The sequence below is a fragment of the Microcebus murinus genome, chromosome 7 (assembly GCF_040939455.1).
Source record: "Microcebus murinus isolate Inina chromosome 7, M.murinus_Inina_mat1.0, whole genome shotgun sequence".
Classification (NCBI taxonomy): Eukaryota; Metazoa; Chordata; class Mammalia; order Primates; family Cheirogaleidae; genus Microcebus; species Microcebus murinus.
In genome coordinates, this window is record NC_134110.1 from 11,214,399 (window position 1) to 11,286,487 (window position 72,089).

Below are 72,089 nucleotides of genomic sequence, written 5' to 3' on the forward strand. Positions count from 1 at the left end.
GGCAAGGTACTTTCTGACTTCATGGACAAAGCATCTGTAGAACCAGTCTAGAAACAGGGTTGTCATTGTCCAAGCTTTCTTATTATACAACCAAAAGACTGGCAGTTGGTGCTAATACTTTCCCTTTAATGCTTGGAGGGTTAGCAATGTTATAGATAAGGGCAGTCTTGATCAAAAACCCAACTGCATTTTCATGAAAGAGAGTTAGCCTATCTCTTCCTTCCTTAAATCCTTCGTGGCATTTTTTCTTTCCAGAGTAGTATACTTTCATCTACATTAAAAACTTGCTCAGGAAGATATCATTTTTCCTCAATGAATTTCTTAATGGCATCCGAGAATCTGTTCAATGCCTCTTAGTCAAAAGAAGTTGTTTCTCTTGTTATCTTGATTTTTTTAAAGCCAAATGTATTTCTAAAGTCATCAAACCATCCTTTGCTGGCATTAATCACCAGTGTTAGATCCTTCACATTCTTTTTGCTTTAAGTTGTTTTATAATGACTTCACTTTTTCTTGAATCATATTAGAGTCTATGGGTATATGCCTTTCTTATAGCAATCCTACAAAAGCTGCATTTTCAATACAAAATAAAAATGTATTTTGCAAAAGTGCATGTTTTTTGCACTTGTTGGCATAGCTGCAGTGATGGCTTCATGAATTTCCTTTTTCTTTTCATATGCTGATCCTTAGGCTGAATTCATTTATCTTAAAGTGGCAGCCACCACAGCTACAGACTTCCATCTATGGTACATATCAAGCAATTCAACTTTTCTTGTAATGTCATAACTTTTTTCTGCTTCTTAGGAGCACTTGCAAGATCATTACAGCAGAACTTCACATGGGTACCATGGTGTTATTCAGGTTTATAGTTTTGACCTAAACATGATGAAAAATACATAAGAACTATGAGAGATCACTTTTTACTATAATATGCAATTTACTGGAGAGATAGACTACTAATGTGGAGATGATTAGTGTCACATGGTGTTTTAAGTGGATATTCGCAGCACTTGAGCTCACAGCAATAGCCATAGGAAGTGGCTACGAAACTAGTATAGTAGTAAGTAGTACACTAGGTACTATAGTTAATTTTATGCAGTTATGATTTAACTGCATCTTTGCATTTGCATTTCTCTGGACTGCAAATGGCACCATGTATGGTCTATAAATATGTGTGCATGTTTTGATAAATTTTAACTTTTTATAACATATTGTGTATTTAATGATAGTAAATAATAAAATAGGCTAGTATCTACATATATTTTATGTATTTATGACATACATTTTTCTTAAATTTAAAAAAATATTTGTAGACTCCATGGTTCATCTGTGAGTTTTTCAAATTGTCACAAATCTCCAAAATATTTTCCAGTATATCTAATGAAAAAAATCCACATATAAGTGAACCTGCGCAGTTCAAACTCGTGTTGTTCAAGGGTGAACTGTGTAGCATCATGGCCTCCAAGGTGTCCCTGATGGCAGTGTTTGTGAAGTGATTATATGGATTTGTTTGTGAAGCACTTTGGTAACCATGAGGTAACCCTGAATTCCTGTTTGTTGCCTGTAACTGTCAAAATTATTCTAGATTAGATTGAAAGGAAGAGGGCAAGATGGCCAACTAGAGAAACAAGTTGCCAGATTGTCCAAATAGAAGAAAACGTTTCAGGTGAAAAAGCACAGCCTAGGTGACATACTGAGGGAAAGGGGCCAGAACCTGCCCTTACTGGAGATCACACCAGATGAAGTTGCAGAGCAGGACAAGAAGGAGCAAGATTTTGGCAGAGACAGACCCCAGAGGGATTTGGAGCCTGGCAAAAAGGATAGGTGGGAGTATTTATTTTTCCTCCCATCACGCCTGTGGCAGTCTGCCAGCTCCCGATCTGTCAGAGAGCCCTTCTACCCTGATGAATGCAGGGATGCTGCCATTGGCGAACTGAGAGCTTCTTGAGAGCAGAGCGCTGGGCTGTAGGCCTGCACGGGGTCGCTCCCCACCACCGCAGACCTGAGCTGAGACTATGGGTGCCACATTGCCTATGCACATGCCAGGTGCCTCTGTCCTGCCGGGGAAGTCACAGCCCCTCAGTCTCCCTGTCATTGGATGCCACATGAACCTTCCCCAGCACCTGCTTGGACTGTGACAACCACAAAGGAACAGGGAGACACAGGAGAGCAGCAGTGTTCTCAAAGTTCTGACCCATAAGGACAGCCCCAAGGGGACTGGAAAGTGCCACAAATGCTTCTTAGGACAGAAGGCAGCAGAATGTGCACTTTTCTGCACCAGAGAGCCCCAGTCTCATGATCAGAAGTTGTCTGCACCCCTCCTAGTGGAGACTCAAGAGCAGAGAGGAGTCTTGGGGTATGAAAGTGTTCCCACTATGCAGAAGCAGTAGTGGATCGTAGGAAGGGATGTGGAGAAGGGAACCTCCCCTGCTCCAACTACCCAATGCTGCAGACATAGCTGCCTCTGCTCCCAAGGATGAGCTTTTGGTGAGGGTGGGCTGCAGGTTAGCCAGTTCTAGGCTTACAGGGAGAATATACCTCCATTAGTACTCTGCTCACTGCACCCAGGTTCTGCATAGAGGCTGTGGCTCATTTCTCTCCACTCATGGACAGGCAGTGTTTTTGCATCTGTTCCCATCCAAGAATCTCAGCCCCTGGGTCTCTACATTATTGGATCCACAGCCAACTCACCCCAGCAACCGCTTGAACTATAGCAGCCTTGGGGAACTAGTGGCTCCTGGGGGAACTATGGGTCTCCTAGAGCTTGGGTATTCAGTTCAGGCCACTTCCAGCTGAGAGGAGACTGCAGCATACCTGTAGGCCCCTTAGGACAAAGGGAACCAAGTACCAACTCTCCACCATTCAGATCCCTCTTCTCCTCTTCCCTTGCCTCACCCACTGCTGATGAGGCAGCCAAGGAGGAAAGGCTATTTCTGCTCAGGAACAAGTGAGGATTTCGAAGGGGACGATTAAGCCTGGGAACCTGGGGGTAGCTACCCCACTTCTGACAGAACACTGATCACACCCAGGCTTCCAAGGAACTTGAAGCTCACTCCTTTCCCTCTAAAAAGCAACAATAAATGCCTTTGTATGCCCTGCAGACAAAATCTACCCCATCCACCTGAGGGAGGGTATGGCTAATAGTCTTCTCCCTGAGCTACCTATCTCTCCTGGGAGGAGCTTAACTTCCCTGGAGGCAAGCCCATGGCACAACCGCACCTGCCCTGCAGGAGCATTTCAGCCAATAGCCCACAGCCAGTCTGGTAGCCTAGCACACAGTGGGTTGAGCTGCCTCCACCACCTCTGCTGTAGCTGGGGCAAGGTGGGAGCTGGAAAACTGGATGCATTTGTGCCCCTAAATTACAGAGACCACTGTCATTGCTAAGAGAGGCGGGTAATCAGTGGTTTGTGCATTCCACAGCTGCCTGCCTCTGCTAATCAAGGGGTCTGCCCCTCCTTTCAGAGGCTCCAGCTTGGTCTTTGTCCGGTCCCTCCAGAACTCAAGCATATCATCTAGGGGACTGGGACCTGAGGATCACCTAACCTAATACGCCACCACTGGCACATGAACACTCTCTCAAGGTCTGAGGTCCAACTCACCCAAATTTCCAGCAACACCACAGTGGGCTCCTACCTGCATGAGGCAATGAGCAGTGTATCTTTCCCTCTCTATACTTAGCAGCAGAGTTCCTGGCAGAGGAGAATGGGTGAACCACAAAGCTATCTGTTTTCAGCTGAGAGAAGAGGTTCCAGCTGAGAAAGAACCGACCTAAAAACTTTATAGTACAAAAAATACAGGCTGTTTTGACATCCCCAAAGGATCACACTGGCAATGGACTCCAACCAAAAGGAAATTTTGGAAATGTAAGATATGGAATTCAAAATATGTATCACAAGTAAGATCAATGGGATTGATGAGAAAATTGAAAACCAACACAAAGAAACAACAACAAAATTCAGGACATGAATAAAAAAATTCAGTAAAGAGATTAAAAAACAAACAAAAAACCCCCAGAACTTCTAGAAATGAAAAAGTCATTTAGGGAATTTTCAAATGCAATGGAAAGTTTTAACAACAGACTAGACCAAGCAGAAGAAAGAAATTTAGAGCTTGAAGACAAGGCTTTTAAATTAGCCCAGTATGTCAAACTTAAAGAAAAAAGAATAAAGAGAAATGAATAGTCTCTGAGAAATATGGGATTATGTAAAATGCCCAATCATAAGAATCATATGTATCCCTGAGGGAGAAGAAGAAAAAGTAAAATGCATGGAAAACCTATTTGAGGGAATAATGGAAGAAAATTTCCCCAGTCTTGTTAGAGATTTAGACATTCAAATACAAGTAGATTATCAAACTCCTGGGAGATTCATTGCAAATAGGATATCACCAAGTCACATATTTATCAGTCTGGCAAAAGTCAAAATAAAAAAGAAAATCCTACAAGCTGTGAGACAAAACATCAAGTAACTTACAAAGGAAAATCCATCAGACTAACAGCAGGCTTCTCAGCAGAAACCTTACAGTCAGAAGGGATTGGGATTGGGGTCCCATCTTTAGTGTTCTTAAATAGAATAACCACCAGTCAAGGATTTTGTATCCTGCAATACTAAGTTTAACAAATGAAAGAGAAATAAAATCTTTTCCAGACATGCAAACACTAAGGGAATGTATCACCACTAGACCTCCCTTAAAAGAAATGCTCAAAAGTGTTCTAAACACATAAAAGAATGGTTGATACTCACCAGTGTAAAAACATTAGAAAGTAAACACTCATAGCTCTTATAAAGCAATAACACAAAGGAAAAGACAAAGCATATAGGTACCAATCAACATGACTGAAACAATATCTCTCATCAATATTAATATTGAATATAAATAGTCTCAATGTCCGACTTAAAAGGTGTTGATTAACAGAATGGATAAAATCACAACCCAAATACCTGCTGTCTCCAAGAAACCCATTTTACTTAAAAGACTCTCACAGACTCAAAGAGTAGGAAAAAATATGCCATGCGAGGGAAAGCAAAAGCAAGAAGGAACCGCTATTCTTATATCAGATAAAACATATTTAAATCAATTATAGTAAAAAGAAAAAGACAAAGATGGTCATTATATAATAATAAAGGGATCAATTCAACAAGAAGACATAACAGTCCTAAATATATATGCACCTAATTCCAGAGATCCCAGATTCATAAAACAAATGCTACTGGACCTAAGAAATGAAATAAACAGGAGCATAATAATAATGTGAGACTTCACTTCAGTATTCCACTGACAGAACTATATAGATTATCAAGGCAGAAAATCAACAAAGAAACACTGGAATTAAACAGGACTCTAGAACAATGGGCCTAACAGACATTTACAGAATATTCTAACCCCAAATTATAGACTATGCATTTATCTCATCAGCACATGGAACATTTTACAAGGTAAACTATATATTAGGCCACAAAACAAGTCTTGGAAAATTTCGAAATATCAAAATTATACCAATGTATCTCTCAAACCACAGTGTTATACAACTGGAAATCAATTCCAGGAGGAACCCTCAAAACTATACAAATACATGGAAATTAAATGACCTGCTGTTTAATGATATTTGGGTCAATAAGGAAATCAAGATGGAAATAAAAAGTTTTTAAATTGAATGACAGTGGCCACACAAACTACCAAAATCTCTGAGATACATAAAAAGCAGTGCTAGAAGGGAAGTTCATAGTGCTAAATGCCTACATCAAAATGGCAGAAAGATCAAAAGTTAACAACCTAACATTACACCTCAGGGAATGAGAAAAGCAAGAGCAAAGCAAACCAAAAGCTAGCAGAAGACAAGAAAACAAAGATCAAAGCAGAACAAAATGAAATTAAAATGAAAAAAACCAATACATAGGTTCAATGAAACAAAAGGATAAACAAAATTGATAGACCACTAGCTAGATTAACCAAAAAGAGAGAAGAGTCATATAAACTTAATCAGAAATGAAAAAGGAGATATTATAGAAATACAGATACCGTAGAAATACAAAAGAACATCCGGGACTACTATGAATAGCTTTATGCATACTAACTAGAAAATCTAGAGGAAATGGATAAATTTTTAGAAATACAAAACCTCCCAAACTTGAATCAGGAAGAATTAGAAATCCTGAACAATGCAATAACAAATGGCAAGATTGTGTCAGTGATAAAAAATCTATCAGCCCCCCAAAAACAGGACAAGACATATTTACAGCTGAAGTCTACCAGACCTGCAAAGAAAAACTGATACCTTTACTACTGAAACAGTTTCATAACATTGAGAAGGAGGGGATCCTCCCTAACTCATTCTACAGATTCAGTATTACTCTGACACCAAAGCCAGGAAAGGACAGAACAAAAAAGATAACTGCAGACCTATATCCCTCATGAACATAGTTATAAAACATTTTAACAAAATACTGGCAAAGTGAATCCAACAGTACATCAAAAAATAATTCACCATGATCAAATGGGTTTAATCCCAGATGTGAGGATGGTTCAACATAGGCAAATCAATAAATGTGATTTACCACATAAACAGAATTAAAAACAAAAATCAAATGATCATTTCAATAGATGCAGAAAAAGCATTTGATAAAATTCAGTACCCCTGCACAATAAAAAACTTTTAACAAACTAGGCATAGAAGGACCATACCTCAAAATAATAAAAGCCATATATGATAAACCTGCAGCCACTGTAATACTGAATGAAATAAAGTTGAAAGCATTGCCCGTAAGAACTGAAACAAGGCAAGGATTCCCATTCTCATCATTCCTATTCAACTTAGTACTGGAAGTCCTAGCCAGAACAATTATGCAAGAGAAAGAAATAAAGAGCATCTAAATCAGAAAAGAGGAGGTCAAGCTATCACTCTTTGCCGATGATATCATCTGATATCTAGAAAACCCTAAAGACTCCTTCAGAAGACTCCTAGACTTTATAAATTTAGGTTACAAAATTAATATGCACAAATCAGTTGCATTTTCATACGTTAACAGTGAAACTGAGAAGTCAAGAACTCAACACCATTTACAATGGCTGCAAAAAGAAAGGAAGGAAGGAGGGAGGGAGGGAGGGAGGGAGGAAGGAAGGAAGGAAGGAAGGAAGGAAGGAAGGAAGGAAGGAAGGAAGGAAGGAAGGAAGGAAGGAAGGAAGATAATTAACTAAAGAGGTGAAAGATCTCCACGAGGAGAACTACAAAACACTGATAAAAGACATCACCAAAGACAAATGATACACATACACACGCACATGCACACACACATGCACACACATATCCCTAGTGCTGAGCACAGACAGGGCCAGACATAGACAACGAGCTTGGTTAACATTTGCCAAATGTATCAAATTGATGAGTTATGGTCCCTTGTAAGCAGCCTGACTTGTTCATGCCTGCACTCAGCCTCATTGCCTAAAGATCAAGGATGGATTTGACATTGGTGATTTTGAAGTCATAAGTTTTTCCTACTAGTTGATTCCAAATGCCCAATTTGCCACTGTTCATCAAATTGCTAAATCCTGTAGGTATGTTTTACCTTAAATGACCACAAATGGGCCAGGCGCGGTGGCTCATGCCTGTAATCCTATCACACAGGCCAAGGAGGGAGTATTGCTTGAGCTCAGGAGTTCAACACTATTCTGAGCAAGAGTGAGACCCCATCTCTACTAAAAATGGAAAAATTAGCCAGGCGTCCTGGCTTGTGCCTGTAGTCCCAGCTATTTGGGAAGCTGAGGCAAGAGGATTGCTTGAGCCCGGGACTTTGAGGTTGCTGTGAGCTAGGCTGTTGCCAAGGCACTCTACTCAGGGCAACGGAGTGGGACTCTGTCTCAAAAGAAAAAAAATGACTACAAATGCATAGAACTTTTGAAGTACTATGAAAAATAAAAATCTCAGATGGAGAATATGTCTTTTAAAGCCCAACCCTCCATTTCCTCGCAAGAAACACTTCAGGCAGGTGACTTAGCTCTCCTAGGCTCTCTGTGAAAAAAGAACAATGAAACCCACTGCTCTAGGCCATTGGGAGTATTTAATAGCATAGAATACAAATGAAAGAAATGCTGTCCAGCATAAGTAATCTAGGGTGTTCTGGTGGGATTACACCCTTTTCTCAACATCAATTAAAGTATTTAATTTGCATTTTTAGAATGATTGAACTTGACTTTTGATACCGGTTTTTTTTTTTAAGAGAAATGAGCAGGGTTTACATCATCATCTGAGAAAAGATGGTTTTATATTAAGAATATTCAAGGGAATGGATGTGATTATGAGAGCAGGAAAGTGCGGGAATGGAGAGCCAGTTCTGCCTCACTGCTGCTTCACCCGGAGGGAAGGCCCTCCTGGGGCCCATGTGATGATTCCCCTTTCCCTGGCAAGGTGAGCTACTGGCCTGCTGGCTCGCACGATTCGGTCATTGGTACCACCGAGTGGCTAAAAATTGGCTGTGGTTTCAGTCTCCCCAGTCAGCTTTTTAAGAACCTTCTCATCCTCACTTAGATGGACTTGGTTCCCAGGACAAAAGTTGCCTTGGAACTTTTAATTACTGAAGGTTATTTTCCTCTCTGGGAAGAAAGCATAGAACTCCAGGTTTAGTCTTCTGCTTGGCAGCTAGTGCACAAGCTTGCCCGTTAATTAATCTTTCATGTCGTTAATTGGCTGTCTGTGTGATGACAAGGAAAGGAGGTAAACACTGTTTGCAAATCAATTGAATTCTCTTCTGAACCAGCATTTAGTTTTCAGGGTGGATTAAAACAATTACAAGCCTTTCACTGACTGGGCTTCCGGTGCTTGGCTGATAAGATTATTGAACCAAAAAAAGTATTCAGGCAACAATCTCTGCTTGCAGATATTCTAATTGAAGGTTTTCTTCACCACCAGTGTCCCCTTTGAAATTGGCTCATTCGTTTATCTGGTGTGGATCAGGGTTGAGATCAGAAAGCCAATATCATAGGGTCACAATTTTCCTCCCCACACTTATTTATTCCTGTTCATATTGATTTGGCCTCCATGGCCTATTTAAATCAAAATCTCTAAGAGATTACATCTGTTCTTGAATATGACCCAGGTATCTTCTTCTTCCAAACTCCCCTCCCAAGCAGACTTGATGAAGAGCCATTTGGTTGGGGTGACCTGCTGTGCCCATGCCAGGAGCAGGGATTTAGCGTGGGGACAGAGAAGTGGTCTGCAGGGTGGAGGCCCTAGACCAGCAGAGTCAGCATCCCCTGGTGGCTTGTTAGAAATGCAAATCCTTAGGCCTTGCTCCAAATCACTGGATCAGAAATTCAGAAAGTGGGGCTTGGGATTTGTGTTTTAAGAAGCTTTCTGGGAGAGTCCAATGGCAACCATTGTTACAGAGCAAGGCTGTGTTCACTTAATATGAGGACTTTTCTTCACTGAGGACATGAGCTCGAGGAGGAAAAGGGTAAGAGGTGACTTGCTTTAATGGCATGACTCCTCTTGACTCCCTGATAAAATGTTATGAGAAGTAAATTGCTTTTTCTTGCCCTCAAATGCCCCAATAACATTCAGCCTTGAGCAGCTTCTGACCCCTGGTAGTAGAAATGGTCACTTCAATTACTTCAATTTCTGATGCCATTGCTCTTCACTGAGGTGAGCAATTAGGGCCAGGGAGCTAGTCTCTGAAAATAAGAGGAAGCAGAGGATGAGTTTCTCTATTTGAAGGAGGAAATTCTCCCAGATTGAAAATGGCACTTTGCTGAGGAATGGGCAGGGACTGAGTGTCAATCTTGGAAACCTGTAGTATTTTCAGGCCCATGAGAGAGGCCACAGAGATGCTGTGAGTGCTGTTCTGCTGCTGACTCACTGTGCAGAACCCAGAGGAACAGAGCTCCTGCCCGCTGGCTGGGAGGTGTGTACCCTGTGTCTTCCTCTCTCTGCGGTGGCCACAGAAACTTGGGGAAGTCATTCCAGAAGGGGGCAGACAGAAAGTCTAGGAATCAACTCTTCCTTCAGTTGAGGAAACTGAGTCTCAGAGTTTACCTCCATATTCTTACCATTTTACCTCAAATCTTTTTCTAGGCTTGCCAAGTCCTGTTAACATTTGAATCCTTGTGAACATCCCAGGACCCAAAGACAAGGCTGCATTCGCAGTTAGAGAGCAGCAATCCTTAGCCAGCGAGCACACACGTTACAGGCTCCCACACATAGGAGCAGGGGCCACACAGTTCTCTTTCTTACAGGCTGATGATTCTGGACAAATCACAGCCAAGGACTGTTGGGGGTTCCAGGACAAAATTGTTGAATGGGATACGTTAGAGCAAATGAGAATAGGTCATCTTTAAAGAGCCTTTTTATATGCTGCTAAACTTAGACTCTTGAAATTCCCCCTTTTATCCCACCTGTTCTCTCTCTCCTTTCTTCTCTTGATTCTCTCCCTCCTACTCCGTATCCTCCTCTTCTTCTTCCTCTTCTTCCTCTTCCTCCTCCTTCTTTTAATTTCAAAAGACTTATTTGGATATAAATTGTTAAGGATGAGATCTCCATATGACATCCTTCCAGGAAAATAAATTGGTCTTGTTTTATATTTACGTAACTTACAAATATTTCTTCATAGAACATGAAAGCCCACTTACACGTATGAACACTGTAGTAAATTCTTTTGTTAAAGACAAGGGAAAAACACATTTATCTTATGATAGCCCATATATATCACAGGCAGCCTTTGCTTTGCATAGTGCCATCCTAACTGAAACGTGTAAATGTCAGAACTGTGTCCTCAATTCAAATGGTCCTATGGTAACTAATGGCAGCTCTGAAACTGGAGTGATATTTAAGACATAGGTCTTTGTACCCCCACATTGTCTAGTTGTTAGGGGAGGGTACCCTCAAGACAGAGCATAATTTTAGATGAGCAAGCTCTGATTTGGCCGAGAGCAATTCCTGGAGAATTCATGCCTGAACTGTTATCAGGAAATACACCTCAGCTGCTGGGGAGGGAGTAACTCAGTTTTAGTGAAGGGAATTTCGGTGCTGAACCCCAATACTGACTATAATCTGCTCCTTGCACTGCTTGGATCATTTACTCTATGTACGTTCACTCATCTGGGAACAGCTTCTCTAGGATTCCAGTTAGTCTCTTTCTGTGGGGAAACTTACAGGGTCAAGATTTAGTGGGACAAATTGCAGCCCCATTGCTGCAGTTGTTCTTGGGGCCTCAAGTGATGCCCATTTCCTTCCTGCATGATCTTTTATGACCATTTGACCTGCTGCCAGCATCTGTTCTGACATGGCTTACCTGGCGGGTGACTCAGACTCTTATCCCTAAGGGGTCCATAGTCACTATACCCTCAGGTCATAAATGCTTCTGCAGGGGAGCACTAAAAAGCTCCACTAGATCACATAAGTCCCCAGAATACCCTCTCCTACCACCCATTGTGTAACTATATCCTCCTATAGATGAGGGTCAAGTGCTCCTCTCAGCATGGTGAACTTTCCTTGCCATCTGGTTTCTTGGCACAAGGGACCGGAAGTGATAAGGTAGCAGCCAGAGCTTAGCAGGGCTCTATCCCCAGGTAGGAGCATCCTCCCTCTGGGAATCAAGACTTTAAGACCCAGGAGACTACATTTATATATACACAGAAGGGAAAAACTCCACAGTAGCTCACTGGGAGTGATGACAAGCAAAGTCGCTCCTACTTCTACTCTTTAGGGCTTGGACTTACCTATTCTGCCTCTTGGGATTCAGAAACATACAATGGGCTTAGATGGGTGTACTAGGTCTTAGAGGGTGGTGCCCATGCTTATGGGTATTATTTCCAAGCCAGTGCCTCCTCTGTCCCTTCATAGGTTATTCTGTGGCTCTACCATGCCAACATTTTCTAGGTGGTGCAGTATCAGATGGATAGATACTATGATTATGTGTCAACTGCCTTGCCTCCTTTGCTGTAAAGTGGGGCTCTAGGTCTGGTAAAATGTTGATGAGGATTCTGTGTTGGTAGATCAAATACTTGGTAAGCCCTTATGCATTGATGCTACTGAGACCCTGTAGTCAAAAAGGGCAGACCCATACTTAGAATATGTGTCAATTTCAGTTAACATGAACTACTGTCCTTTCCAGGGTGAAAGAGGCCCAATGTAATCAGCTTGCCACTAAGTGGCTTGCTAGTCTCTTTGAGTAATGGTGCTATCTCAAGAGCTCAGCACTGGTCTCTAGCCAGTAGATTAAACATTCTGTAGTAACGGTAGCTAGAACAGTGTTGATGAGTGGCAGCCCACACCGTTGAGCACATACATAGTCTCCATTCCTGCTACTTTGGCTGCTGTCTTCATTTAGCCATTGTGACAGCACTGGGGTAGTTGATGACTGAGGCTAGCTGATATCAGCTGGACAGGTCATTTTGTCTATTTCATTGTTCAGCATCTTCCAGGATGCTGAACACTAACACTGACTTTGCTGAGCACTAACCTGCAAAACAAAGATCTCACTGTGTCCAATCCCATAGGTTCATTCACATGTCTCTTTCACAAATATCCTTGTCCCTGCAGGCTCCTAACCAACTTAGTCATTTGCCAGTACCATCTTTAAGCAGGGTTCCTCTAGCCTTTAAGAAGTAGGTTCAACTCTCAAGGTCTCACTCCTTCCGAATCAGAATCCTGGACTTAGCTGGACAGACTTTCCAGGGTTGGATTTCAACCTTCTCTGGAGCATCACTACAATTATAATTAATTTTGGCCCAATCCTCAGCTTTTCCTGCCCTCTGGCTATGGGAGATGAGCATCTCTTTATATGCTGTCAAGAGAGCCCTCTGGCTTCCATAATTTATCATAAATGAGTAATTAAATTATGGTCATCATTTTTTATTCTTTCTCTGATGCATTAATAGCCTCAGCGACAACCTTTAAAATCATTGTCCTAATAATGGCTATTTCTCCTGAAATCCTCAAATACCCAAAATATTACACCCACCAATAATTCCCTTACATCTGTGCTCTGTTCCAGTTTACCACCAGTGAAAGTTTGAACAGTTATACTGATACAGCCTGCAGGCAGCTCTCAGTTCCACCTCAACTACCAGCACTGGTCTCTGTAGCCAGCAGATTAAACATGATGTGCTCCTTACTGTCAGCCAGCTGGCAAGCAATGCTAACTCTAAAATACTGTTTTAGATTCTCTTCCTAGGTCTGATCTTGGCACCAATGCTATGTATTGCCTTCTCTGGGAAAGGGACTCATTCCTAAGACTCTGAAATGAACATTTGTGTGTGGTTGGTGTACTGGAGGGTTCTCTTGGGAACATTACCTGTACTGGAGTGAAGGAAGTAGAATTGGGCAAGGAGAGAGGCTGAACTGCAATGCAGGTGCAATAGGTCGTTTCCCAGAAGGATAATTGGGGTGGTGTTACCAAAAGAAAGGGGATGACTGCCAGGTAGCCAAAAGCAACAAATGTCTCACACACATATCTTCCCTAGGGTGTATTTTCATCTGCTTGAGAAACATATTTTATGTAGATTAGAAATTATGGATACATATTTGTAGTAAGATTTTACATATACCTTGTAAACTCTAAGGATGGCTACATTTAACAACTATTGTTGGTGTTGTGTATTTCTCTCTGTTTCCCCTCTTATTTACATATCAAGATTTCAATGGAAGTAAACCACTTTGAATTGAAGTTTTTCTGTTTACTTGTTTTTGCTTGTGGGAGAAGATTCTCTTAAGTTAATTATGCTTCCTTTTCCAAGAGAATAATATGCTCTCAGTCTAGGATAATTAGGCAGTCTAATTAACCTTAAAAAAACAAAACATAGCTTTATAGTGGCTATATCCCCTTCATTAGGTTAGTTTGGCTTGTCTTAACTGGCATAGTTAATATTGCTTATTTGCATATCATTTCCCATGGTATTTAGCACCGTAACTTGTAATGAAAACACATTTTAGAGTACACTGGAGATTGACTTAATAGAATTGGCTATATCACAAGCAGAGGTTCTTCCAGTGGGCCATGGCTCTATCTTCATATTTACTGCAAGGCACTTAAAGGTACAATTTAAAGTGGGAAAAGCTTTTTGAGTAATCATTTTTTAATAATTAGCTTAGGAATAATTTGGAAACTATCACTTGCAGCACTTTGATAATGTAAAGTAAGCTATTTCTGGAAATGTTAATGGGAAACAAGCTCCTTGGAGATTGCAGAGTTAAAAGATCTGTAAGAATGGCTATTAATTATGGCCCTAAGCTCTCTTTCTGTTATTAGGCAACACAGTTATAAAGCAAGATAATGCTGCATTCAGCTTTCATAGCACCTCTCCCATTAGACACAGGGATAATCTCAGCCAGCATGAAATCCAGGCATTGGTAAAAGCAAGAATCTTCCAAATGAAAGGACTCTGCCTATAACCCTGTTGTGCCTGCATGTAATTTCCTTTGACTTAATGAAGGGATATGCAACAAATACTCAGAATTAAAATAGCAAAAATACCACATTCAACATTTGGGTATTGAAACAACTAAAATAACTGTGCATTTCAAGACTTGCTTTTTATTCTGCTACTATATCAAAGAAACACACAGATTTCCTAGTATCAGTACAGAAATGCATACACTGGGATCGATGTTAACACTTTAATGTGACCTGTCCACTTGCGGTAGGACTAAGTGTTCTCAGTCTCAACCCTTCCCTCTCCTCAAGTCCCTCCTGTCCCAACCGTATAATCAAATTCTTCTTGAATGGAGTTTTGAGAAGTGCATTTGACACGCCTCGTATAGGTGCCCAATACATCCTGTCACTTCTTTCTAGGTCATTTCCTACATACTCAAATTTTGGATAGGACAGCAGTTCCCCAGAATTGCTTGCATTCATTCATTCATTCATTCATTTCCTTTTGTTTTGCCTGGAAGCAGTATTCTGTCTATGGCGGGTGTTCTGATCTTGATCTCTCTGCATCTTGGCTCTGCCTAATCACCAAAGTCACAGCTGGTGTCTAACAGTGCTATTTGTATACAGTGCTTCCTATCCTAAGTGGAACTTGCTTGTGTCAAAGAAATGCACCATATAATCCACTGGAGGTTTAACATTGTGCAGGAAACATACATTATGGCTTAATAAAAAGCCTGTATCAAACAAATTTAGGATTTTCCTTTTAGCTGTGAAGGCAGAAAAGAGAAAGGGACTGACAGCAGCTTTCATACTGCTCCACTTATCTACTTCTCCAACTATTTTAAAACAAAAGAATTGTGAATCCTTTTTCTGTACACATTTCTATCTGATATTTTCCTTCCTCATGGGTAAGCTTTTTTAAACAAGAGGACTCCTTTGGAATTAACTAATATTTGTTCTTCCCTTTATCTACTTAGTTGCACCAAAGCCACATTATAAACTAATTAGAAATTTGTTATTATATAACTTGTTTGCCAACAAGGGTATTACCAAATCTCATCACGGACATGTCGGTAGCTGTACATGTGTGAAATTAAGTCCATAGATCTGATTCCTGCCCACCTGCCTATTTTTATCTTTAGACCACATTCCCCTTCCTACAATGCATGAACGGCCACTGTCAAGGGCTTATTGTAACATATATGACACTGTCAGTGTCCCTTTGATGGTTCTTCAAATGCTCCGTTAGCAGGGATCAGAAAGTCAGATTTAATGGTCTACAAGATCTATCCCAAGCAGGTGGAATATGATTGAAAAAGAAATCCTAATTTTAGCTGTGTTGCTGCTGGACCCAGATTTTGCTGGGAGAAAGAGGCTTTGAAGTATCATACCACGAGACGGAAGTGGCAATGTGCGATCTGCGTTAGAACGACCAGTGGTTGGGGGAGAGAAACGAGAGGTGAGAAAGTGGAAATGTCAGTCCATCAATCACTATCGAGAAAGGGATAATTCGAGAGGCCTTCCAAACAGTCATTTTTGTTGTTGTTGTTATTATAAAGGCAAATAAGTACCATTCTTGTATTGTTTGAGTAAAGAAGCAAGCACTGGGGGAGAAGAAGACCTAAAAATATTACTCATTGAGATGGTGGATATACATTGACACAGTATTTCATTCAGTGCAGGTGTATTTAACTCTTGATACTTTCAGATGAGGAAGATTTATCTTTTAGTCTCTACTTTCATAGAGTTTAGAGTCCACTGATGAAGAAAAACAATAAAGAACTAAACAAATAAGTATATAAGATAATTTAGAGCACCTAGTAGATGCTAAATAAGTAATTGTTAACTAAAGGAATAGAGATGATAAAACACAAATAATAAGAACTTGATGTGATTTAAAAGAAACTGAGTTAAAAGTAGGGAACAGATGTCACTAGTAGTGATTACTATATCTCCAGAGCAGGGAGCCGCTCCTATGGGATCTGTTATTTATTTCATGTGCATTTGTGAAACACCAACCATAAAATTAAAAAAAAATTGTGAAAAGGTTTATATTGCTGAAAATCTCTCGATTAGCTAGCTGTTATTTCTTGTCAAAGATGAAGAATTTTCTTCTAACAAGTGCCTCCATTGTTTCATCGGGAAGGACAAATTGCAAGAAATTTCATTAAACACCGGGACACACAGAAAGTTCTGCATATCCAAGAAGAATATCACTTGGTCCCTGTTTTCTAGATGTCAAGTCAGCTATGCAGATGCATAACTGCAAAAGAACAAATAAGAGCTATACACAGGACACTCAAAAAAGAATTGAACACTCTCAAAAATTATCCTAGCACTCCGGGAGGCCGAGGCAGGCGGATTGCTGGAGGTCAGGAGTTCAAAACCAGCCTGAGCAAGAGCGAGACCCTGTCCCTACCATAAATAGAAAGAAATTAATTGGCCAACTAATACATATAGAAAAAATTAGCCGGGCATGGTGGCGCATGCTTGTAGTCCCAGCTACTCAGAAGGGTGAGGCAGGAGGATTGCTTGAGTCCAGGAGATTGAGGTTGCTATAAGCTATGCTGACGCCATGGCACTCACGCTAGCCTGGGCAACAAAGCGAGACTCTGTCTCAAAAAAAAAAAAATTGCAAATTGGGAACTGAGTTATATGTGAACATATTGTTACAACCAATGTGTCAGGAAGAAATCACATCTATTGGTAGAAAAGTATAAATGCTCATGCACCGTGCTTTTTAATCAAATGGTATACATTAATCCAAAAGCCTTATTTGTCTTCAGTAGAATATCTGGGAACTTCTATAGCTTATCACTTTCTACAGCATCATTATGTGTTAATTCATTTCTTTTAGGCAATGAAGAAGGGTTGATCTATACTTGAGATGTATCCATCCAGGTATATCTGGCTCCTGATGTTCATGTGGCTGATATCTGGGTCTCAAGGTGTAGGAAGGCTTGTCATAAATATTTGGGACAAGAGGATGAATGGAGCCCTATAATGCATATATCTAATTATACAACAGTAATATATGGCACCAACAAATTTGACAAATATGCTTTCACTATAGCAAAATTTATGTTCAGCTATGTTTCAATTGATACAAAGTTGACAATATCAAACACAATGAAACTTAATTACTGGATATATCTAAGTGTTGTTTTGATGGGCTAGTGATATTTGTGTAAGAAATTTTATTTTGCAAAATGTTGCTCTGCCAACATACACAACTGTTGTGAATACTACATGAATTTGTAAAAACCTCTGGAATAAAGAATTGAGATCCAAGAGAAGCAAGAAATTGAATACTCAGCATTATTGGGAAATGACGACTCCTCTGCAAGAGCCTATTGCATTTACACCTGAGAAGACAGATGAGTCACATTAATTATTTTGTCTGTCCTCTCACCCAAGTTCTCCTGCCTGTCAGATCTTCTCCATACTCTGAAACAGTCCATCTCCAGCTTCAGGAACGATGTAACTCAAAAACTTTCATGACATTTGCACACAAGTCATTTTTGTCAAGGCTATAAGACAGGAGATATGGAAAAGCATTTTCCTAGGGACTAAACAGCTTAATTCATATGTGAATGGACCTCTAGGGCTATGAGTCTATCTTTGAAAATGCTGAGTGCCATATCCCAAGTGGCAGAGGTGACCATGTATTTTTTAATAAATGTGTTTTGGGATATGTTTGTAACATGCACATCCCTCTAAAGAACAGGCCACAGAGCACAGGGTCCCATTACTTGATCTAAGGGGCATAGGGGGTCTGATTGGGTACTATGTCAGAGGCAGTCCAGTGCTATAATATATTTAAAACATTGAGAAATGTCAGGGTAACTGCAATTTGGTATATGCTAAATATTCATATATTGCCTAGTTATTGAGTAATGTATTTTGAGAGGTGTCCAATTCTTTTTGAATCATTCCGTATAAGGAATGGGCTGGTCTGGAGGAGCCAGTGATGAGCACTCTATGGGAAGGTAGGGAGCTTCCTCAGAGGACATGTCCCTTGGGCTGTTGCTTGAAGGGGGAGTAGAAGTTAGCCATGTGGGACAAGTTTAGGAGGATATTCCTGGTCAAGAAAAAAAAAAAATGCAAAGCTCAGAGAGGTATACTGATATGGTACGTCCAAGCAAGTTCATCTTTTGGTATCGTTGGATATAGAAGGAAGGGCCAGGAAAGAAAGATGAAGGCTGGCCGGGCGCGGTGGCTCACGCCTGTAATCCTAGCTCTCTGGGAGGCCGAGGCGGGCGGACTGCTCGAGGTCAGGAGTTCGAAACCAGCCTGAGCAAGAGCGAGACCCCGTCTCTACTATAAATAGAAAGAAATTAATTGGCCAACTAATATATACAAAAAATTAGCCGGGCATGGTGGCGAATGCCTGTAGTCCCAGCTACTTGGGAGGCTGAGGCAGGAGGATCCCTTGAGCCCAGGAGTTTGAGGTTGCTGTGAGCTAGGCTGACACCACGGCACTCACTCTAGCCTGGGCAACAAAGCGAGACTCTGTCTCAAAAAAAAAAAAAAAAAAAAAAGAAAGATGAAGGCTAATGTCATCATCCGAGTGAGAGGATGTATCTTGAACTAAGTCAGAGGCAAGGAAAATTTGGCAGTGGAGACAGGTTTAGAGGTGTTAGATATAAGACATCCTGGGGTCTGGATGGAAAGGTTTGATAGTGGATGTGAAGGCAGCATGGGTTTTGCAAGACCGCAGTTAACAGATGTTTTGGTGCATGCAAGTGTGACCTGCCTTAAGTCCTTGTCAGTGAGGTCCAGTGTGATTCAGCACCTTAATCAGGAGAATGTACAGTCCATTCACAGCACAGACCCAAGGCATGAATGGAATTTTTCTAAGGCAGCAGAACCTCCCCCTAGGTAGCCTTCATGTTTTCATTCTGGAATGAAAAATTAATAACCTCCTAGAAACATTCATTATGAGATTTGAGTAAAGAAGAGATAATTAAATCTCCAAATGATGGCCTTGCTGATTCCTCTGCTTCAGAATGATTAAGATCAGCTGCTCAAGGGCAGAGGAAGGGCCCTCACCTCTCCAGAGGGGAAGCACCACCCTACCCCCACCTGCCTGCTGCTCAGTTCAGGATGACTATTGGGAAACCTGCAGAGAGCCCCCAGACCTGGAAAGCTGCCTGGGGCTGGGGGAGGAGGGGTGCTTTTGCCTACAGTGTTGCCCCAGTGCCCCGCACCCTGGGCTCCCAGCAGCACAGGAGGCCTGAGCATCCCTCCAGAGCTTGAATAACTCATTTGCGATTTTCATTTCTCATGCACCATTTCTTGTTTGAATGTTTTCCTATGCCTTTTTGAAATCCAAAGTAGAACAAAGGCAAGTTGGGAACTGCAAACCATGATGTCTATGATTCTAAATACAAAAGAAAGAAAGGAAGGGAGGGAGGGAAAGAAGGAAGGAAGGAAAATAGAAAGGAAGGAAGGAAAAGAAAGAAAGAAAAGGAAATAGCAGGCTGGCAAAAGTGAGACTACTGAAAAGACTTACCCACCAAGTCCTGATTTCTTCTAGATTCTGTGCCAAATATTTTTGGAAAGAATTGAATAACCTGACTTTCTTCTATTCCATAAAACTCAACGAGATAGTTCACTCGGGAGAGTAGGGCGGCCCGTTATGTGTTGTGTTTTGAAAGAGGAGAGAAAGGCATTCTTTAATGGGAGGCTATGTTCACTGCTCTCCTTGGCAATCTATAGGAACAGAAGAGGGGAAGCATATCTCCTTCCTGATTTCCTAGAAACTCCTGCTCTTATCTCCCCACAGATGGGTCTGCTGGAGCCCTCGTAGCAGACCTGACCCCCCTCACTTTTCTAGTCAATCCCCTTGGGGCTGGGTGCATATTATATTATAATAACACTCTTCCTTCCTGCAGAGAAATGTGGGCTTAGGAGAAAAACTTGGCCATACCTGTATTTGTTTGCTAGGGCAGCCTTGACAGAGTCCCACAGCCTGGGTGGCTTCAACAACAGATTTATTTTCTCACAATCTTAGAGGCTGGATGTCCATGATGAAAGGGCAGTACGATGATTTCTACGGAGGCCTCTCTCCTCAGCTTGTAGATGGCCTCCTCCTCCCGATGTCTTCACATGGTCTTCTGGTTGTACCCGTCTGTGTGTCCTAATCTCCTCTTCTTATGAGGATGCCAGTCATATTGGATTAGAAATACCCTAATCCCCTCATTTTATCTTAATTCCCCTTTTAGGGACCTTATCTGTAAATGCAATCACATTATGAGGTAGTAGAGGTTAGGACATCAACAAATGAAAAATTTTTTTGTGAACATCAACAAATGAAAAATTTATAGGCTGAATGGGACAGCATTCACCTTATAACAATACCTTTTGGTCTTCTTAGTTTTTCCCTCTGTCCCAAGTCTGTTTTGGTATGAGGTGGGCTTGACCCTTTGGGGTAATTCCTCAGCCCTCACTTTGTCCTTGAGACACAACTGTCACTGTGCTTCTCTCCATACCAGGTCAGCTCTCTCCCTGGAACTGAGCTGTCATCTCAGGGTCTGGTCTGGGAGGAAAGTTTCTCCTTTTGAGACCCTAGCCTTTTGGGGGAGTCTTTGGTGCCTAATTAATGCTCACTAATATTTTTTCTGGTCTTGTCCCTACAGTTTCAGACTCTTTCCCTTCTCATGGCCAAGTCATCCAAATAGCAGCCACCCACATTGGTGGCTTGGCATCCTCTCATCCTGTTAAGCCATCCACTCTTGGCCAAGCCAGGGCTGGGTCCCTAGGTCTATAGCAGTCATCTTCCGGGGTTAGCGTCTGCAGAGGAACAGATGTCCCCTACCTGCCAGCCTCTTGCCCTGCCTCAGGGAGTAGACACCGTGGCTTGTTATTTGGCTTCTAGAATCTCGGTTCTAAGGTGTAAGCTGAGAATTCAGAGAGTTGTTAGGAGGATTTGGATCACAAGTTCTTTGCTTTTAAATGAGTTCTTGTCCTCTGCCCTTTTGCTTTATTCTACCCTTCCTGCTATTCTTTACTAAGCAAGTACAACGGCTCTCACATGTATGTCCTCGTTAGAGACTAAGAATGCATGGATAGCACTCTGTGTGGCTCCAACATCCTAGAGCTGTGTGGCAACTTGAACAAGAGTCAAAAAAATGTAAGAAGACCTGCGTCCAAGACCCAGCCACAGCTTTGCCACTTACTGGTTATGAGGCTCAGGATAGTTCACCCTGCCTTGGTGGTCCTTGTCACCTCCTCTATAAAATAGAATTAATAACGCTTGCCTTCTCCAAGTTGTTTTGAGTCCCTACAAATCTTTGCAAACCATAAAAGACTAATACAACTCTATGTTTTTAAAAAGTGTATTTGTGATTAAAACCACCATCTTCAATATGGTATATAGAGAGGGGAAAGCCTGAAAGGGAAACACTGAATTATTAGCCCAAGAAATTCTTAGCTTTGCAAGAAACAAGCTTTAGGAATTACAAGGGCAGACAGATTTAATCAGGAGTCCCTACAAAAGCAATCAAGATCAAATGAACTGTAATTATGGTAATCAGTTCGTGAACTTTAATGTCGTGTTCCTAATTTCAAATATTATGAAGTCCTGTATAGTGAATCAATCTGTCATTGCAAAGATAATAAAATTTTCATGTCTGATGGGATGTATTCTCTTTGACTGTAATTTTGTCATTCTTTTTCATCAGAAGCCTTATTAGGGCTACCATTTTTTAAAATTTTAATTAAAGTGAATGAATTTTATGAATTCTAATATATATGTATTCCTTGAAATAATAGATTTAATATAACTAGTTATACTAATACAGCTCTCCTTCCAATTTCTCCATGAAGAAGGCTTACTTCCTCCATGAGTCCTCTCTAAGACCCTCAAATTAAATGAGGTTCCTTGTTTATAAAGACCCATGAGGAGCTGGAGCTTTTCTCTACAGCTCTGCAGTCTATGTTTGATTTTGTGACTGTTGGTTAGTGTTTGTGTCTATAGCCTAGACTGGAAGTCTCAGGAGGGCAGAGTGTGACTGTGTAATCCACAAGGCTTGCCCTATGGCACTGAAAATGAAATCCACGTGGCCCAGGAGACACCATGTAAATTGACCTATCCTTTCCACACCATCCCTGTTTCTGTGGCTCAAAATCCCTAGCATGTTTCCCCTTCTGGCCCCCTCTCCCTGATGTTTTCTCTGCTTGAAACTCCTCCTCTAGATTTTGCCTGGCTGTCTTCCATGCAAAATGTCATCCAAATGTCACTGCCTTAGCAAAGCTTTCTCTGATCTAACATATCGGAATTAGAATTTCCCTTTCCAGACACTCTTAATATCATTTCCCTCTTGTATTTTTCTTTAGTGCATTTGTCACTGTATGAATTATCTTTCTTGCATACATATCTATGTTCTTATGTGTGTATGTATTTGTATATTCATTGCCTGTACTCCCCCTAAGACATAAGATCTCTGAGTATAACGCTCTACCTTATTTGGCTTGTTTACTTTTCTACCATCAGGGACTAAAATGATGCCCAATATTAGTAGGTATTAATAAATACCTGTTATATGAATAAATGATTGGTAGATGTTCAAAGGCGTACACTTTGGATAAATAAAACAATTAATAAATGAATTTTATGATAACATTCTGCTAAAAAAATTTTTTCCTATACAACCCGTATTTGGTCATTGCATAAAAATAGTATTCTTCTAGAAAGCTGTTTTCCTCTGTATGTTAACTTGAAAAGCAAACGAGACTTCTCAGGAAACTGTAATCTCCATCCAGAAGTAGATGAGAGGTACTTGTGCCCCTGGGCCTGGGTGTCCTTCAGCTCCTTCCGGTTCCTGACCATGTATGAGGTTGATATGGCTCTTAATTTCCTAACTGGAATTTGTCTTCAGAAGTTCTGCCCTTGAGAAGAGTCTACTTTAAGCCATTGTTTGTAGGATGCTCCTCATGTGGTTTATTTGTGAAGAGAAATAAAGATTAAAATCAATGCCTTCGGGGCCATGCAATTGTTCCAGACAGATCCATTGCAAATGTAGGTTTCATGGAGACCCTGGATCATACCCTGACCATTCCTCTCCTCATGTAGTATCTGAGGCCACTTGGTCCTCAGCTAAAGACAGGGCCCTGCCTAGACCCAGGGACCAACCCTGTCTATAAGGGGTGGATTCTAGCATATCACTCTGGACCCCAGAACTAAGTCAGAATTTCCACTTGGATTTTCTTGACTTTGAGGCCTGGCCTGGTCTTGGGATCTTCAAGAATCCCATTTCTGTGCTGGATTTACTGTTGATAATTTACTGCTGCACTCCATAAAAACTTCCTGAAGATAGTGCTTTCTAGGAGCATCTTTCAACATCTTCCTGTAGTGTCTACATCTCTTTCTTATTCCTTATTCCTGTTGCCTCTACTAATCTCCATCACAGCACTACCACTGAAAATTCATTTTTATTTCTAGTGATTTAAAATTTCCTTTTGTTCTGGCATTATTTCAATAACAGTATGAAATATACATGTGTTACTCTTCTGAAAAATCTAGCCAAAATATTTCAGTATGACTTAAATTTCTGTGTTCATTTTATATACATGTAGGCAGTATCATGACTTGGATTCAGTGTTCTGGGTTTTTTAAATAACAGCTTTATTGAGGTTTAATTTTGTATAGTAAGGAATTTGGCCTCACCTATAGATAGGTCTGAATTTTGTCTTGAGTCCTGGAGATAATCTCTAAACCCTGGGAATTTTCTGAGTGATAAAAGTATTTTTGTTATTCATGGTGGGATTTTGGGACTTCATCTGATAGTTTATGTGAGGAGATGACTTCCGGTGATGCCTAGTCATGCCAGAAAGACCAACCAAGTGATTAGAGAATTAAGGATTTGAACTTTGTCATATTAGCTCCACCTCTTGGGAGGGAAGGGGAGTTGAAGATTATGTTCAATCATATAAGCAATGGTTCAGTCAATCATGTCTACATAATGAAGCCCCGATAAAAATTCTAGACACCAAAGCTTGGGTGAGTTTTCCTCGTTGGCAATAATACTCCATGTATATTGTGACACCTTGAATCTGGGAAGGTAACATATCCCTGAGGATGATGGAAGCTTCACCTTTAGAAATCTCCCAGATGTCACCTGCTTCTCTTCCTTTGGCTGGATGTAGTTTGCATTCCTTTATTATGATAAAACTATAGTTACAAGTACAGTGCTTTCCTCAGTTCTGTGAGTCATTTTAGTGAATTATCAGACCTGCAGATAATCATGGGAACCCCCCTCGATTTATGGCCAGCTGCTCTGTGAGGGCAGCCCTAGGGACCCCCACCCCCAGGTTTATGGCTGGTGTCTGAAATGACAGCAGTCTTGGGGAGGGACTATTCTTGTTGACTGTGTACTTCGTCTAAATTCCTTTGCAAATCACATAACATAAAACTCACCTTTTAAAAGTATTATTCCGTGATTTTTAGTACATACACAAAGCTGTGTGTGAATCACGACTAAATTAATGCTTCAAAAGATTTTAATCATCCCCAAAAGGATCCTTGTAGCCACTCTCCATTCCCGTTTCCCTCTCACTGATAGTCCCTGGCAACCACTAATGTATTTTCTGTCTCTATGGAATTGCCTATTCTGAACATTTTATGTAAATGGGATCAAACACCATATGGTTCTTTGTGACTGGCTTCTTTCACTGAGTATAATGTTTCACAGGTTCATCCATGTTGTAGCATGGATCAGAACTTCATTCCTTTTGGTGGCTAAATAATATTCTATTTTGTGGTCATGTAATATTTTGTTTATCCATTCATCAACTGTTGAACATTTAAGTTGTTTCCATTTTTTGGCTATTATGAATAGTGCTACTATGAACATTCATGTACAAGTTTTTGAGTGGATACATATTTTCAGTTCTCTTGGCTGTATGTATACATGGTAGTGGGTCATATATAGAAATTCTATGTTTAACTTTTGGAGGAGTCAGCAAAATGTTTATTAAAGTGGCTGCCTTATTTTACATTCTCAACAGCAATGTATAAAGGTTCCAGTTTCTCCACAATTTGACCAACACTTGTTATTATCTGTAAAAAATGGTAAATATTGGATGAACAAATATTTATTGACTCCTCTCCATCTTTATAGCACACAATGAGAGGCTGTGGGGGATACAAAGAAATATAAACGCATGGCTTCCCCCTTAAGGGTTTTAAAACTGTTTGCAGTTATGTTTTGCTTATGGCAAACACTGAATGAAATGGTGGTGCCCACTGCTCTCCTTTCTCTGACTCAGCCGTCCTCATGCCATGCTGCTTCTCCAGGATCACATCTGCTGTGCCTCTCCTGAGGCAGCTAGGAACTTTATCCAACTTAGGTTTTCTGGTTCCAGGTGTGCACTGATTGAGATTAAGACACTAGTGTCTTGATTTGCTACCAGTCTTGGTATCATTTGCATTTTTAAATAGGAAAGCTTAGGAAGGGCAATTCTTAACCCAAAAGGTAAGTCAGTAAGACTAGACTGCAAAGATCCCTTCAGCTCTGATCTTCCATGAATATTAAAAGGGTGGACCGTCAGGTATGGTTGCATTTCAGACAAGGCTGTGATTCTTTTTCGGGGAGGTGATCTATCATGTTTGGAGTCATGCAGTGTAATCAGCCATCTGTTTTGCCTATACGCGTGACTGCTGTTGAGTGTACTTGTCCTTGGCGTACCTGTCACTCCACAACCTTCCTGAGCCAGCACAGTGGGAATTATGCCTGTCTGCTCTTGGCATCATGTTGAAAACTACTCACTAGTAGAAAATTTCTCCCTATAAACATGGGTTCTTTCTTTCATTTCTTTTTATGCTTGTAGATGTATGTATGACAGATGTTTCTAAGCAAACATTTGACTAATTTGCTCTATTTAGATAAAATCTTAATACCTTTTAGTAAAAATGAATTAGTATTTGAAGAAAAATCTTGTAAGGTAAGCCATCTTTATTAAATTATTTTAAATAAGAGGCAAATCATTGACTTGATTAGATCTTTCATATAGTCTAGAATTATTGGAACTAATTTTCAATTTTCCTTTTCCAGTCTGAGTACAAAAACTTTAAGCCAAATGTGATGTAATTTGCCATAGAAAATAAAGTCACTGCATTAAATCATATCAGACAACATTTTATTTCATGGGAGTCACAGAGAGGTATTCTTGAGAGCTTATGGCTATTAGTCTCCTCTGAGAGTTACACTGGCAAAACATTGCATATCATAAGTAAGGAGATATACAGTAGTGTGAATATTCATTCATGTGGGAACATCTAAGACTGTAATCAAGGTTTTCTGGAGGTCATCTCAGACTTGCAGGGTGGAATGGATATAAATGCAATTCACCCATCTGAAATCTCATTACTTCTTCTTACTTTGTTTGTAGAAAGCCCGTAGAAATAGATGGTTTTGGTCATGAAAGCATAAAATAAGAAGAGTACCAGGTCGTGGGCAGTATTATATATCTACACTTTGTAGTTAGCTGATCTCAACCAAGCAGACTTAAGCATCATGTTCTCCTTGGGCAAATTATATCTACATAATGTGGGAATTCCTCAGGTCTTTTTAATTAATATGTTGATACTCTGGAATTCTGTTTAAATATGACTTTGTTTTTGAGAGATGAAGCTACTCTCAGTGTTCCAACAAAGTCTACCTGATACTTAGATTTTGGAGTGTAGGGAGTTCGCCTTGCGTGTTCTGTGGGAGCTGCTGTCTGGCTTTCATTAGGTGACATTCGATCTCATTTTATTCTCCTGAGATCTGCATTGATGCACAGGACACTGCTAGGAAAAATTGAGCGGCGAGGCAAGTTGGTCTTCTGTATCCGTAACTTATTAGTTCTGCACTAGTTCCTCAACCTCAGGTTCCTTTCCTCACCTGACAATGCATCAGTTTTCAAAATCTTCTTTCAGGAAAGGATGCTTAAATGGCTCTCGTCAAGGTGTACGTGAGTGAGAACATCTTACAATGCCATTTTGCTGTGTTCACATTGTTATACACTGGCCTGGAAAGAATGTTATTGGAAGTTTAGACATCTTCAAGCTATGCACATTGTAGTAGATACTTTGGGTGTGCACCTCTATTCACTCTGACTAATCTCCTGATGCATGGGAGAGTGACAATTCTCTGCCTCTTCTGCAGTTGGACAAGTTCTGACAATGGTCTAGGAGTAGAAGTGATGTATGTCCCTTTTAAGCCAAAACATTTGATACTGGGGCAAGATCCCCCAGCACTCTCTGCCCCTTTGGGGATGATAGAGAAAATTTCATTTATCCGATCAAAATGACAATCCCTCCAGCAGCCTAGGTCCCTGAAGATTGCATGGAATAGAGAAACTCACTGGGTTTCTGTTTGTACCATTTTGTACCATTTTTTGCAGGGTGGGTATAGACCATGACTAAGAAACTAACCATTCTTATATTACTTACAGCTGAGAATTTAGTTTATGTTCCCACAGTATACTTTGGAACAGTGTGGTCTAATAGAAATATAATGTGAGCTGTGTTGGTAATTATAAATTGGCTAGTAGCCACATTACAATAGTAAAAAGATCCAGGTGAAATTAATTTTAATAATATGTTTATTTAACTTAACATATCCAAAATATTATCATTTAAACATGTAATTAATATAAAGAATCACTAATGAGATACCTTGCATTCTTTTTTATTGTACTTTGTCTTTGAAACCATATGTGTATTTCACCTCACAGCTCGTCTCATTTTGAACCAGCCACGTTGCAAGTGCCCAAATGCTGTAGGTGACTATTTTAGAGGTATGGTATTGAACAATGCAGACCTATACCATCCTTACTAAGTATACAGATTATATAAGTGTAAATTTATAAATAAATTATGATTCAGGGTCCCAGGATTATTTTTATAAAATTAAATGATGCTTCCTTTCATTCATTACCTTTAACTTCTGGTTATTTCTCTCTGCTTTGTGTTTCTTCCCACCTATTTAGAAGCTGTAAGGCTGCTTTAGCCGTGTTAATCACAAACTATGGCTCTTCTGCAGGCTGCTCAAATTGTGCAGCATACTGTGATGTGAATATATATGGAATTTTTTGTTGGGCTCACAAGGCAACTGCAGGGTTAGGTAGTTTTACACGCTGGCACACTAGGGTGTTTACTCTGCAGGGAAGGCAGCCAGGTAATAACATCCAATTCATACAGGCACCTCCCAGGATATTGACTCTTCATCCTTCTGTGCTCTGGAGGTTAAAAGAAGAGAGAAAATAGAAAAAGACCCAAATACCTGAAACATTACTTTCAATTTAGTTTAATATATATGTGTGTTAGCTCAGATTCCCTCGGAAGCAGACCCTGAGACGTAATTTAAGTACAAATAGTTCTTAGGTGCTGGGTAGAAAGTTGGGAAGTGATACAGGGCGGGGGAGGCAGCAGATGGAGTGGGGCCTATTAAGCTGGCTGCCACTGTGGGCTTCTGGATTTGATCCTGAAAGGAGAGCAGGGGAAAGGGTGTTGGACACAAAGCTCAGAATCAACCCAGCCAAGGGGCGAGGGGACTGAGGAATTTACACACCAACTCTTGAGAGCTATCAGTTGTTTGTGGGCTGCTCCCACTGGATGTGCGTTCCCTGAAGATCCTGGCCAGCAGCACACCCAGCCGCAGAGTTGTCAGCACTCACGTTTGGAGCCCATCCAGCCCCAGGAAGGGCAGGTCTTGATGGGTGTGGGTGAGGACCTGGCAGGTGCTCTCTGAAAGAACCTTCATTTCACTATTGGATGAAATCAGAGTATTATAAAGTCACAGTTGACTAAGCTATCCAAGGAAGACAGTTTCAAAGGAGAGATTTAATCCAGTGGCATTGGGAGGGAAAGAGTGTTTGAATGTCATTGCTATACTGCAATGAGGAAACTGTGGCCTTAGAGATAATCGTGGCCTGTAGTCACAGCATGTGAGACAAAGAAAGGCAGGAGCATCACTACAAACAGGCAACAGCTTTGCAGCCACCAAGACATAAGGAGGTTCAGACCATTTTCTTCTTGGTGTCAAGGTGGAGTGGCTTCTTAATGGATGGCCCTGTGCTCTGTAGAGGCTACTTGGAGGTGACTGGACTCCAGAGACTGACTTCACACTGTAGATAGAACATCTTGGCTGGATAGTCGCCAGCCTGCTAATTTGCAAAGGCCATTTCCTCCTTGATGAAGTTCACAGCTTCATCTTAATCAGAGTCATTATTCACCCCAGAAAGGACTCCACGATTAGATTAATGTGACTCCTTATGGATGGAAGGTTAGGACACTCCCTAATCCTAGCATAACACACCCAGAAACCATCCTTCTGGTAAGGGCCATTTCTCACTGTGGAAAAACTCATTTATTTTATGTTTAAGACTTAATATTGAATATCAGAAGCATGGCAATTAATCTGCTTGTTCCCAAATTCTAAAGATATATCCTATTTGGGAATTGTAACGCCCTGTGTAAATTATATAAATATCTTTGTATTGTTAATCCAATGGAAAAGTAAGCCAATTTTTCTCTTATATGTGTGAGATCCAGAGAAATAAACAGAATTCTATTATCAATTATGTATTTAGAATCCACTGTTTGTAAGTTTCAGACCACAAAAAGAGGGTTGAGGTAAAGCAAAAACGGGTGAGGAACAGGTTACAGTCATTCATTAAAAAAATATTTGCTGTGAATATCCTAGGTGTCAGATACAGGGGTAGTACTGAGGATATGCTGTGAACAAGACAGACACGAGCCCTGATCTGGTGGGTAAAAGAGATCAGTGAAAAGGAAATTACAATACAATGTGATAACTGTGGTGATAGTTAGATATAATATGTCTTAGAAGCTCTTTATCTCTCTTTGCTAATAGCCATCCCATGGCCAGATTGGATGGGAATGTTAGTGTTATAATCCTGAAAAAAAAGTGGGAAATATCCTTCAGTATCCATAGAATGATCGCTTATCTTGATACTAAGAGGTACATTTTAAAAGCCCAAGGTTGCGGATCTGTTCTTGCATTGGCATTGAATTCTGTTTGCTTAGGTGGCTAAAACACTCTAAGAGGCTAGGTCTCTAAAAGCAGAGGACATTCCAGTAATTGCAACACTGTGCCATATTTCAATGAAAAAGAATTAATTCAGAATAACATTAACATATTTTTTTAAAAGATAAGCACGCTAGATGGATGAGGGGAGTTGTTCTCGCTTGTGTTTGTGGTGATTGGGTCTACGTTGTTTCTTCACCTGAGGGTCAGCCTGGGCAGGTCTGATGCGTTGGCGGGGCAGGTTCATCAGAATCTGTTTGCACAAGGGCCTCCCAGGTAAGAACTTTTTTTCAAGGAAAGAGAGAGTCATGCTCAATACGCCTTGTAGCCAGAGGGCAGGAACAGAGTGATGTGAGCACTGAGTGATGGAAAACACTTGAGTTAGACCCCAGCACAGCAACCGTAAAAGGACTCTTGTCTTGGTCATAAGCAGAAAAAGCTTTAAAATAAAATATGGCAATGTTATTCCACCAAAAATACATAAGTCAGGGTAAGTCAATACTGGCATATCAGACAGTAAAGAAGAAGGAGAAAAATTTCCCCCTAAACCACTATCCAGCTTGGGCACCACGAGGCCTGAGGCACTGGGGTGGTGTTGTGTGGGAGGCAACATTCAATGAAGTGCTTTCTAAAAATTTTTATTGATATATAATGCTTGTAAATATCCCTGGTGTACGTGGAGTGTTTTGATACATATATAAATGTGTAATGATCAAATCATGCTAATTGAAATATCCATCATTTCAAATACTTATCTTTCCTTTGTGTTGGGAGGATTCCAATGCTTCTTTTCTAGCTATGGATTATACAATAAACTACAATATTGTATATTGTCAATAAACAATAAATTATTGTAAACTATAATTTCCCTACAGTCCTATCAAATACTAGAGCTTACACCTTCTAACTGCATGCTTGTACCCATGAACCAACCTCTCTTCACCCCCACCCCTCAGCTCTTCCCTGTCTCCAGTTGCTATCATTCTACTCTCAACCTCTACTTTTTTAGCTCCCACACAGGAATGAGAACATGCAATATTTGTCTTTCAGTGCCTGGTTTATTTTACTTAACATGATGACCTCCAGTTTTATCCATGCCATTCAATGGAATTCTGCAATATGTGCAGGAAGATGGCAGAAATTTCTTGGCACTGGTGATTAAAGCTTGTAATAGTGGCTATGTGTGGCCAGTGTAGTAGACACGATTGGTGCAGATAGATGGATGATAGTAGCCGTGGTACCCATCAGAGATAGTGAGTTCCCTGGGGATCTGACAATGATGTTCCATGGATACTGATGGTCATGTCTCTGAGGATATGGGAGGCATGCCCTGGGGACTCCTAAAATCCCTTGGTGACAGAGAGGAGGTTTTATAGGGAGTAGAGTTCCTTGTTTGAGCAGGAAAAAGCAAGAGCCAATAAAATGTAAATGAGAACCCAATCCTTAATTGCACTCTCAGGCAGACAGACTCCTAGGAAACTCAAGACAACGTTCCTTTTCCTCCCTCATCTTCTCTTTTAAAATCATTATTACATTTTAGCATCAGTGTTTTCAACATACAAGGAGCTTTTCACTTGTTGCTATTGTTCCAGAGATACAGGACAAAGTTTTTACTTTTATTCATTTGTAATGTCAAGGTGGCAGCTTTGGCAACATTAAAAGGAGTGACTCACACTTTGAAAGAAACTTTGTCACCTGTATCTCGGCTTTTCTTGCTGCCTGTATTCATGTTCCAAGGAATGTCACAGCTTTGGCTTAGTAGAAAATGATGATAGTTGTCAAGCCCCTTTAGAGAGTCTTGGGTAAAATTAGATAAATCTATTTCTGTTTCCCCTGAAATTATGGTGCCATCATATCTTCGGGGAGAAAATTTCCTGACATTGCAGGAGAGATACTATGGGACCTTCACATTGTTATAGTTTCCTCCCTGTGAGTCTTTAATCCTGTAACACTCCATTTTTCTCTTCTTCCTTTCCACAAGCATTCATCATTCATTTTGTTATTTTCTGCCAATTTCTTTCTCAAAAATTGTTTGATTCCCCACCTACACCATTAAGGATTCCAAATAGACATTGCACTTTCATCTTGGAATTAGGAAATTTCTCTTTTACCCCTTAATTATAGTATATAACTCCTTCTTTTGAGTAATATAACCTAGGGAAATTCATAGAAGAATAATGTGGATGGCTATGCACTTTGGCCATCTCCAATAGAAAGTGAAAATAACCAACATGTCTATTGGCTTCATGAGGGACAAATGTGGGCCTCAGGAGTGGTGAGTGTAGGAAAGGGTTAAAATGGAAGCATATCTGAATCCCCCTGGCTGGAAACTGCTCAGAATCCTTATAGTTGAAAGAGCTACAAAATATGGATTTTTGTGACAGCATGGGAAATTGAGAAATATTCTAGAGAAAAAAAATTAGTTCATTTAGCTTGATGATTATTAGCAATTTATTTTAGTAGTTCTGATTATAATAGTGAGTGAATGAAAATTTTTGAAATAAACAGCCCTTTCAAAGCCCTGGGAGTGAGCATGAGAATTTTTTTTTTTCTTTCTGTTAAGTGACTGATATTAGACATTCAAATCACTCTTCCCCACATTCATTATGTGGGTTTTGAATAGATGCATATAATCCTAACCTGCTGTGTTCTTCACTTGCTTATCTATTCCAACACCAGTGGAATATTAATGACTATGGAGCCATAACACTTTCCATAACCTCTCTATTTGTGCTGTGACAAAATTAAGTATAGTCTGCATTTAATTCCCCAGCATTGGACTTCAGCAAGAAAGAATTCAATTTTGTAAAATAACAAACTTTTGGGTAATTGCATGCATAATCAATGCATATTTTGTCCATTCAGTGGTGATCTTGAGGGCAGGTCATTATTCCTTTCCGTTGTTTAAAGGAATATTATACTTTTTAAGGTCACTGTTCTGATAGCCTTAATTAACAGCAAGAAAAAAATAAAGTGAACCAAGTGAACTTTAGAGTTTTTTTTCCTTTGGTTTTAAGATCACCTTTTTGCATTTAGCATTAAGGTCACAGATTTTTGAGGCTAAGACAGGGTTTTCCCTGAATATTTTTCTTGGCTCACTTCTCTAGATTAAGTTTGCATTCTGGTTGAAGGTGGTGTAATTTTCTTTTTGTCAGAAAAAATAATTATTACAAACTGTTTTTATTGTCTAGGGCTGAGAACAAAATAAGGACTCCAATGACAAAGGACAACTCTTCCTTGACCCATGAATATACCTTTATGAAAATAGGGTTACCATTACCCATAGGGGAACCAGCTGGCTCCTTAAATGTATCATTTGGTAGGCAAATAAAGATAGAGAACCATTGCCTTTGGCTCTCAAATGTTGGTATAACCTGATGTGGCTGATTTTTTCTCTAAATTACTATGTTAGTTTTAGCTTTAGCCCTCCAGGTCCCAAGCTATAGCATTCATCCCAGAATTATTTCTTCTATTCACTTTTCATCACTCTTCATTCCACCCTCTCCTTCTCTAACTGCTCTTAAAATAGAATACACAGACAGGATTTCTCTGAAGACAGAGGAGGGCTCTGAAAATAATGCCTTTTTAGTGAGGTTCATTCTGGGTCTCCTTTGTAGACCAGACCACTTCCAGTGTTCCAGCAGAAGAATTTTGTAAGACCTGCAAACCTTGGTGGGAAGGGTAAGTGGCAGTCAAAAGAGTGCCAACCAGGGGATTGAAAGATAAGCTGACTCTGTCTTCCTCCTGACTTCCTATGCTTGGCATTTGGGGGTGGGGCCAGGGAAAATACTTAGGGAATGCCCAATTCTACCAAGTTGGGATGAGAATTTCAGTATCTCCTTCCCTGCTCGTTCCCCTACCTCTGCCTCTACTTACAGTTCAAAGAGTCTTGGTTTTATCTGTTCTATGTATGTGCCTTGTAGAGAATGTTTTGTTTGAACAAAGTACTCTGCACCTGAAAAAAAATTGAAAACACTGAATAAGAGCCCTAAAATGCATCATATTATAAGAGGAATCTGTATTTCAGAAATGGCAGAGGATGCACTGGGAGCCATAGAGCTAAGAAGGCGGCAAGCCAGGAGTGGACACAGGTTCTCTTGGATCTTGTATCCATATGCCAGTTATACACTTATCCCTCTCCAAATAATCAGGCAACCTCAAGGTCATTTGTAGGACGCAGCCCCAAATAGCTATATTTATAATTGGAAGATAGGCGGTTGGTTTTATAGTCTCTTACCTTTGCATAAAGAGTACACAACTTGTCAAAAATGAACAGTAGATAAAAATATAAAACTTGTTATTGTCAGCTGTTGGCCAGTTGTTTAGTTTCAAGGTTTATTGATCCAAATTCCTGTAAAATTAGATCCGGCCCCCACCCTTATCCACCCCCACCCTCCTCTGACTGCTAACCCTGTTCAAGAAGGCAATCAATGTTTGCAGCTGGCAACATTCTCCTCCTGTCCCCACCTTCTACAGTGTTAAGCAAGAAACACAAAACACATGGATGCTCATGAATAATTCAAGCCCCAAGAGAAGGCCATTCGATACTGACCCAACACAAACCTTTCCCATCAGTCTGCATTTTTTCAACCAACCCTGGGAAAGTCAGTCTCCTTCAGACGTGCAAATACAAGGCAGTTCTGATTTGCAAGCCAAAGAGGTCATCAAATAAGAAAATCAATTCAAAACCAAAGTGACATTTCAGTTTTATTAAGTCAGCGTCGTCTGGCCTGCATTATTTAATAGGGTGTATCTGTTATGACCTCTGAAGAGTTAAATCTCATGAACAGTGGGACAGAATGCTATCTAGTATAATTTCAATTTTAATGATTGAAAACACAGAATTCATTATTCTGCTGAAAGTAGGCTCTGAAATGGTTTTCATTTCAGCTCATCCATCAGAAGAGAGTGTGCCTCCGAAGATTTTCTTGACCTCATTTCGGTCTCATGACCCATTTGTTTAAGCATTTAGAATTGACACCCCAAAGGAATGACCCTTGGGAACATTCTGACCAGTGCTGTTTTCCAGGTGGAAGGCGACACCCTCAGATATGCAAGGCAGAGCAGTATCCAAAGACAATAAGCAAAAAGCCTCTGAGAAAACATGAACTGTCTTAAACAAAGACTCCTTTTCTAGGCTCAGAGGATGAGGGTACAACAGGAAACACAGGTGTGAAGGGTTGCTTGCTTGAGTGCTGTGATTGGACATTTACCACCTCACTAAACCTCTTTGGCATTAAATTTAAGGCCATTGTAGTCATCGGAAAAATTCAAACTGTGAATTCAGTTTTTGGATTCAACTTGTGTCTGCCAATTTGATGGGTTAATTTTATCCCCAAGACTTTATTAGTTGAATGAATGGATTTTCTAAATATATAACTTATTTAAATGGAAGAGAGAAAGAGTGCCATTTCCCTCATTTATTAAATGGCTATAAGAGAAGATGAAACCTCACAGATATTTATAAAACTTGAGTTGGGACACCTAAGGACAAGTTAGATCAGGGTTTGACAAACTATGGCCCATCTCCTGTTCCTGTAAATGAAGTTTTATTGTGTATTATTGCTGACATATAAGGTGATCTGGTACAATTGGCCTGGTTGCTGTTGTATACCAGCAGCTTTTGGAGCTTTCTTTGATGTGAACAGTTTGTTAAATATAAACGTCTTTTCTACCATGCCCTTGTGGAATAAACTATACTTGACCAGGTAGCCTTTTTCTCAAGTAGTACTCACATTTTAGATATCTGTATTTTTGAGAAAATACCTTTAAAAAATAGAAAAAAGACCTTAGCTTATTTTTTTGAAGCTTAGGCTATCGAGCTAGACCCCCCCCTTCTCAGCTTTACTGTTATTTTCTCGCCCTTTTGCTATCCCCACCCATTTATCAAAGAATTTGGCACCTGACTCAAATTCTTTCTCTCTTCCCCAATCCCCACTATGATCCTGGATTATTTCAGTTTCCACGTGAATAGTTCCACATAGTGGTCTCTCATTTGTTTGGCTTCCTGCACTCTACCTATAACCTGTCACGCCTTGCCCTGGTCCTGCTGCATGGCAGCCTCACCTCTGCAGGTGACATTCAGTGATCCCATAATCTGCCCACAGCTCCTGGCTTCCAGGTATCTTATCCAACTCCTCTACTCCAGCCTCTGCAGGACCCCCAGTCCTCATATAACATACTTTCTCCCAACTACTGTAACTTCTTATGTCTTCATTTATTCTGTATGCTGCTTATTTTTATTTATTTCTATAACTCCTTCAACATGAGGCAATTTCATCAAATTTCTTTGGTCTTAAAGTCCCGCCAAACTCCTATTTGTCAATCATGTTTATGTTCTTGTTATAACTCTTTAATCAATTACATTTAGATCTTTGGCACATTCTACAGTAGTAGGGCATGACAAAAGAAATGATTTTTGATACTTTTTCATTTTAGAAATGCCCCTTTTAACATTCTTTGTGTTATCTAGAGAGACAAGTTATGTTTTGAGTATTTCAAGATCCATTTAGATAAAGCTAGTAATAGTAAATTTTCTACACATTTTCTCAGGTAAAATGTGGCTTGTATAATTACTATGTTTCCCAGAAATAATCACAGAAATTGAATTGACCTTTTGGTGTTAAAACTCTGAATCAAATGACCTAAGCCATGAAGGAACATACATATAGCAGGATTCCTCCTAATCCCTTGAGTATGTTTATGCATATTATTGGACTATTCTGCTATTATACTAGTAATAGTAATACATCACTTGACATAATTATAAGGAATACAAATGAGTATTTTTAAGAAATAAAATCTGACTAAATTCCATGCCTCCAACAAGCCCCCAAAATTTACATATGCGTGTGTGTATGTATGTATATATGTGTGTGTGTGTGTGTGTGTGTGTATATATATATATATATATATATATATATATATACACAGAGAGAGAGAAAGAGAGAGAGAGAGATTGTTCACCTATTGTATCATTGGCATCTACATACAAATGTCTGAATAGCAGTTTTAATTTAGCACAAGTAATCTCCCATTAATTGATGTTTAATGTTTTTTGTTTTCATTAACACAATAGCTTTGTGTTTTTATTTATTAAAATAATACCTATGTCACAAAATAGAAAAAAATGATTTTCTTTTGTGTAATGATATTTTCTTTTAAATTCTTGCAAATATTATAGAAACTGATTTAAAAAGAATGTTTTTATTTCATTCTTCATGTTTTCCACTATCTCCCATTTTAATAAACTTTTTAGACCTAAGGGAGAATTTAGCTCTAAGGGTATTTTAATGGGAAGAATACTTCTGCATTTACATTTGAATTATTTTATGTCAAATATGGAAATGTTGAGATTAATTTCATTAATAAAGGTTGTAATTCAGAACAACCATCCTACTGAAGGCAAGTAGAAAAGCTACATAATGCTTTAAAAAAAAAGTGATTGCTTGAAAGTTGATGAACACTGGCCAACATTGACAGTGAGGTTCAGGATCTAGAGGAAGATGGAAGCCCAGAGAACTGAGCCCACCATTTGGGACCCCTTTCAAAGCTGCATCTAGGGGCTGCTTGCTGGGGAAAGTGGGTAGAGTAAGAAAGTTTACTAAGATTAATAATTGAGCTTAGCACAATTTGTTAAATGAAAAGTCAATACAGAAGTTGCATTTCTAAATTATAACAAAAGACAATAAAAAAGTTAAAATAGGTATAACCTATATCTATGTAAAGATTAAATACTTTAGAATAAATCCAATATGTGATAGTCAAGATATTTACACAGAAAACTCTAAACATTTTTGAGAGAAATTAAAGAGTTATGAATTGGAAATTGCCATGTTCTAATAGAACCTAAACTGACCCTGTATCAATGCAAACTCACTCAAAAACTGTACTAGTTTTTATATGGTTTTGTTTTTTAGTAGCACTTGATGAACCAATTCTTGTAAAGGGCTAAGAATAGTCAAAGCACACTTAAAGAAGAAAGACAAGTAGAAGGGCTTGTTCTACCATATAGAAAGGATTATTATTAACATAAGGTAAATAAGACATTGAGCTATAGGTGCAAGGATAGGTGAATGGACAACTAAGCCAATGGTATAAAAAGGAAATCCCAGGAATAGACCCACACGTATATAAACAGATGATTCATGACAAAGAGAGCACTTTAGAACAGTAGATAAAGAGTGGCCTTTTCAATAAATACTGTCAAAGTAATTAGATGCCCATATGGAAAGAAATGAAAATTGGCTCCTATCTTAGGACACATACAAAAATCATTTTCAGGTGGATTGTAGACATCCAAATGGCCAGTAAATGTGTAGAGAAGTTTCTCAACCTCATTAATTATCAAGAAAATGCATATTAAAAGTTTAGGATATCACGACACTGCCACCAAAATGATAGATAGCACCAAATATTGGAAAGGAAGTGGATCAAGTAGAACTTTCATGCATTGTTGGTAGAACTTAAGTTGGTACAACAATTTTGGAAAAGGTTTTGGCAGTATTTGGTAAAGATAGGATAGGTAAATTTTATGACCTAGCAATTCTACTCTTAGATGTATATCCAGACATAAAAACATACCCAGGCAAGCAAGAGAAACATACAAGAATGCTTATTAAAACATTGTAAAAGCTCAATACATAAATAATTCCAATGTTCATCAACACTAGAGTGGTAAATATGGTGTATGTATATGCATATATGTATATGTATATATATAGTATATATACATACAATGTACTATTGGGTATATGGAGGCTTCTGTGGTGCTAGTAATATTCTATTTATTTCCTCAGCTGAGTGGTAGTTTTAGAAATCATTGATCTGCATATTTTTTGTGTACTTTTCTGTATGTATTCTATTTTACCATAATAAAGGTATAAGAAATAAGAAAGAAACTTTAGTGTTTTCTTGTTATTGTTTTCACATAAGCAGACAAATGCTCTATTCAAGGATAGGTAACTTCCTTTTTCTCCAATAATGGTAACTTACTATATGAATTAAATAATTGAACAAATAATTATTAAAAAATTTGTTTTTAAAATCTCTTTGAAAATAGAAGGACTCATTTCTACATTTCTACATTAGACATTTATGATTTCATTACATGTTGAATTGGATGGAATCTGCTGTTGAGAACCCACCAGGAAATTGTACTTTTCATTGAGTATATAGACCAAGCTCTTCATTTTCTGATTTTCAATTTGTTTATGATCACACTTTTCATTGAAAAAATTAGCACACTGAATCAGAAGGAAAGATTTGCTATGGCAGTGGTTGACAATTAGATGATAAACTGGTCTAGAATCTTTGAGTTAGTAGCTGAACTCTGGAGGGAAGTCAGCCTTGTGACCTGTAATTATCTTCAGCTACTTACAAACTTTTACCAAAGATGAGTTGTCTGTGAAGAATCAGTCTGGGAAGTCTATGAATGGGCTTTGAAGTCATATTCCTATCTTCACTGTTTGGCCTTGGGTGAATCATTTGTCTTTTCTGAAATCTGATGGCTGTGTTTGTACAATTGACAAAATTTCATCCACCTTGCAGAGTTTTCTTGCATATGTCTGGCATGCAGGAAGGCAATGCAACACATGAAAAGGTATTATGCACACTAATATGTTCAAAACATTAACTTTACTGTCAAGGGACCAACACCCAAGGAGGAGAGGAAACTTGTTCAAGATCACATAGCAGAATTGGAATAAAACCTAGGCCTTCTGACCCCCAGTTAGTTGCTTTTTCCACCAACTTCTTTGCTTCCCATTTCATAATCAGTCCTGGTCCAACAACTTAAAATAGAAAAGAAAGAGAGAGAGAAAGAAAAACAGCTACATTGCAGCCCACTTTTCTAAAATTTCCAAGCTAATTTTATAGATTTAATTGGATTGGCATGGACAAAATTTGTCTTAATAGAGAACGAATTCATTAGGTTGTAAAGTACAACCCCAAGCAGGAGACAGCATGTGACAAATTACAGAAATAACAAGGCTCCAAATGGCTGAACAAGTACACCTGCAGTCGTCCCACCTGGGGCTGTAATTTCATTACCCTCATAAACCAAGGCAAGGTCAGGCTTAGTCAGACTTCGATTAAGAGGCCCCCAAGGAGATCCCAGGTGCAAAAGGAACTAGTGTAGATGCAATGAGAGATATGTGAGAACTTCTCTTTCCTGTCCCCAAATGGGCCTTGTTGGGACAGCTAAATGATGAGGTTAGTGAACTAGGTGCAAGGAGTTGTCACATGAAGCAGTGGGCCAGAGCCAGAAAACCTGGGTTAGATTTGTCTTTGGCCTTTGTTAGGAGTGGGAATCAGGGAAGGTTTTCCTAAACTGCATGCAAACCTAACCTTGCAAGTTTGTTCAGGTGCAGCTGTTCCTCTTAGGGGGCAGGAAGAATAAATCTGTTCCTTTATTTGCTGGTAAGTGGCCTGTCTTCTGTGAGCTGGTGCCAGTTGGATGAGAACGAAGCCAGCGTTCTTGAGCCTTAGGAATGGCATATAAAGCCAGTTGACCTGGCCACATTTCAGGTCTCCCAATTAGATCTGCTTTTCTAAGTGGCTCCTGCAGTTTCAAAATTTCCTTCTCAGAGTTGACCATGCAAAACAATTCCTGGTTGTGGAATACCTCTTCCAACACTACTTGGCAAGTTGCCTTGGGCTATATTTGAAGCAGAGGTGGTATGAAATACTTGGTGCCATGCTTTCAAAATATTCTGTATTCTGTATAAGGTGGTCTTAGGAGTTTCTCAAGAAACAATGTAATTTATGCAGCCATGGCTGATTTGGGGGATGAAATGTTCTGTGGCCCCTTAGGCTATACATATATCCTAAAAGCACCTGAGTTTTCCATAATGCTAAGAAATAACAATGGACATTTAGTGGGAATGAACAGAGGTACTCTTAACTGAGAAAGGAAATCCAAATACTAAATCTTATTACGCTATAATCTTACGGTCCTCCATAAATCATTCATGTAGCCTCTGGTACCTAAGGTCTAGAATATTTTAAGCAGCTTATTCCTATCATAGATAGGTTGTATACCTAAGGCTGGAATGTGGCTCAACAATGGCTTGATCAAGGCACACTGATTGGGGAGATAATCCCTGGGGATTCATGGGATTGAAGGGAATTAGATCAGATAGTGAGTTACCAGAAATAACCACAGACTGGAAAATCCAGAAGATTTATAAAAACTCCATGGAAGGAGCACCAAGGACCAAAGCTGAGAACACTAAATTTTGTCTTTAAGAAGAACCAAGTTTATGATAGGGAATGAGAGGAAAATTCAAGGGAGAAACTATGTAGATATTACAATAAATTGGGAAAGATAGCATAGACATACAGCCTGAGATATTTGCCCTTTATTGGAGCTGGAGTTCTTGTGTCTTTATTTTATTCCATTTGATTTGATTTGATTTGATTTTTTGCTTTTATTGGCTCCATGTTGCATGAATATGCCCACTCTGAGCTCTTTATTAACTTCCCTGCAATATGTTTGGATTTTGTTGTTTTCATTAGAATTACCGAGACAAATGATTCCAAAGTATACCTGGGGGCCTTGTTACTGATTGATTTGGCAAGGTCCAGAGCCTATTTTTTGAGACCTCAATCATGTAGCTGATTTATATCCACAAATGCAACTGCAGATTTTCACCAGGGCAGAATATTGTAAAAGCAATATAAAATCTGATTATTTCAAGAGGGATAACTGTGTCAGATATGTTTTGGGTCTACAGCTTGACAACATTTAACCCTACATAAACCTTAATAATGATGATTATTTTTGCACCGGTGTTTACTTAAAGGGGGAAGCAATTGGTTCAGCATCACATAGATAAATGGTCTCTGAATATCCATTGAGCAGTTGTTAGACTTTGCTTATTAAGCAATTGCCCCTACCGCAAATAAAAGTCTAATGAAGAAATCTAGTGAACTAATTCTGGTCTCCTCTCTTTATTTCTCTTTCTTCTCTGATACCTCCTTCTCCTCCCTGCTTACCATGGTAGCAGACTGGTATTAATTTAGCCAAGAGTTTGAGAGGGAGAAGATTTATTGACTTTAAGAGGAATCTGAAGAATCTCTCCAAAATTTTCCTATCTTTGATTTGGTTCTCAGCTTGACTGTGAGAATCAAATCAAAGACGTAATACCTTTCATAATAGCATAAAGAAAATAAAATACCTAGGAATATATTTAACTAAGGAGGTGAAAGACCTTTACAGGGAAAACTATAAAACATTGAGGAGGGAAATAGTAGAGGATATAAACAGATGGGAAATCATACCATGCTCATGGGTTGGTGGAATCAACATTGTTAAATCTATACTACCCAAAGTGATCTATAGATTCAATGTAATCCTTATTAAAATACCAACATCATTTTTCACAGACCTAGGAAAATAATTCTACAGTTTGTATGAAACCAGAGAAGACCCTGTATAGCCAAGCAACCGTAAGCAAAAAGAACAAATTGGGAGGTGTCAGCTTACCAGACTTCAAGCTGTACTACAAGGCTATAGTAACCAAAACATCATAGTATTGACACAAGAACAGAGACCTAGACCAATGGAATAGGACTGAGAACCCAGATATAAAACCATCTTCATATTGCTGTCTGATCTTTGCCAAAGCAGACAAAAACATACACTGGGGAAAACAATCCCTATTCAATAAATGATGCTGGGAAAATTAGGTAGCCATATGTGGAAGACTAAAACAGGATCCACACCTCTCACTTCTAAAATAATCAACTCACAATGGATAACAGAGTTAAACCTAAGACATGAAACCACAAGAATTCTAGAAGAAAATGTTGGAAAGACTCTTATGGACATTAGCCTAGGCAAAGAATTTATGAGGAAGACCCCAAAACAATCACAGCAACAAAAAATAAATAAATGGGACCTGATCAAATTGAAAAGTTTCTGCACAGCCATGGAAACAATCATAAGTGTGAGTAGACAACCTATAGAATGGTAGAAAATATTTGTATGCTATATATCCAATACAGGGTTGATAATTAGAATCTATAAAGAACTCTAGCAAATCAACAAGAAAAAAATTACACAAGCCCCTTAAAAAGTGGGCAAAAGACAAGAACGGAAACTTTTCAAAAGAAGATAGACTAATGGCCAAAAAACATGAAAAATGCTCAACATCTCTAATCATCAGGGAAATGCAAATCAAAACCACAATGAGATATCACTTCACTCCAGTGAGGATAGCTTATCAAAAAGTCCTAGTGAGACCCCATCTTTACTAAAAATAGAAAGAAATTAGCTGGACAACTGAAAATATATAGAGAAAAAATTAGCCGGGCATGGTGGCACATGCCTGTCGTCCCAGCTACTCGGGAGGCTGAGGCAGTAGGATCGCTTGAGCCCAGGAATTTGAGGTTGCTGTGAGCTAGGCTGGCACCACGGCACTCTAACCCAGGCAGTGGAGTAAGACTCTGTCTCAAAACAAAACAAAACAAAACAAAAAATGTCCCAAAACAACAAATGTCATGCATGTGGAGAGATAGGAAGACTCATACACTGCTGGTGGGACTTCAAACTAATGCAACCTCTATGGAATGTAGTATGGAGATACCTCAAAGAGCTAAACGTAGAACTACCATTTTATCCAGCAATCCCACTACTGGGCATCTACCCAAAGGGAAAAAAAAAAATTCTATAAAAAAGACATCGGCACGTGAATGTTTATAGTAGCACAATTCACAATTTCCAAGATGTAGAAACAACCCACATGCCCATTGATACATGAGTGGATTAATAAAATGTGGTGTATATACACTATGGAATACTTCCAAGCCATAAAAATAAATGATGAACTAATACCTCTTGTATTAACCTGGATGGAGCTGGAGACCATTCTTCTAAGTGAAATATCAGAAGAATGGAAAAACAAACACCATATGCACTCACCATTAAATTGGAAGTAATCGATCAACATCTATGTACACATATGGAAATAACATTCATTGGAAATCAAGCAGGTGGGAGGAAGGAAGAGGGGATGGGTAAATTCACACCTAATGGGACAATGCACACTATCTGGGGGATGGACACACTTATAACTTTGCCTCAAGCAGTGCAAGAGCAATTTATGTGACCAAAACATTTGTACCCCTGTAATATTCTGAAATTAAATAAATAAATACAAGTTTCCTGTCACCTGGCCAATTTGAGGTACTGAAGGATAGCACAATGACAGTTGGAAATTTACTACAGATTAGCTCTGACCCTGGGTTAGACTCCTGAGCCCATAGGAAGTATTCATATTGTAAGTATCTAGGGGATTTCCTGGAGAAATATGTGCAACTTCTAAACAGTCCCTTTGAGTAAGCCCTCCATGAAGGAAGGAGGGGTTCCAGGCAGATTACATAGTTGGGGTGATCTGAATGGGATAACGGGGCCTTGACCAGCTGGATCTGGGCCATAGGAATGCTGGGGGCCTGGAGGGGAATCTTGGTTTTCTGAGTACTTAGGTGACAGGAGCAAGGTAGATCATATTGAGGTCTTGAGGTGGGTGGTACCAAATTGCAGGTGGGAGTTAATACTAGGTTAGTGGGAGGAACATGGATGTGTCAACCATATTTAAGTCATTGAAGTAAGAGAGGTCTCTATGGCCAGCTAAGTGATAATGTGCAAGCCTTTTAAGGTCTGTGTCTAGATTTTCATTTATGAAAGGAAAAAACTAATACCTACTCCCATATATTGTATGAGTCTTAGGTAAATCAATAAATGTAAAATTGTTGAGCTCAGCATCTGGCACCATGTGATAACCAGAATAAGTGATGATAGGTAGGAGATATGTCCCAGTCTTTCATTTACACATTTATGTCCTGAAATATGGTACATTTTAGTGCATCCTTGCAGATGGATGCAGAAAAAATTTGTTTTCTTTTCTTTGTTTTAGCTGGGCATGGTGGCTTACACGTGTAATCCTAGTAACTGGGGAGGCTGAGGAGGGAGGATCACTTGTGGCCAGAAATTCAAGACCAGCCTTGGCAACATAGTGAGAGACCCTGTCTCTAAAAAATTTTAAAAATTAGCCAGGCATGGGGGTGCACACCTGTAGTCCTAGCTATAGGCTAGGACAGGCTGAGGCAGGAGGATCTCTTGAACCTAGTTCAAGGCTTCCTTGAGTGATCACAGTGCCATTGCACTGCAGCCTGGGCAACAGAGTGAGACCAGAGAAAAAGAATTCATAAGTATATATATTTTCTTTTCAATTTAGCAATCTGATAAGATCATACTATGCAAAATAATTTTGTAGCATGCTTTTTCTCCTCATTTGTAAAGATACTATGAATATTTTCTTATATGAGCAAATACTCTTTAAAAGCATAACTTTTAATGGCAGCATAAAAAGTATGTCTTTGAATTAACATCCTATAATTTATTCAAAATATTAGGTTGCTTCCGATTAAAGAAGATAATCAAGCTTTTAGTTATTCTTATGGAATTATTTAATTATAAGTATTAAAACCCCCAATAAGCACCTAGATAAAAATTCTAGACAATGGCCTTAGACTCATCATTTCCCAAAAATAAGAAATCAGAAATAATGAATAGCATTATCTTAGTAAAGGCACATTTTATTACAGTTGCCTGTGTAAGTGTATGTGTGTGTGTGTGGTGGTGGGGGTGTGGAGACACACACACACACATACACACACACAGAAAGAGAGAGAATAGGAAAGAGAAGAAGAGCTATGATTTGAGTGTCCTATCATTGGCAAGAGGCCAGGCCTGGCAGCTCCAAATTGTAGGTTGGCTTTGATATCTTAATTGCACAGCAGGGACTCTTTAAGGGAGCCAGGAAAAGCCAAATCATTCAAAACACAGCCTAGGGGTGAGGTGTCAGACTGCCAGGGTTCCAGGAATTCTGGATTCAGCACTAATAAGCCTAGTTTGTGCTTTTTCTGAGTTACTAACTTTTTTGTGTATTAGTTTCCTTCCCCATTAAATAGGGCTAATAATAGAACTTCTGTATAGGAACACTGTGAAGCCTGAGTTAAACATATATAAAGTTCTTACAACAGTGCCTCCCACGTGCTAAGTTTATAGTAAACGTTGGCAGTTACTGTTAATTAAGAGTCTGATGCAAAGTATGGAACCTTGGTCCACAAAAATGCAAATATTCATACACAGTGAATTTTGCACATAAGGTGCCCGTGTCGTGCATGTAAGAATACTGGCAGCAGATGTGCCTCTCTTGTCTTTGTCAGGAGACAGTATGAAAGGAAGACCAAGCAAGAAAATGTCAGCTTGCAGATGCAACTGCCACCACTCAGGCAAGCAAAGAGGAAGGGAAAAGCAATTGTAGAGTGGATTTTGATTATGTTGGGGCCTTTTCTGTGGGTCAGTGAATTTCAAGAGAAAAAAACATGTCCTCTCTCTCTTTTTGTTGTATATAGCATCACACATAATATGAATTTTCTGTGAGAGTCAGGTACCAGAAAACTCTAAAGGAAGGTAGCGGTAGAACTTCACGTTTGTTTCTCAGACAATGCAAAAGAATAGTTCCATTTTAAAATACTCACCAGTTTACTCATAATGATATTGGCTCACTCACACTTAAGGGTTTTCTTTTTTTATTTTGTAATCCTATAAAATTCTAATACTTCTGTCTCATTGCTAATATAATAGAGAAGCCAGATTCTGAAGAAGAAATATGTTGGCATAAAATGTCTGTCTGTTGCTGCTAAGCAAGCTATGGTGTTTACTTGACTCCAACTCTTTCCTGGAGAGAGATTTACTTTTCTTAATTATATTGAAATGTAAATTACCGAAATAGCTCTTGTCTTATTAAAGCATAGAGAAGGCATCCTTTAATTCACTTTAATTAAAAGGCAAATGACTCTGGGGTCCATTGAGACCTGCAGTTGCCTCCTTTGGCCCCAACGAGGTGTAACCCTGTCATTGCAACTGAATTAAACCCTGAAGACATTCCTGGACACTATGCTGGGCTTAGCATGAAACAGACTTAGTGGTTGCTTTCAGGCTGCTTGTAACTTGTTTGAAAACCATGGAGAAAGGCATTTACCTACACTGGGTGTTAAATTTCAAGGAAAAGGTATTCATTGCAGAACAGGTGAGTGCATCCTACAGAATGGCTACCATTTTGAAATGTAGTATGGGATGGTTTCATTGAAAGAAAGAAGAAATACAAAACCTAGTTTGGAGATATGAGGGTGTCCCATGGAGACCGTTTGGTCAGGCTGTGGATTTCTGCCTCCCTCTAGGCTGTCTTTGCCTTTTTTGGGGGGGGTCCGTTTCTGTTTCTCTCTGAGATCTCTTATCCATTATTCATTTAGCACAATGTCTTCAGTCTTCTCTGCATCCTAGGCTACCTGCTTTTTGGCACACGTGGCAGGATGTGGCTACTCCAGGCCTTCCCTCAGTTTGGGTGGTGACAGGTACAGGCAGTCAATCCCAGATGGCTGGAAGAGAGCATGAGCCCAGCTCCATCAGTGGCTGTGGTCAGCTTCTGTTCCTGTCCACTCTAACCTGCGAGAGGCAGGTACCCATTGCTGTAGGGTCCTCCTGAGAGTGAGGAATGGGCAGCTTGCTAAAGAGGTGTCAGCTGAAGAAACAACTGTCTGCACAAATGGTGAGGTGGAGAGTTGGTTCTGTTCCAGCTCCTTAGGGAAATGCCTTCCAATAAATATTGGAGCATTAACTTCATTTTTGAAACTGTACTGATTTAAAGTTTTTTTGAGGCATTTCTGAGAGGAGATATTCCTTACTTCCTGGTAAGTTTCTGGTTAAAGCTATCTTTCTGTCCTTCTCTCTTGTCTCTCTTTCTCCTCCTCCTTGAGAGGATGTGTGAGTGAGAGGACACTGTCAAGAACAGCGTACGCTGGTCAGGGCTGAAGGCAGATCACAGTGCAAAAGAGATCATACCTGTGTTAAAAGTAAACATCTGCAAAGGGAAGGGAGACTCAGAAGTTCAAGGGAAGATATTGATTTTACCATCATTTTGCTGCCACCCCCCAAACTGGGGATGTGCACTAGTAGCTCCAGAGACAGTTACAGGTTAAATGCTGCATTATGGGGACTGTGTAGGGGGAGGGGGCTGGAGGACCAGGAGTGCACAAGGGAAGCATCAATGCAGTGAGCGCCATGCCTACAGAAAATGGCCCTGGCCTCTTGAGAAGTTGGATTTTGGAGACAGCATCTTGGAGGAGGGTATAAGCAGCAGTTTGTATAATAAGAAATTTACTTGAGTGTGAGGATAATTTAGAACGTTATCTGTATTGATGCCAAGGCTCTCTGTTACCTTAGAGACATACCTTATTCAGAGATCTCTGTATGTACTCAACTAACATCTACTTTCAATGCCTATATGAGTCATTGTGAGGAACTCCTGTGCATAGGACCAGTGCTGGACTTTGCTGGCCCCTGTTTCATTCCAGAGAAGCCTCTGACCAGCCCCCACTCTGCCCGCCCCATCCAGGTCTCTCCAGCTCTCGGATGGGTCTGTTTTTCTACATTTCCCTTGGCTTGAAACCTAGCTCTCTCCACAGCCCTGCTGGATACCAGGGCACCTTGCACAGTATTTTGAGTCCCACATGACCACATCCTTACTTTTAAAGTGAAGAATTTCACAACTTTAAGTCTCCAGGAATTTAGAAAAAATAGTAGCATCTATCTGTTGCAGAAAAAAAGCTTTTCTTTCAGGCATAGAGCAGATTTCATTTCTCCAGATGTCATTTCCTACATTTTTTAAATGAGGACAGGAGATTAGATTGCATCTAAGCATTGGTTTAACATTGGACTTCACAAATCAACTTTAATTTCTCTCTTCTAGATCCCTATGTCCTGTCTTTATCTCCAACAATCTCATTCCCTTTTGATGGCTCCTTTTCTTTCTTCACCAGAACATTTGGGTCACACTTACCTTGGACCTTTTTATTGTCTCTTTTGTCTCTAAACGAACCACCCCAGACAGTGACCTCTACACTATCTTGTAAGTCTACTTTTGTCATCTCAATTTGCATTGAGTAGTGTCTAGAACACAAATAGTTTTTTGAGCATCCACAGGGGATAACCTATTCAGATGGGCAGGTCACCCTCTCAGCAAACTGACCTTCCTGCTGACTCATGGAAATTAAAATACATAATTTTTGTGGAACTAATTGTCTATCCACTTACTAAGGAGTCTGTGACTATTTACTGTATTTTCTCCATCCAAAGCCAAAAAACAACGGTGAAAACATTGGATCTGGAGCCAGAATATGTGTTTTTAGTCCTTTCACTTCACCTTTCAGAGAACGATTCATTCATTCATGTAAGTCTGTCTGTCTGTCTGTAAAGCTTCAGTCCCTTCCTCTGTAAGTGAAAATGAATCATTCTTGGGCTGGAAGACCATGATGAGGGTGAAGTTGGAGAATGCATGTTGATGTGGTTCCTAAGCCAAAGCTTAGATACCACCAGATAGATATTTGGGGATTGAAAAGCACCAGGGAGAACATGGGTCTTCATATCAAAAAGATCAGGGTTTGGGTCTTCACTTCACTACCAGTGTGTCCACCCATGCCCGGTCCCAGCATGCTTCTCCTCAATGTGGTGGGAGAACAGAACACCTGTGCACTTTGCTGTCCCTTCCCTTAGTTAGTTCCTGCCTGCACCACGTGGTAATTGCAGGTGTGCTCTTGAATCCTGAACACAACAAACCCACTGGCTGCTGTGCAGAAAACCGACTGCAGAGGGAGAAAACAGATCCCACCTACAGAAAGGAAATAATGATGGTGAATGAGGGACTGGTATGGGCTGAAATGTGTCCCTTTCAAATTCCTGTTGACATCCTAACCCTCAGTACCTCAGAGTGCAACTGTATTTGGTGATAAGGTTGTCGAAGGGATGATTGAGTTAAACTGGGGCTTTTAGAATCAGCCCTAAAACAATAGGACTGGCATCTTTATGAGAAGAGATTAGGACACAGACACACACAGAAGAAAGACTGCATGGAGACACTGGGAGATGGTGGCCATCCATAAGCCAAGGAGAGAGGACCCAGAAGGAACTAATTCTGCTGATCTTAGTCTTCTAGCCTTTGAAACTATGAGGAGACAAATGTCTGTTGTTTAAACCACCTGATCTGTGGGTTTTTGTTATGGCAGCCCTAGCAAACTCATTCAGGGACCTAAGTCAAGGAGAATGAAGGGAAAAGAGCCAGGAGTCAGACATGAGCCAGGAAAGATGAGGACAAAAGCGGGACTCACTCAGTGTGGCAGCCAGCAGTGCCGTCCACCAGTTCTCCCAGTTCTCCTGGGCCTGGGGCAGGCCTGCACTTCCTCACCTCTTTAAAATAGGGATGGTCTTGTGACTTGCCAATGGAATGTGACAGGAGGTGACATGTGTCATATCTAGATAGAAACTCTTCTTTCCCCTCTCTACTATATTGACAGGCAATGTCTCCAATGGTGGCTGCTTTGTTAGCCTGGGTTGAATAGTGGGGTGATGGAGAACAGAGTTCCTGGAGAACCCAGGAGGGATGTGTAGTATGGCAGAGCAATGAGCCTTTGTCGTTCAAGCCACAGAGAAATTGGGGTTACTTGTTACCATGCTATAACCTGACCTATCTTGACTGATACACTTATACCACGGAGCTCCTCCCCGCAAGTTTGGGAAGCAGTAGGAATTAGCCCATGCCAAGCCAGATGTCTGGCTGAGATAATTGAACATTTAACTGCTGAACTCACATAGGAATTGATACTGTCGGTATACTACTTGCAAACATAGCATCTATCCATGTATTACATAATATTGTCCATGCATGACATGTCTTATGATAACAAGATTGTGTTTGTCTGATATTTCAGTGATTTCCACAAGCACTCAGGTGAAAGTGCAATAGTGCAATAGTCCAAACTGAGCTTAAAACTAGCAGTGTTCCGTGATGCTCATGATTAGGGAGCATGCATGCAAAAATGCACTTAAACAGATAGCATAATGAGCCTGACATGAAAGGAATATAAAATAGAAAAAAATAATTATAAGAAAAAAAGAAGATACATAGTACATCAATCCTAAGGGCCAAACCAGTGAGTACACTTGAAGGTAACACTTGATTCTAAGCATCCTGGCTTTCCCAGCAAAAAGGAAAATATGAAACATTTTGTGACTATCAGAAGGAATGAGACTTTGACAGAACTGTGTGTAGAAACCAGAGCTGATGAATTGATTCTTATGCAAGTGATTAAGGTCTGTGCCCCAAGACACAGGAGGGGATTAACTCAGAGAGGAGGTCCCTAGGGTATTCCTGCTGCCTTCCCTTGTCTGTGGTACTTAGAACAAGGAAGATGTACAAGTTATTGTAAGTCAATGATATTTCAATAAAGCTGTTTCAAATCTATCTATCTATCTATCTATCTATCTATCTATCTATCTATCTATCTATCTATCTATCTATCTAAAGAGTTCTACATTCAGATCAAACTAATCCGTATTCGAATGTGAACATCCTCATTCCCTAGCTATGTGATCTTGGGCCAGACACTAAACCTCAGTTAGCCTTGGTTCCTTTGCCAGGTAAGTGAGGATAATCATAATATTGATAGCACAAGGTAACTGTGCAGGAAAATGAAATGATTTGTGTAGAATCTACATGGCACTTGTCTCAGTTATAGTTAGTTTCCTGCTTCCCTGTCTTCCACCCTCCTTCCTTTCCCTCCTCCTTCCCTTTTTTTTCTACTTTCCTGACCAAAGAAAGGGACATACTGCAGAGAAAATGGTTCTCAGAGCAGTGAACAATTGGACTTGATCTTCCTTCCACGTTCCCCCCTGGGTTTTCTTTTCAAGGAGCTCTGCATGCCTCTCATCCCTCTACCATCATCTTTAGCCCTAACATGAAGAGCATTCTCTTCCTGGGGCCTCTTTGATACATCAGCAATATATTATTTAAGATGATCCTGAAGGCACCAAAGTTTTAGGGTATGTTTCAGTTCTCTATTCTTAAAGAAAATGATTTATGAAAACTCTCAGTAAGGTGCTGGCACACAGTGGCTACTCACTCTATGGGGCAATGGGGCAGACTTACTATTTTGTTCCCACAGCATCAACTGACCCTCTTACCTTCATCACGGTGCCATTTTGCTGCCTTTGCAGGTACAGCAGCTGCTCAAGGGACCAGTTTAAAGGTTCCCGTCTAAGACTAAGAATGGCCCTTGAACCCTGTGCCACATATTAAAGACGAAGCTTTAACAGGGCAATGACATTAGTTTATAACAATGATGCCAGTTTATTTTTTTTTAAAGCACATTCTTAGAAGCATGGATGTACAAAGACTGCATATACTTCTCTCAAATTTAGAATGAGTGATGTGGTAGATGACATGAAATAAGTATGCTATTCACTTTAAAATGCTAATAAGGGAGCAAATCAGAGACATGTACCTAGTACATTATTCATGGCAACCTGATGGTCGCCACAGCAGCAGCCTGGTGAATCAGAGACCACTGGACATGCACGGCCCTATGAGGCTGGCTCTGGCTGTTCCATTTCCAGGGATGCAGAGTCCGATAAGAGAGATAGGATACCAGGATGATTTCAGATGCACATGACATTTTGATTCATTCTTTGAATTGTAAAAGTCTTTGGATCATCACTTTCTAATCTTGCCAGAGGTATTGAAGAGAGAAAAATAGAAATAAAACCCTTTAATAAATAGGAACTTGTGAAAAAAAATCCTTTGTGAAAAACTAAAGAGCTATGGGAATTGTGTTGGAACATTATTTAACGAGGATTATTTCAAATAATGGCTTGTTTTTATTTGGTATCAAATTAGTTTGTTTGTCCTAAATATTTCTAGTTCCTTAGAATTGTAGATGATGCCTTGTGATATTGAAATTTGATTTTCAATTCATCAAAACTGGACTTGGGGGTTGTCTCATCATAACAAACTATTAGAAATTTAGAAATACTTTTTTTTCCCCTTTCCCTTGATGGCTTTGCAAGTGAAATTCTCCTTCATGGATCAGTGGCCATGCCTTTGTACCTGGTCATGGAGCATGCTAACTCAAATAACACAGATTCTAAAATGAAAAATGTGGTGTGCCTTTTCTTTTTGTGCTGCTTTAATTCATCCTCCCTCACATTCTTAATACAAACTGAATGTTCATTAGCCATGTATTTAGGGAACATTTTTAAATGAGTGACTATCTCCCATGTGCCAGGCATTATTCTAGGCCCTTGGGATATGTTACCAAATAAAATAGGCAAAGGTCTGGTTCTCATAGAGTTACTCTTTCAAGGAGTAGACAAAAAATAAAAATATCTGCAAAATAGTAAATTATATAGAATGGAAAAAGGAGTGAATACTACAGAAAAGTGAAAATCAGAACAGGAAAAAGAAATTAAGAGTGCCAAGTGAAGAAGGTTTAATTTTAAATACTACAGTCAGAATAAACCTCACTGTGAAGATGACATTTGATCAAACACTGGAAAAAGTTGAGGGCATTAGCCATATGATTATCAGGAGGAAGAGTGTTTCAAGCAGAGGGAAGAGTTGTACAAAAAGCCCCCAAGGTTGGTGGTTTGTCATGTTTCAGGAACAAGGTTGGTGGTTTGTCGTGTTTCAGGAACAAGGTTGGTGGTTTGTCATGTTTCAGGAACAGCAAGAAGGCTAGTGTCCCTGGAAAACAGTGAGCAGATGGGAAAAATAGGAGATGAGTTAGGAAAGATAAGTGACCTGAATGGTCAGGGGTGGAAGATCATATAGGTTGATCTGTAGAGGATAGTGAAAAGATGTCAGTGTTTACTCCATGTGAAATGGCAAGTTATTGGAGGGCTTTGAGCAGAGAGATTTTATAAAGATCCTAACTTTTTTCTGCTCTTAGATCAGTATGACTTTGAAATTCTTAGATATGTTGAGAGTGTCAAATCTTTCACAGTTCAGCCACATATTACATAAGAATGTGCTAATTGGGTAGTATCAGAGGAATACCATGCTTAAGTAGCAGGTTTTCCAAATATTACTGGGTGTAAATTCATTCATTTACCATGGGATGAGCCCCTAATATCGAGTCATTTCTTTTATTTTGCACATGTAAAAGTTTGGCTTAGGAATTTTATTAGAATGTTATGCAAGATAGGCTAAAAATAAACAAAAACTATATTAAATCCTGCATTTCTTTCACATATCTCCCATCCCAAACTCTGGTCTTCTTTAAATGCCTAAAGTAATTTTATTGTGAAACATTAATTCTATGAGTTGTGAGTACATGGTAACAAAAAATGAGTTTATAGTCAAATAAATTTAGCTAACCTGGGTTCTTAGCCTATAGATTTTCTTCTGATTCACAGTTTTGGCCACATTCCTTAAGTTTTCTATATAACATTTTAGTTATTATGACTTATGAACATTTTTTTCATAGCATATTTTATATACCCTTTAAAAATGCTGATGTTCAATTGCTTGGAGTTTTTGTTTCTAATTTGGTTATTAATTTCTAGCTTTGTTTGAACTTAATGAGAAATGCAGCCTGTATTTCAATTTTTTAGAATTTACTGATTCTAATGAAATAATATATATTCATTTTTGTGAATGTTCTATTTCTAATAACCTTTAAAAAGATGTAAATCAAGACTTCCATATCATTTCCAACTAACACATTATTTTCATTATCTTCATAACTGCCAAATGAAGTAAGAGAATCAAGCATTTATCGTGTTTTTTAAAAAAATATGTGAAATGCATGTACTTCAGGGTTGTTGCCAGATAAAATACAGAATGCCCAAACAAGCAACTAAAAAATTGTTAGTATAAGTATGTCCCCAATATTATAAATATACTAAAAAATTGTTTGTTGTTTATCTGAAATGCACATTAACCAGGCATGCTATTTTTTGAATTTTTTGTTAAATCTGACAGTGCTATTAAGGGTAATCAAGTAGGGTTGATGAGAGAGAGTTTCTCCTTATGGAAATATTATAGTGAAATAATGAGTAAGAATAATATAAAATGGCACCATTTTGTGAATTTTAATAAATGAATGAATCTAGGCAAAGATTATCAGTGGCTGCTAACATCACCAGGATAAGCCACTCACTTTGTATGCCTTTGTTTTCAGTGCACAGATCATGATCTTGCCAAACGCTGGGTGTTTTGTGTTTTCACCTTGTTGGGTAGACAAAAGTATATGACTATGATAAATCCTAGGGCTTACTCAGTGTGGAGAATCCAATAAGAGACACTAGCATCAAATCTGGCCCCAAGGGACTTCATCCTTAGTGGAAGGATAAATAAGGAAACACACACACACACACACACACACACAGAAAAACCTACCACACAGAAACATCTAAGGGATTTGACCATCTTGACCTTGTTGACAGATGGAAAGAAAAAAATATTCTTCCTGGAAAAGTCAAAATCAAAATTTATCCTTCACATGAAACTGTGGCTTAACTTTATACTAGAAAAATGTTCAAAAAAATGTGTTATCATCAAAATCAATCAAAAATGCTCTTTGAAATAAAGCAAATTCAACCTATGTTTCAAGGTATTCATATCCACAAAATTCTAAGAAAAATGAAGAACTCACAAAATACATCAGAAGACACATATTAGAGGGCATAGTATAATAATAAAAAAAATACAGAGCAGACAAAAAAATTACATAAAATAGAAATACAGAACAGATGAGCAACACTAAGAATAAAATGGTAAATATAAAATCAAATGTATTAATACTTTCTAAATGAAAATAGAGTAAATAAAGAGCAAAACTTTCAGACTAGATTAAAACACAATTGCTTGATGAATATAAGAGACACATTAAATTTAAGAATTCAGAAAGTAAATAAATGGAAAAAATATTTTATCCAGTCCTGATCAAAAGAAAACCAATATAACAATGCTAATATCAGACAATATAGATATTAAGGCAACAATATTTTTAAATATTAAGTGATATTTCTTAATGAAAAAATTATTAGGAAGATCTAACTATTCTAAATTTGTATGCCTTAATGACATAGCTTCAGAATATATTAAGCATTAAGTACAACTTGAAAGATAAAGATCAACTTATAATAATGTTGGAAGACTTTAACAGTTTTCTTAGTGGTTGATAGAATGAGCACACAAAAAATTAGTAAGAATAAAGATTATATGGATAACATGTTTATTAAACGTAATCTAATTTATACACATATAGCATTGCAATCAATAATTGTATAATAAATATACAGTCTTTTTAAGAACAGAGAGAATGTTTAACAATAAAAAAATGATGAGGCACAAAATAAGTTTTGCCAACCAAGAATTGGATTTCTTGAGAATATTTTATCTTACCACAGTAGAAATGAACTAAAAATTAATAATAAAAAGAAAATATTAAATAATTTATAAATTAAAAAATAAACTTCAAATAACTAATGGATCAAAGTGGAAATTGCAATAAACACTAGAAAATATTCTGAACTGAATATTTTTTAAAGAGTAGAAAGAAGGAAATCGTAAGATAAAATAAAATAGTAAACTAATGTATAATAAGGAAACTCAACAAAGACAGACATTGGTGCTTTATAAAGGTAACTCCATGCCAAGAACCATCAAGAATAAGAATAAGGAGAAAAGGCACAAATAACCAATACCTACAATAAAAAAGAAATATCACTAGTACAGATGCTGCAGACATTAAAAAGTTCATTAGAGGAAAAAAACATATAAGAGGATATAATAAACTATATTTCTAGTTGAACATTTTGATTAAATTAATAAACTTCTAAAGTGAACATAGTCTACATAGTCTAATATCTATCGAAAAAATTGAATCAATAGCTTTAAATCCTCCACTAAGAAAATTACAATCCACAGAGATTCACTGGAATTTCTACCAAACATTTACTCAAGAAATGGAATCAATATTGTACAAACTCTTTCAGAAAATAGGAAAAAAGGTAAAATTTTCTATCTTATTTAATAAGCCAACTTATGCAGGATTCCAAACTCTAACAATAATACTATAATAAAAGAAAAGCAATTATAGTTCAGTTTCTCTCACTAACCAGTACATAAAAATTCTTATAAATATAAACAAAAACAAATTCAGCAATATATAAAAAGAACATTATATGAAAAGCAAGTTTAATTAATTCTAGGAAGGAACACAAAGTTGATTTAATATTTGAAATCAATCAATGTAATTCACCACATTAACAAAAAAGGTGAAAATCATATAATAGATTATATCATTTGATAAAATTCAACATATAACTTGTAATAAAAACTGTGATGAAATAATAATAGAAGAGATCTTTCTTAATCTGTTAGGAGTTATCTACAAAAAACAAAGATCACTATTATATACAATGTTGAAATGTTGAAAGAGATGAAAAAAGAGACAGGATGTCCCTTATAGACATCACTATTCAGCATTAGACTAGAGAATCTCATTAGCACAATAATAGTAGAAGATGAAATTAAAGTTATGTAGTTTGGAAAGAAAAATTAGAACTATCATTCACAGATGATATGATTGAGATGTGTAGAAAATTCAAAAGAATCTAAACAGAATTACTAAGGGACTTTTTCAAGGTTGCTAGATACAGGTTTAATATACAAAAACCAATTCTGTTTTGTAATCATCAACATACTAAAAATAAATGTACTCTTTCAATTAGAGTACAATTTATAGTAATATCCAAAATATTAAATAAATATATCAAAACATATGTATAACTCTATATAGAAAATATAAAACATTATAAAGATAAATTATAGAAAATCAAATAAATAGAGGAATATGCTATATTCATAAAATTAAAGACTCAGTATTATAAAGATACTATTTCTCTCTAACCTGACATAAAGATTTAATGTGATCTTTATCAAAATCCCAACAAACTGCTTTTTCATGTGGAAATTAGCAAGTTGAGGCTAAAAGTTGTATGAAAAAAAAAGTGCCAAGAATAGCAAAGAATAAGAACAAATTCTGTTGGCTTATTCTATTGGCTATCAAAAATTATTAGATACTACAGTAATTAAGACGATATGTTATAATTGTAAGGACAGATAAATAGAACTGAACAAAATAGGCTGGATTCTAGCTGATAACACAATTGTTAATTTTCACAAATGTTTTTGTAGTCATTTAGTGGTACCCACCAATTATTTCTGACTTTTTTCTTGAGCACATAGTAGGTGATATTTTACTTTTTTATCCTTTTGAATTTAGGTGTGGCATATGACTTGCTTTGGCCATTGACATGAAAACATAAGTGAGTGTGTTTCCAGGGCTAAGCTTTAAGAATCAAGTCCTGATTTCTCAATCCTGACTGAGGGGATAATTAGTAGGTAGAAATGGGACATTGCCATGACAGAAATATCAAATTTGAGACATTGGTATAGTGATTATTTGGCTTTTGGCAAAACTGTATTTCAAGCTTGAAAGATGGTGAACTGGGCAATGGTGAGTTTGCTAGAATTGTTGCCCTTGATAACCTGAGGGCAAATAATGTTACTCAAAATAGTAGCTCTAGTGGAAGACTTTGGAAACAGTGCTATGTTAATGGGTGATGTTAGCTGCTTTTGGTGTGATAAGAAAGAGATGAGCTTAGAAAAGAAGTAGCCAGTTTATGAGAAAGAATAAATGGAATAGAGGTATTTCAGAGATTTGTAGGGTAGAAAGAAGCAAAATTTTAAACTTCATATGTTAAAAGACAAAACATAGAGTGAAAAATGGCCAATTAAATCTCATCCTTTTAAGAGGGGACACATCAGTGATTAAACTGTCTAAGTAAAAATCCAATTAAGAGGTGGTAGCCAAATAACCTTGTATCTGGACAAAATATCAGATTAATGATACTAAATGTGTGGCTCTCCCATTAAAGTCTTGTAAGTTCATGGTACTTTACATTAAAAGAGAGCAAGACCTCCTGGTGATGATAAAGAAATATAATAAATATTAAAGATATGAGTGTGACTATAGGCACATGGAGTGGACTAGAGTCAGTAGATTAAACACCCTATTACAGTTATAACTGAGTTACACTCTTATGATCATGGACTAAAAGGTTGGGTTATTTGATATTTAGAATAGCCCTTGCATGCCCAAATCTTTTGCCTAGGAAGTCACCCGAGAAAGATGATTCACCCTTGGGAGGGCTGAGTCTCCAATGCCTACTTTAGATGTCGTCATGGCAGATAATGGAAAAAGAAAAACTTTTCGGAGTGTAGAGTTAAGGCCAAGAAGAGCAAGGTACTAGAGAGCCCTTCCCAGAGAAAAGAACTGGACGTATCCTAGGAACATCTCCCCACCCCCTACTAAGAGTTATCATAACAGGTGCTCAGTCTGATGGCAGAATTTCCTCTGCTCTTCTTCCCTTCCTCTGCCCATTCTTCGTTTTTGGAATAGGGTTGTTTGTTATGGTCATCCTGTCCTTATATCCATGGGAATGTGTATTATATATCAGGGGTCCACAACCTGTGGTGAGTTGTGTAATTTTATTATATATTACAATGTAATAATGATAGGAATAAAGTGCACAATAAATGTAATGTGCTTGAATCTTCCCCAAACCATCCTCCCCTCCCTCCACCTCAGGTATGGAAAAATTGTCTTCTGTGAAAACGGTTCCTGGTGCCAAAACTGTTGGGGACCACTGTCATATATGACAAGTTCTTAGGAATGTGAGCATTTGGATCAGATAAATGTGGGTTCAAAATTGGGCTTTTGTGCTTATCTCAGGCATTTTGTACAAGGTAATTAAATTCTTTGAACTCTGTTTTTCTCATCTATAAAATGTGAATTAAAAAATAATTTACTTCACAGATGCAAATGAATATGTACATAAAACCTTAAGCTCAGAGTCTGACATATGATCAGTGTTTGAAAAAAGGGGAGGGAAATATTATTTAATTCTTAAATGATGTTATTTCAAATTGTATTTCCTTTTAGAAATGTATTATCTATCTTGTTTATTTTAAAATCTAGCAAAGTGATGGAGCTAAGCTCCTGGTTGACATTTTGGACCAAGGACCAATCTCTTTTTACCAGATGGGGTCTAGCCATAACAGAGATGTTAGAATTACACTCTGCAAAAAGTCCCTCAGAATTAAGTTTTCTTTTCTAAATTCTGGCATCACTTCTCACACTCTGCCCTGCTTATATTTCTTATCCTCAGTAGAAGATAGAGGAGTTGCAAACATTTCTTAGTATGCCATGCTTTGCTGTTTGCATAAGTAATAGTGAATGTGCATAAAGTTGCTTATGGCATTAATCATTTCTTTAATGGCAATGTTGATGCTTTTTTTCCTTCTTCATCATGTTTCCCTGGGCTATAAACAGATAACCTAGTTTAGCAGAACATGCCAGCTAAGTGGGATAAAGAACGGGAGGACTAGCAAGTGGGCTGGCTGTATTCTTCATTTACTGGCTTGAGGAAAGTCACGTATATGTATCTGTGCACGTGTGTGTCGCTGGGAGGGGGGGCAAAGAAGTAAGGGTTGAAGGCGGGGCTAAGGCTGAACAAAAGAATGAAAGATGCAATAAGAGTTTGGGCTCGATGCCTTGGAGGCCACTGCTACCTCTGTGATTCTGAAGTGAGAGGGAGGAAATGGAAATGTGCAAGTCTGAATCCAGGGTATCACAAGGTTTAGGTTTTTGTATGACTTATAATACTTTGTATCATTTCTCACTCCTGTTGGGGAAAAGGTGAGAAAATGAAGATGCCAACCACAGATGTTAAAAAGTTAAGGACTGAAAAAAAGCTAGCAATGGGCTTTTGTCTCAAACACTGTCAGTTTCTTCTGCTCCATAAATTGGATATGGTTGCAGAGAATTGGTTTGCCTTCATGTTAGAATGTTATACAGGTGAAAGGAGACTTACCTGATTAGTATGCTCACTGCAGCAGCTAACCCAGGAAGAAAAAAAATGGTTTTAAAATTATGCCTTTGAGGCCCTGGCTTGGGTTTTCCATAATTGGATACAAATACAGGGCCCTGGAAGGGAATTACTATGAGATTTAGCATGGTATTATCTAATCATGGATTTAAAAAGGCAGCATTCTGTGGGCGCCAAGAAACCACAGGATTTTAAAGCATAGTTGTGGTTACAGAAGAATGAGCTACCACCTGTATGTCTATACCCTATTATTAGGAGAGTAGAATCATTTATTTAGTCATTGATCTATCCATTCTGTCATAAGAACATCACAGAACACCAATTATGTGTTAAGCAGTGCCGTGGGTTGAATTGTGTCCCTCCCAAAGGATATGTTAAAGTCCTAATCTTTGGTGCCTGTGAATGTGACTTTATTTGTAAATAGGGTCTTTATAGACATAATTAAGATGTAAGGTAAGATGAGATCATACTGATATAGGGTAGGCCCTTAATGCAACATAACTGGTGTCCGTATAAGAAAAGAAGTGCTGTTGAGCTAGACAAATACGGAGAGGAGAACATGATAGGAAGACAGACAGACAGACAGAGATTGGAGTTATGCAGCTGCAAGTCAAGAAATGCCAAGGATTGATGGCAATACCATAAAACAGAGTCATAGCAAGGCTCTTTTCCAGAGACGCCAGAAGAAGTGTGTCACCTAATTTGTGGCCCTTTGTTCCTGCAACCCTAGGAAGCAGTATGTAGGGTGCTGGTTGTACTGAGATGAGCACATTTCCATCCCTGATCTTCAAGAACTTCCGACCAAGTGGCCAGTGGCATTGATGTGAACCCAGATTTCAATATCTGAAATGAGTTGTATAGAGATATTAACTTGGTGTTAGGGAGGCCCAAAAGAGGGGCATTAGAAGAGATGTTTTTTGAGATATATCTCAAAGGATGGTTAGGAATTTTCCATAGAGATCACAGGATGTTATGTGGTAGCTTCAGAAGTGAAAATTCTGTGCTGGAGAGAGGTGGTGGCAAGGAACAAGCAATCAGAAAAGTATTTCTTACTTTGCCTGTTTAGCCTTGAGTAGCAATTAAGAGGAATGTTTTCTCATCTTTGATGATGAAGTCAATGAAGATGATGATAACAATGATGTGAATACAATGATATTTTATCACCATTCTATTAGGCCAGCTACTCTTATATTGGACATTGTTATTTAATTCTCTCAAAGATTCTACATAGGAACTATTACCCTCTCTATTAAACAAATGAGGACACTAACTCTTTTTATTTAATTTCAGAAAATTGTGGGGGTATAAACATTTCCGTTACATATAATGCCTTTGCAGAGTTTAAATAATTCCCCTAAAGGTTCCACAACTAGTAAATAGACACAATTCATGGTATACCCTTCATCTTTATGGTGTATATGTCTTTTTAAAAATCATAAGTTTGACTAAAAAAAAGTCACAGCGCTCCAAGTTTGGTTTATGCTTTTCTAAAGTTGATGGTAGATTTCACTTTGCACACGAATCATCTCAGCTTTTGAAGTTAAGTTCTGCTGCAAGGGGGCCCCAACCACAGGCACTTCTAGGACTGCATTCATTCATTTATATTCATCTATTCAACACATGTGCCAGGCACTATGCTAGGTGCTGTGTGCCAGATGACACTGCATATCCTGTTTTTTTTCCCACATTAGGCATTTGGCAGATTTCTGTTTTTACCTGTGCGGTTGACCCTGTCTTTGAATTCTTCTTTTTAAAAAGCACTGGATGTCAACTAGATTCAACCAGGTGAACTTTTCCACCCTAAAATTTATTATCAGACAACTGCATGGAATAAAGGACACTCATTCTTCTGTAAATAATGCTGCAGATTTCTTCTTCTAGTTTCTAATACGCTTAGCACTTGAATTGGCTATTATTAGCTTATACGTGTCTAAGGGATTCAGATACCTTCCTGGGAATATCTAGTCATATATAAGTTTGTAAAGTGGCAAAACAATGGTAACAACAGCAACAATATCCCTTTAGAGCTTTCAGGCTTTAAAAGATTAAAATGTAATTGACAAACCATCCCAGCCAAGCAGAGCCCAAGCAGACACGTAGACTAAATGCAGCTTGGGCTCTGGTTGGGATCCTGGGAAACAAAAGAACATTAAGTAAAAACTGAGGAAATCTGAAAAAGGCATGGACTATAGTTAATCCAAATGTATGGATTATGTTTCATTTATTGTGACAAAAATACCATCATAATGTAGGATGCTAATAATAGGGGAAACTGGGTGTAGGCTATGTGTGAACTCTCCGTACCTTCTTTGCAATTTTTCTATAAATCTAAAACTATTCTAAAATTAAGTAAAAAAGCTAAACATAATTGACATGATAGCTCTTTAAATTTCTAGCTTAATTTGGATTCTTCTTGACTTTTTAACGCATTTTCTGTGATTTAGAAGGAGCTACATTAGCTGGCTTGAGGCAGCTTGAATTGAAAGCAGCTGAATTCTTGTCCTGTGACATCTCTGTCAAATGTGAGAAATTGATAGATAGGAACAAATGAGAAAGAGACCTGCCCAGGACTCTCCCAGGGAAAGGTGAAAGTATGTAAGATTCTTGCCAAGCAGCCTTGAGGAAAATTCCTCCGTGAACTGAAATTTATTGACCAAGGTAACTCAATCTATGTCAGAGATAATCTTAAAAGCAATGTCACATGGTGCGTACATCACAAAATCCCCTCAAAGTACTCTCAAGGTGAAATTGTTAAGTAGAAACTTTTTTTTTATTGCTTTTTAAACTGAAGGTTGTTTGTATTTTTCCATTTAAAAATAATATAAACTCATTTTTAGGATATGTAAAATTGAAAAAATTTGAAAAAAATAACCAGTGTTTCTGTTTATCTAGAGAAAAACTGCTAAGTTTGTGGTGCATTCCTTCCAGTTTAAATAAGTTTTGCTGTATAGAATTCCTGGTTCATTTGTTCAAAAGCATAAATTCTGAACACATTTTCCAAAATAAATCATCTTATTTTATCTCCAGTGGGATTCTGTGCTTTTTCAAATTTGTTTCTTACCAAACTTGAAAAAGGTTGGTTTTTTGGTAAGCATGGGGATGCCTTTAGTTCTAGGCCACTGGAGGCGTGGGAGTCCTGAGATGTTCCTCTTGTGCTCCGTCACCTCACTGTGACGGTGCACCAGGACCACGAGGAACAAAGGAGTCTGGGAAAGACTCAGAGATGGCACCTGTGAAATGTCAAAGAGGGAGAATTTGGGGGGAAATGCAGAGTTATTGGGCCTTCCTACTGTAACCTCACCAGTGAGAAATGGCCTTTGCATTTAGTGGATCATGACTGTGACCCCACCCTCCTGCATCTCTTCTGCCTGCAGCGGCAGTTGCCTGCAGCCCACGTGAGCTCTCCTGCCTCCACCCTTGAAGACTAACGATCATTTGCAGTTTGTGTTCAGTTAGGTTTTAGACATGGAATGAGAGCTGGATTAGAAATCAGATGACTGGATGATATAGAGAAGGCAGCATGAAACACTAGGAAAGAACAAGGGCTTACCCACATCTGCATTTGGATCCTTCCTATCTGTGTGTTGTTGCATAAGTTACATAACGTTGCTATACCATCAATTTTGATTTGTAATACCAAGATTATTAAAATATTCATCTCACAGAGCTGTTGTATGTGTGAAGTGAGATAATATGTGGAGTACCTGGCATAATCACTGACACATGGCTTGCTGAGTAATAAAGACCAGTTACCTTATAGTCCCTTCCCTTATCTTACCTATGTTTCCTTTTGTTTTGGTCCACACTGCACTCACTTTCTCAGCCTTCCCAATGTCTTCTTTTGTTGAAGTTATAAAAATAAAGAGGTAAATTCTACTTTAAATATCATTTAGGAGGACATTCTTTGGTTTGGTTTTTTTTTTTTATTTTTGATCTTTGATTATTTCATTTTCAGTCATTTAGAGAGTTAAAATTAATGTTTTACTTATTTTCTGTTGTAAAGATTTAAAGTAATTCACCAAGCATTCTGCTGTTATGAGTCCCAAGCTGGACAGTTTGATGGGAAAAAAAAGTCAATCTGCTTTGCAATTTGACCTTGTGTAGACACAGCAAATCATCTGATTTATTGACTTTTTTTTTTTACAGGCTGCTTATTTTGATGCAGTATTACATTTCTTTGTTTTCACCCTATTCCTAGAGTTGTTACCAGTAACAAAAGAAAAAAGAAGACCTCATGGAATGAAAAAGAGGGAACTGATTCTTTCTAAAACAAGGGCAGTATCCTTGAATTTAAAACAGCTCTAGGTACTGTTGATCTTGGCCAGGTATGGTTCTTGCCCAAAGCTCTCCAGAGTCATGCTGGTCATACCATCAACCCTGAACCACACTTTGACAGTGAAAGATAGCCTGTGCCCTTGGACCTCTCCAGAGTCTGCTTTAAGTGTGACCTACATCACATTAAAAACCAGTTTGTGCCCCGATTACATCATCCCACTAGAGGTCTGCAGGCTGAGGCCAAGAAGCCATGAAACTTCCTTTTTTTCAAGCTATGGGCTTTGCCACCTTATGGTGTTTACATTTTTAATAAGTGATGAGAGAATTTGCAATAGTCTGTGTACATCTTGACCCCAAGAGGGAGTGATTTGAGGAGACCCTGGCCTTTTATGAATAGTTGCTGTTCATGCCCCTGGACCTATTCATCACTGGAGAAGTCTGAGCTCATGTCTACTTCTTAATACACAAAGAGTCTATAAATTCAACGATGGTCCAACCATTCTTCTAGATCATTAAATTATATAGTGGAATTTTATCATACAAGTCTTGTCCTTGGAAATTCATCATTTTGAAGGAAGATTATGGCTATGTGTGGCTGTAAAATTACTCCCAAATAAATATTCTACTTGCGAAGAAATGTAATATTTGCTCTGACAGAAAGCAATGTCAAATAGAATTGACTTTCTATTGTTTGATATATGACAATGCTCTTATCTTTCATTATAAGAATAAAGGTAAAAGGTTTATAGTAATTAATGTTTAGCAAGTATATTATAGAAGATTGAGACTGTGATATGGAATGGTTGATAAAATTATTAGTTGGGAAACCACAAAAGGTATCTTAGTTTTGCCTGATTCTAAGGTGCTACAAAAGCTTTTGCACAGCAAAGGAAATGCTACAGTTTTTAAAGGCACCATAAATGTGAACATGAATATGAAATGAAATCTTTGCATTATTTTAGTTTTACCCTAGCAATCTCTTTTCAGCTTGTTCTTTAAATGTGCTGCAAGGTTTTACAATTATAAAAATCCTGAGTTCTAGAAAGGACTAAAGTGGTCATGCAGGTTGGCCTCACTGGCCTGGACAAGATTGGCCTAAAGCTGTCTCAGCACCATAAGAACTCCAGAGATGGAGAATCTTCCTCATCCTCTAGGATACTAGATCACTAGCCAGAAGATTTTAAAGAATGACTCTCATCCCACAGCACAAACCCATTTCATTTATTCTCTAATTCAGGGGTCCTCAAACTTTTTAAACAGGGGGCCAGTTCACTGTCCCTCAGACTGTTGGAGGGCTAGACTATAGTTTAAAAAAAAACTGTGAACAGATTCCTGTGCACACTGCACATATCTTATTTTGAAGTAAAAAAACAAATGGGCAAAAACACGTGCATCTGGCCCACTGTAGTTTGAGGATGCCTGTTCTAATTGCTCATGTGGAGATGGAGCATGGCTTCCACTGTATTAATCAAGTGATCTATAATATGCTCAGTGTTCTACTATCTATGAGTATTAACAGATTCAGCTGGATCAGAAAAAAGAAAAAAAGAAAAGGTTATACCTGGTTGTCTAGAAATACTTGGAGTCCAAAGCACTTTGCATGACATTCAAGGTTCCTCAGTATCTGGCTTCAACCTCCAGTGTTTCAGCCACATATGTGCTTTGGTGATGTTAGGTACTCTCTCACCCCTGAACCATTATTTTTTTACAAAATTTCCCTCCCAATTGGTGAATTCCTCTTCATTTGTCTAACTTTAAATCACAGGTCACCTTGTCTGAGCAGCCTTCTCTAATTCCTCCATCTACTGACCTGGCCTGCTAGAAAATGTAACTCCCGCTATCTTCTTTTATCCTGTAATGCACATGACCCAATATCTCTTCTCATCTCTCTACTCACCAAGTACATCTGTTAGAAAGTAAACTCCTTAAGTACAGAGTCTGTCTCCATCTAGCTCGCGGTTCCAATTTAAAGGCCAAACAAAATACCTAACAATATATACTAGGCACTCAATAAGTATTGGCCACATCAGTTAATGTGGATATCATTGCCCCTGTATACAATACCTAACATATCTATTGCTAATATTGTGAACAATGAAGGCAGTTACCATTTTCTGTTCATCTTTTTATCTCTGCAATGTCTATTGTCTTGTTATTGAACAAGAAAATTATTTGTGAGACATTGTGTAAGCATATTCTTTAAGAAACTTTTTGAAAAAAAATTTGTTATCTTGAAATTAGGAAGGTTTTGAGTAAGGGAGAGGTTGTTTGGTATAGAGCCTCTATCTTGGTGACGTATCCACTGAGAGTTCTTGTTTCTGTCCTGAACCTTTTCCTCTTTTCTCTCTCTTTCCCTTCCTCAACTCTAAGTTATGCCTCTCTAGGGCAGACTGACACTCTGAGTTCCATATATGTATTTCCACTCCCCAAATCAATACTTCCATTTTTGTTTTCTACCAGTATGTCAAAATCAATGCATCTAAAACCAAACTCATCATTAGCCCTCTGGAATCTCAGCTTTCCATGCCTCAGTGAAGAAAGCCACCTTTGACTCTGCCTTCTCACAGGTCCCCTATCCATCCATCACAAAGTTCTGTTCTGTAAACTAAACATCTAAATATTTGAACATCTCTTGCAAGTGTTCGCTCCTCTCTAGATCAACTGCCATTGTCCCTTGTCCTGGTATAAGGCACAATGATCTTTTGCCTGTATTATAGCTACAGCCTCCCCAATTGGTATGGTTCCAGTCCAACTTTATAAATCCTTTGCAGCAAAACCAAAATTATCCATTAAAAAACAACAAATCTGATACATTGTCCCCTGACTTGAAATCTTGAGCAGCTTTCCATTGCTTTTAAGATAATCTGTATATTCCTTTGCATGGTTATAAGTTCTTGCATAACAGGGTCTTTTCCTGCCTCTCCACCTCATCCTTTCCAACTCAATTTGCTCTGTGCTCTGGCCCATGGGGCTGTCTTCAGGGCTAGAATGCGGAATGTTTTCCATGGACTCTGGCACAGGGTGGAACCCACTTCCATGACTGCTCTGCACCTTCTCATGTAACTGCTACTAACTCAGATCTTTGCACCTCACCTTAAGCACTTAAGCACGGCCCTCCGTGACCTCCAGTGCCACATTAGGCCACTTGTTAATGTGTTCTTAATCTTTTCTTTTCCTATTGTATCAACCATCCTATGTTACTGTCAGTACTTGTTTAATATTCTGTCTTCTCTTCTAGACTGTAAGATCCATGGGAGAACTGATTGTACTATCTTTTTATATGGCCTTTATTATTTTCCTATTGCTGCTGAAACATATTTTCCTCAACTCAATGGCTTATGCAACAGAAAGATACTCTTCCACAGTACTAGAGACCAGAAATCTAAAATCACCAGGTTTAAATCTAGGTCTCAGTAGGGCTGCACTTCACCTGGAAGCACTAGAGGAGCATCCTTGCCTGGCCTCTTGCAGCTTTTGGGGCTGTCGGCATTCCTTGGCATACCTTGGCTATGTCATTCTGGTCCACAAGGTGAGTGTCTTCAAATCTTTCTGTTCTGTCTTTATGGCACTTTTTTCTCTCTGTGTCACATCTCCCTCAGTCTCCTTCTTATAAGGACATATGTGATTGCATTTAGGGCCTACCCACATAAACTAGAATGATCTCCACATCTCAGTATCCTTAATTTAATTACATCTGCAAAGACCCTTTTTCCAAATAAAGTAACACATTGACAGGTTCCAAAGATTAGGACTTGAAAGACTTGGGGTCTGTTATTCAGCCATTCACACTGCTGGATTCCTAGCTCCTGTCTTGGGGTCTGACTTAGGGGTGTATATGTGCATGCGTATTCTGTGCTTTTATGTGTCAATTCATCTTAAAATTTTAAATATATATATATATATATATATATATATATATGTTAAATCTTTTGCTTGACTAGATTTAGCATGCCCTTCATAGTAGGTAAGTTTCTTTAGCTACACAAGCTGACAATTCAGATATCTTGCCTCTCCCCTTTCCTTGGAAACATCCAAAATCTTGTAACACCACGAGTTAGAAGTTAAATTCTGTTGACTCTACAACTCGGCCTAGTTTCTTAGGGATCAAGCCCTCTCAGAAATGGCAGTGGCAGAATAGAACTGAGTAATAACATGCTAGCACAAGAGGCAATTTCATTGCATTGGCTGGAAGGCAAGACATTTTTCATGTTTTTCAGGGGTATATTAAAACAAATAGCAGTCTATGGGTGAAAAAGTATTTAGAGATATGAAGCAAGAGCCATTATCAGCTGCATGAGATGATGATATTGGTATCGATGACCTTTAGTTTTTATTCCAACAATAAAATAAAAAGATTCTGCTAGGCATATGTTTCTATTCAATCGTATTTTTATTGCAGGAAATACAAGGCTTTTTTTTTTTTATAGGTCCAGACCTCTCTCCTTTCATGCTGTGAATGTTGCATCATCTTTCCTTCTCTCTTGTCTCAGCGATGCCAACAGTTCTATCATGTTCATAATGCGCATCTCAGAACATCTGATGCCATGCTGGAATCCCTCTGCTTGCGATTGGATCAACCATTATTGAATTTTATATATTGAGCTCTCATATTTAATCTTATTTTATTACCACAATAAACCTTTGGAGAAGATATTCTTATTCATTCACATTTTAATGAGAGTCCATTTCAGTTTATGTCTGATAGGCACGTAAGCAGTAGTTTAACCTAAGACTTCAGTAACCTGAAAGTTAGACATCTGAATTTATCTCAAATTCCTTAGGCTTAGTAGCTGGAAGAAGAAATGCTATCTGTTGAATATTCACTCTATCTCCTATACCACACTATGGACACATTAGTCCCTGTGACAGTCACACAACCCACATTTGCTAGTACCATCATTTGGGGCTGAGGAGGGAAGAGGTTTAGAGGATTTTCCCTAGGAATACAGAGGGAGCAAGTGGCAGAGATGGCACTTGAACTGGCAGTTTTGTCTTTCAAAATATTAATCGTCTCCTTCTACCTCTGTTGCCTTTGATTTAAAAACTGTGAGTTTTGAAAGAAGCCAGACACAGAAGGGCAAATATTGTGTGATCCAATTATATGAGGTACCTAGAATAGTCAAATTCATAGTGACAAAAAATAGAAAGGTAGTTTTTAGGGGCTGGGGAGGGGAGAAGAATGGGAATATTGTTTAATAGGTATGGAGCTTCAGTTGGGGAAGATGAAAGTGTTTTGGATGTGGAATATGCTGATAGTTGCGCAACTGTGTAGATGAATTTAATGCCACTGAACTGTATACTTAAACATAGCTGAAATGGTAAATTTTATGTTATGTATATTTTACCAAATTAAAAATACATGATTTCTTTTGGTAAGGTTCACTAGTAAGCTGAGAAATTGTTTATGAAGGCCAAGGACAAGCCACACATTTGAGAGCCAGAAAGAATTAAAAAGCATTTTGCCTCAGAGAGAGGGTCAAATAGGTACATTTATCTTTGCCATCTCAGATCTTGTTATTTTATTATTTTTATTGTAAAACCTTTCCAGAGGCAAGTTTTTTCCCTCTGAAAGGCTGATTAAGAATCTCCCTTTAAAAAAGAGAAATATTTATCTTCCAATTACTGAAACTGAGGGTATCATAAAGAGCAAAATGTGCATTGCTTGGAAAAATATATATGTGCAGAACATAGGCCCTAACTTCTTTTCACAGAGTGTTCTTCATTTCAATGATTGGATGCAACCTTGAAAGGAGATGCCAGCATTAAGAGCTCACAGGACAGGTTCTGCAAGAAGAGAAGAAACAGTGAACAGAATCGTAATGCAGATGAAGAGTGAGATAAAGCAGTGAATACAAATAGAGAACTGAATACAATGAGGTGTCTATTACTTTCATGCACCAAGGAGCAAGGGGTGGTGATTAAGCAAATGGATATAAATTCTATAATTTTTGCTTTCTTATTTTCCCTTGGTTTTCATCTCCCTAGGGGGACCATTCATCTCCAATTAACTTGGGTTGCCAGGTCCATAATATAGCAATCTTTTGAGTCAGGTAAGCACTGAGCCTGTTTTAGCTTGGTTTAGCTGGGAAAAAAGTGTACGTTAGGAGCAGATTGGCTGTCTAGACTGAAGGTCTAGACTGTCCCCAACTCCACATGTTGAGATTATAACTTAATGCTGACTCACCAAATGGAGGATTTTTAAGGCATCTATATCTGGCACCTGTGAAGCCAACAGTAAGTAAGAACTGCTAAGTGGCTATTGTATTGGAAATAAATTAGATATAGATTTAAATTTGCTTTATTTGGAATGGCCTATACTTCATTTCATGGGAGGAGAGAAACACTTGTTTCAAATGGCGGTCTAAGAGCAAACAAGGTAAAAATAGGCTAAGAGAAGAAGAATCTCCCTGGGTGAGTGTGGATCAGTTTTTATCTTGTGGGTTTAAATGAAGCTCCTGTGTGTGTGTGTGTGTGTGTGCGCGCGCGTGTGCGCGCACGCCTCTGTGCATGCATGTGTGTTGTGGTTGTAGGTGTAGTGTTCAGATCTTTGTGAGCTGATA